The sequence below is a fragment of the Vulpes vulpes genome, chromosome 6 (genome assembly GCF_048418805.1).
Source record: "Vulpes vulpes isolate BD-2025 chromosome 6, VulVul3, whole genome shotgun sequence".
Classification (NCBI taxonomy): domain Eukaryota; kingdom Metazoa; phylum Chordata; class Mammalia; order Carnivora; family Canidae; genus Vulpes; species Vulpes vulpes.
In genome coordinates, this window is record NC_132785.1 from 32,924,527 (window position 1) to 32,996,615 (window position 72,089).

Below are 72,089 nucleotides of genomic sequence, written 5' to 3' on the forward strand. Positions count from 1 at the left end.
ATAAAAAATTAAAAAAAAAAAAGAATTTATCTAAATCACATAGCCAGCAGCACTATTCTGGCAGCCCAATTACCATACTGGACAATGGGAATGACTCACTCTCAGAGGGTTGGAGGAAAACTCAAAGGAGGCAGGGCACAGAAATGGATCCCTGTGGGTTTTGACCAAGACTTGGGACACCTAGTCCAGATGGTGCTGTGGTCCCTGTTGGTCTCAGGAACAAGAATGGTCTTGGAAGAAAATATTGAGGGTGAAACTCCAAAAAACAGAGCCCCCTCCCAACACACAACAGAGGTCCCACTTCTTTGGGTCTAATGGCCTCAAGTGATAATAGGATGGACAGATGATTAGACTGATTATGTGAATTTGTACACTATGTATTTTATTATTAGCTGGCTGGTGCTTTCTCTTTTTCTCTCCTGTCTGTCATCCATTTATCCAACAGTGACTGAGTGAGTGCCTTTGATATGACCAGAGGGCCAACTTACCTGTTAGACGTTAAAGTCAACAATATTTTTAGGAGCTCAGAAAAATGCTCTAATGGCTTTTATAATCACAAGAAAGAAATGAACTCTTAGGTCCAAGAAAATGTTTTAATATATAAATGTATTCATCTTTATACCAACAGTCATAAAATATCATATTTAATTTCTTTTTATGGAGGAAGGTGCTCATAAAGGTTATAGTGCTCAGGGCCCAAGGAAGTCAACATGTAGCACTGATGGCCAGCACTGTACTAGGAGCGAGGGATGCTGCAGTGAGCAAGAGACAGTTGTGTCTTTTGTGGTATATGAGTGTGAAGGTAGATGGCAAAGAATATGGTAAGTTACATTACAGTATAATTTATTCTTCCAACAGAGGTCTGCCCAAGGAACTGTAGAAGGCTAGGAAGCATGGTTGGGGTACGTCTGGGCAAATCAATGATGGGTGGGGGAGGACTGCCTCATTTCATTCTGGTACATAGCCAGTTCACCAGAGTTTTTACCTATTATTCTTGTAATTGATGCAGATGATGATCTGAATGTATTATAGGCAGCTATTAAAGTCAGCTACTGGTAGAGCTTTAACTTTGATACTGGTTGCTTTGAAATTTAAGCATCCCATCTGAAAGCATTTTTGAAATAATTGTGAAATGTGTAATAAATGTATGTATAATTTGCTACCTGGCTCTGTGTCCATGATTACTTCCAGGTTCTTCAAACTATCCAAATCAATGGTAATCCTAACATACCATACTGAAGCTTTGGAGAGTGGAATAGACATCTCCAAGTGATGCCTATTTAAATACCTCCCAGGGTCATGATCTCATTACCTTTCAGCCTAGTCCACAAAGGATAGCTTTGTACCTTAGTAAGTTTCCTTTGATACTTCTTACTATAAATAGCAATAATAAATAAAACTCTCTGTATCTTTGTTTTGCCATAACAGATATGATGCAATATATATACCTCATTAGTTTAAGCTGTATTTGATGATACCAGAGTTCCCTTAAAGCCATAAAAGTATAATGTATTTACACTTTGTTTAATGGAAACAGGAATCCAACTAAACATGTACTTTTTTCAATAAGCCAACATTTAGTGAGGATCTCCTCTTATGCCAGGCACTGTACCAGGCACTGAAGGGCCATAAATAAACAACACACAGTTCTTATCTTCAAAGAATTCATAACTTGGAGGAGAACATGGGCAAGAAAATCAGTGATTACAATACTGTTATGGTCACCTTTGATGACAGATGGACTCTCCTACTCAAAGTTTGGATTGGATATTGAGACTTCTCATGCCACACACACACACACACGCACACGCACACACACAGGACTATGAGAAGTTTTACTGCTTACAAAATTGTGGTCTCTGAGGTCAACAGATAGTCCTCTCCAGCAGATCTGAAATGGCTTGCGAGAACCAGGGAAGGAGACTTACTGGACTAACAAAGCACTTGGTTAGGTGAGGAGGCCAGAGTGAGAGTTCCTGCACACACAGGGTCTTGCATGGTTCAGATCTCCTGCTGGCGCCAAAGGAGGAGCACCTAGGCTTTCTTATCACCTTATCCAAATGTGGAACACAAAAGAAAGTGGAAATAGGCTTAAATGCTATCCACAGTCAAACACAAACACACACACACACACACACACACACACACAAACTGGAGCCAGACTCCTCATTCCAGATACAGTGTGATAAGAAATGCTATACAGGAGGTTTCCAAGGGGGTGCTTATGTCACATAAGCATTTAATCCAGCCTTGGAGGGTGTGAAAGATTTCCTGGAGAATGGTGCTCTTGAGTGAATGATGAAGAGTAAGAGGATGTTAATCATGAAGATCAACTCAAGGCAGAGAGTATCACACTTGAAGCACTAAGGGTGCATTTTAGAAGGTGACTATTCTAATCTGAAAGCTGCCTGAGGTTTAATAAGAAGGAGAGAAGTAAAAGCCATATTAATGAGAGGTATATGACTTGATTAGTTGACCTTCCTTTGTTAATCACAGTCTTGGTTTAAAACAGTAAGTCTCAACATAGTTTTAGGGGGTTTTCAGTAAGGGGTGTGCAGTGAAGAGAGGGGGAAGGCAGGGGAATAAGAACTTCTTGGTCAGTCTTCTTATACTGCAGAGATCACTGTGCTCTCCCAACCCATTTGATACCTCTCCCAGGGGAAGGAATTCTGTGTGGTTTAAAAACAAAAACAGGTGATTTGGATATATGCCAACTTCCACAGAGTAGAGAATTACTGGACTAACAAAGTAAAGTTCTAAGAGTGAATTTCAGGCTTGGCTCCACTGGGGGCAAGGTGTTGGGTTGGATGGGAGAGGGGGCATGAATAGTGTAATGATTTCCTAGAGCATTAAAATCACAGGGGAGGTGAGGTGTAGGTGGTGATTTCGTGGGTAGTGAGATTGAGCCCCAGTTGGGCTTCACACTTAGCATGGGGTCTGCTTAAGATTCTCTCTCCCTCTCCCTCTGCCCCTACCCCCTCACATAAATCTTTAAAAAATAATAAAATTACAGAAAAGCCGGGTACATGTGGTTATAAAAAGAAGACCAGGTTCTGACTCTTTAGTAATGTTCAATTAGTGGAGGACAACCAAGGAAGGATAAAAATAAGACTCAGAGCAGGGCAGTAGAAGGAATTGAAATTGCCAAGAGGAGCTGGACCCTGCAGGGAAGCTAAGCTCCTGCTGTGTCCCTCCCACTAGACTCCCTTCTTCCTATTTCTAACATGCAGCTAAGAAGTCCACCTTCAGAACATCTAAGAATGGAAGACAATACTAATCCGACATTGTTCAGCCATGAGCCTTTGTATTGCTGTCCACGTTTCAGGTAGCTCTCCAGGAAACTGGAATCCGCTGCCCTCAAACCTTGGGCTCTGCGCTGCTGGGGGCAAAAAAAAAAAAAAAAAAAAAAAGAGTAATAAAAGTTAGAACTGGTCTGCTGAGCAAAGGCTCCTTTTTTTTAAAGCCGGAGGCTAGGAGTTGGGGGAGGAGGGGAGTTCTATTAAAGGAAGAAAACTTTCTGTGACCAAAGCAACCAGAAGGACCCCCAAAGCCTATGGGGGCTTGAGGAGAGAGGGATGAAGAAGTCCTGTGGATTTGTTACATCAAGATGTTACTGTTTTTAATAAAGGTTCCTAGGTGACCCTTAGACAATTAACTCATGGTCCAATTGTCCCATTATATATCTTCAGCTGATTCTTTATACATTCTCTTCTCTTTTCCTAACACTACTAAATTTGAGGTGTGATTATGAGCGACTACATTCATCATTAATCATAGTGCTTAATTCATTTCTTTTTCTTGTAGTTAACTGAAAAAAAGGAGAAAGTTATTTCAATCAAGGTATTATCCTTTTAAGAGAAAAGGGGATAATTTTAAATACAGGCAGAATGCTGTTTCTAAAACCAGCGCAAGTAGCCTAATAAAATAATTCTGCCCATATGAATGAATCTACATTTCATTTTCACTGCCAAGTGCATCCAACTGAAGCTGGAAAAGCTGTGTAGATCAATGTTCATTCAGGTGATCATAGGAAAGTGGTTCTAAAGGTTACTGTTTTAGCAAATTAAAATTTCAAGAATATAATTACAAATATAGTACTTAATAGTAGGCATTTTTAAGATTGCATGACTTTAAGAAAAAGTTGAATTTATAGTTTCTAGTTAACTCAGGGGTCAATAGCAACAAACTTTGAACTGAAAATAAAAGCAGAGAGAAAGATAGGTAGAGAAATATTTATTTAATAATATGGCACTTACCCAGAAGAAAACATATTTCATAACTCAACTTACTGCTTCACATTAACTTGAAATATTCCATATTCTACTCACCTACTCCCTTCAATACTCTTTAAATTTTTACCCACCAATTTGTAAGAGACAGGTTCATTAGAAGACATATAGTTAATTGGATATTTTCTATGACTCATCAGGGCAAGCACGTTTCATTAATGATATAGGCTACTCTGATACGGCCAGCACAGAAGATACTCAAAATGCATAGGAAATAATATTTTTTGGATTGGACTGTCAAGAGGAAAGATTTTTCCCATTAGGCTGGATTTATAATGTCAGGAACTTTAGCTAAATGTTTCAGAGTTGCATTTCAACAAGGTGAGGATACTCAGGCACAGTGAAAATGCTTAGAATTAGAAGAAATCTGTGGCCATCTACAACTGCTTTCTCTTGTATGTCTAGGAAACATGATGGTCAACCTATGGGTTTCCAGGTAAACTCCTGAAAATGATTCACTTTATAGCTCTTTGTTTTCTTTAACTACACAGCATAATGGAAAGGATGAAGAAAGGGGCCTTGGTGAGAAGTGTTTTGTTTTTCATGACATTGCTCAATATGTTTTGAATACAGGATTTCCTAGGAATATTGATGGATTTGTACATGTGTGTCCATACTCCTTCAACTGCCTTCCTATTGCTAATTGGCACTTATGAGTTAGCTTTTCTAAGTCTTAGGAAGGTGTCTGGGGCCACATCTTTGAGTGAAATCCTGATATCTGATATATGGTCAATAAAATGATAAAAACAATGAAGTCAGTTCTATTTAGTGAAAATATTATTAAATCTCAGTAATAAAAATTACCTTTAATCCTACTGAAATATGTTGCATTTTGGCTTGTAGCCTGAAAAGTGTTTTAAGTTTGATATTAACATAAATAGAAACTCAATTAATATTTATTCAATGGAATAAACTGCACACATGGTATTAAAAATAATAAACTTTGGACTCATTCTTAGAATGGTTAAATCAGCATTCTTTTGTGTGTGTGTGTTTTTTTTAAGCCTTGCTATGTTTTTTTCCTATTGTAACTTCTCTCTTCTCACTCTAAATACTATTCCTTCCAATATTTGGGGGAAAAAAGTGAATATTCTAAGAATCTCTAGTTAAAGTGTCTTCAGCTAAAAACTGATATGCTAATATAGTAGTATTGCTGACCTTTTTGTTATTTCTTTTAATTTAATTTAATTTATTTATATGACAGAGAGAGAGAGTGCAAGCAGGGGGAGCAACAGGCAGAAGCAGAGGCAGAGGGAGAAGCAGACTCCCTGCTGAGCAAAGAGCTTGATGTGGGGGCTTAATCCCAGGGCCCTGGGATCATGGCCTGAGTCAAAGGCAGATGCTTAACTGATTGAGCCACCCAGGTGCCCCAAGCTTTTTGTTATTTCAATAATGAACACTTTGCTGCTTATTTCTATTAATCATTTGTTCAAGGGATGGGAGTGGGACACCTGATCTCTTGAGTATGGCCCATCAGGCTGGAGTTGACACTTTATTTCTGTGTCAGGCCACCAGCTGTGAGTGAGGATGCAGATCTGTCTTCACGTTTCCCAAAGATAGAAGCTCTCTGTATTCCACTGTTCTGATAAAGAAAAAACAAGTAGTATAAACTTGCCAACCAGAGACAGAATCTTTTTTGGTGGTTTTGGAAAATACAAGAACTATGGTTTCTAGCATGAGAAAATTGGATGTTCATTCTTCTGATGATGGATATACTTATTAACTATTTTCCACTGACTCATGAGAATGAGGTGATTTGATAGTCAATAAAATGACGTAGTTTTAGTGGCTCTGTCTTTTCAGACTCCCAACAGCAGAAAAAGAAGGGAGACATCAAACAGTATTTTATTCTCATATATTTGGTGAGTCAGGAATTTGGACAGAGGACAGCAGAGATGGTCTGTTTCTGCTTCACCATATCTGAGGCCTCAGAAAGGGAAGATTTGAATAACTGGGCATGAATCAAAATACTAGAGGCTATGATCATCTTCACATGTATGTCTGGCATATGGCAGAGACTACTCAAAGGCTTCACTTAGGTGGTTCTATTGACCAGAACTCTCACACGGGACTTTCCATGTGGTCTGAACTTACTCACAGTATGATGGCTGCTAGGCCATTGGACTTCCGGCACAGCAGCTCTGGGCTTGTGAGTGTGCACCTATAAAGAAGGTGGCAGCCATGTGGCCTTTTGTGACCTAACCTTGGAAATCACATATTGTCACCTCTACTATACGCCTTTGGTCAAGCCTCAATGAGCCCACCCAAATTCAAGGGAAGAATAAACCTCATCTCTTGATGAGGGGAGACTTTTGGAGATTCTGGCCATGCTTTACTTTTTTATTTTTATTTTTTAAAGATTTTATTTATTTATTCATGAGAGACACACAGAGGCAGAGACACAGGCAGAGGGAGAAGCAGGCTCCATGTAGGGAGCCCGATATGGGACTCGATCCCGGGACCCCGGGACCACCTGGCCATGCTTTAAAACAGACCCAGGGGAATGGTTTTCTTTTGAAATAGCCTTACTCAGTATTGTGGATAAGGCTCAGATTAGTCCTTCCCTGTTTCCTCATGGACTCTATTTCTATGAGCATGCAGTTCTTCTAACTCACCGTGTGATAAATACTTCACCTACATAAAAGAAGAAGGTGAAATAAATGTTGCTGAGTGCTGATTCTATCTGTCATACTTACCCCTACTAAACTTACGTCAGTATTAGCTCTGCCTAATCGCTTCTAAACTTTCTTAGAATCCTTTGGGAGTGTTTCTTTCCAGAGTCATTGAGATTTTAGAGAGGGTTTCACTTGGTTGAAAATTATATATCTCCAACCTGCTAAAGGTGCCATCATCCCTGAAGAAAGTCTCAGATTCTCTCACAGACTTGTTGCCCTTTCTTTAAAACAGAGAAAATTGGGTTCCAGTTGATGGAAAAAGACTCAAACTTCTGCGTCTGTAATAAATATTAACATTATAATAAAAGATTTATGAATAGCTCAAAGTGTTAAATGTTTTACAAGAAAGTGTGAAATCTTCTCAGGAAGAGGATAGAGTCTCTGCTCTTAAAGGAATATATTATCTTTTGTGAAAAGGTAGACAAGGAAATGCAACCTCTCAAAAAATGTACGGTTGCTCCAGAAACAGGTAAAACTACACATGGTATGCAAACACATAACTAGCTTAGCCATTCTTCCTTGGTAGCTGAGCCAGGATGCATGAATAATCGGAGCTGGGTGATGCTCAGTGGTGAAGGTGAACCCTCAGGGAGAAGAATCAAGTTCCGTGGTGATGTAGTAGAGAGAGCACAGTGGGAAGAAGATCCAGAGATCTCTCTGGGTTTCAAAAAACATGAGATATTTTGAGGTCCATTTTCAGAGATGTGTGTTTTTTGACCAAATGGAAACTTTAGACCTATTTCTAATTCTTGGAAATATTTTCTATCTGGTTCGGTTCCTTGACACCAATTCTCACCTTCTAGCTACCAAGCCATGGATTTCATCAAAGCAAGACTGATGCTTCACTAGAGCCCTGGTGTCTTATGCAGAATCTAGAACAATACATGAATCCAGGATATGCTGGTAACATTTCAATGGAATTAGATTACCTCAGACAGACTTAGCCCTTAACATCCCATGACCAGCCTACACCTGCTTAGGCTTCTGTTTCTGGAGTTCCCAGAATTGCTCTAGGGATATTCTATATTCTTGGCTCTGCTTTATAATCTGAAGCCTTTGGATAAAACAATCCTGTTCCTTTGGAAGTCCACAAGGCTGTTTTTAATTGAGCAGTCATATCATGCTGGTTATGCTCAATGATTTTTTTTTTTTTTTCAATGATTTTTTTTTAGCATACTAGCCCTTTTTGAATGAGCACAGGGCCTAAGCCAAGCTTTTTGGAAAAAGTAGAAAAAACAAGAAATCTCACATGTTAGTTTTTCCTCCTAGAAAAAAAAGAATCTGAAAGTCAGATATACATATGTGCTTTCAAAATACTTATAAGAGATTGTAAGAAAGTTTTATAATTGTTTTATAAGTTTTATAATTATTTCTCCCTCTTCCCACTTAATAATTTTTATTTTTAGCATTTTCTATACTCATTTTCTGTGGAAACAATTCTAGGTTTCAAGGCTTGCTGCTTCTCCTTGTACATTTTATACTTTTCTAATCGATGATTTCTGTCATTTTCAAGAAGGCAAAGCTAATGAAAACTCACATGTCAGGGCACCTGGGTGGCTCAGCGGTTGAACATCTGCCTTTGGCTCAGGTCGCGATCCTGGCATCCTGGGATTGAGTCTCACATCGGGCTCCCCTTGGGGAGCCTGCTTCTCCCTCCACATGTGTCTCTGCCTCTCTCAGGAATAAATAAATAAAATCTTAAAACAAAAAAACTCACATGTCATAGTATTTCAAGGGCAAAAGTAGCCCACAGAAGCCCCACTGATGGCCAATACTGGTTCAGAACTCGTTTTGCCATGACATTGCTGCTGCTACAATCTCCCGCTGACTCCTTGAAATAAAGTTTAGGACAATCTGGGCCCTGATAGGGTTGTCAGCAGAGCCCCAAAACTGACGACTAACTCTGACACTCACAATGCTCAAAACAGAATCAAAACAAAGTGATTCTGTTCCATAATCTTAGCTATGCCCAGGTCACCATCTTGCCTGGCTGGTTTTGTTGGTGGCAGCATAACCTGACAGATTCCAAAGGTGGAACCCCTTCCAGGAACCAGGGAGTGGTGGATTATATAACCAACCTGGGGTAGTATCAGGTTTACCAGAGGCTGATAACTACAACATACAATTACTTGCCTTCGCCAGACACCCAAGGAGATCTTGTTTTTCTTCATAAGACAGTAAAATGGTTCAAAATTTTACACAAATGAACACATCATTTTTTAAGATTTTCCATGTGAAATCTATAGTTCATTAAAAAATACATTCCTTAATCTCTTTTCCAGCTATGCATCTACTCTTTGTCAAGGGTGGTGGTAGGTAATATAACAGGCAAAAGAAGACAGAGTGCCAAATATATAAAGAGGATAAGGTGAAAAGTACATTTTTGTACGTAATCTCATTTATTTGAGATGCAGAGAGACATAAACTCAGCAATCAACACTTCAGAGTCAGTGTGTTTAGTTCTATGACTCTCTGGAAAGGATCTTGGTTTCATGTTACATCAAAAAGAGAGCAGACATTAAAAATGATTCCTATTCTTTACCCTGCCTCAGTCTACTTGTCTGTGTTTTATGGCTTACAAATATTACAAGGTTAAAGCAGGAGAGGGAGAAAAGAATGGGCCCATCAAGGAGAATTTGTCCAGATCTACTCCCAAAGGGCCTGGAAGGCCCTGAGTTTTCCCAGTTTTTGCATTAATTCAAAGGACTCTGGAGATCTAATCTAGATCTAGGCATAAATGAAAATCCAAAGTGACCTTGGGATTGAAGTCTAAGTCTGTGTCCTTAGCTTTACTCCTGTACACTCTCCTCCTAGCAGTGGGCCAGAGCCAACCCTATCTTTTTGAGAACATGCAGGTAGGGAATGATTGAGTTTTAAATTACAGGAATTATTTTGATCTTAAGTAAAACTTTGTATTATTATTAATATTATTAATAACAATGAAAAATGGAGCCTCATCATTTTTAAAGATACTGTCACTTCTAGTATCATTTGATCAAAGAACTTAGATAAAGAAAAGAGTATCTCCATTTCATAGAGCAATTCACTGAGGCTCTATGGGGATAAATACTTTGTACAAGATTATTCAGAAAAGTGAGTAGCCCAATGCATTTTCCATTAAAGGGTTTTTGTGACTCTCCCCCGAATGCGTTCCTTGAACACTAGTTGTGTTAGGCAGCATAAGGGCCTTTCAAAGATAGCCACATACTAATTTCCAGATCTCGTGAATATGTTACTTTACACTGCAAAGGGTATTTATGGTTATGTATGGAATTAAGGTTGCTAATCAGCAGACTTGAAAATAGGGAGATTATCTTGGATTATCCAAGTGGGCTCAATACAATCACAAGGGTCCTTAAGAGTGGAAGACAGAGTCAGAGAGGATGTCAAAGTGACGCAGTATGAGAAGCACATCTGTTGTTGGTGGATTTCACCATGGAAGGGCCACAAGCCAAGGAATGTAGATAGCTCTAGAAGCTGGAAAAGACAGGAAAATGTACTCTTTCCTAAAGCCTCTGGAAAGGAGTGCTGACATTTGGATTTTAACTCAGTGAAACTGTCAGACTTCTACCTTACTGTGAGATAATATATTTGTGTTGTTTTAAGCCACTAACTTTGTGGTAATTTGTTATAACAGCAATAGAATACTAATACCCCAATGCTATGGAATGTTTTATTAACAAGTGGTTTCTGAGACAATGATATGCTGGTAAGTGTTTCAGAATCAGCTCTCCAGGGAAAGAAAAAAAGCCCTATTAGTGTTTGTCACTTTTTATGGTGTAAATAAAAACCACCATTGCTGATTTCAGACTACCAGTGACATGGCTTATCTCAGAGTTGGGAAGAGATGCCCACAATGTGTCATGAACTGGTGCCAGCCAGCTGCAGTAGGCTCACTGGAATACGTTTGGGGAATTTTATATCTAGCCCTTTCAGCATTGCAATGTGCCCATTAGGTTTATTAGTGGTAGCCCTTTAGAGAAAAAATCTGCTTAATGCTACACGATCCGGCACTCCCAACTTATTTGACAACATTCTTTTCCCAAAATGGTGGACGTTAAGTGGAAAGTTGGTGACAAAATACTATCAGCTGAGTCATCTATTGTCCTATCTCAACCTAGATTTTTTTACACTCTACTAAAACATCCACCCAATTCATGAATACCATTTACTTTTTTCTTATTATTCATCTCATAATAATCAGGGAATGTGAGGCTAGGGGTAATAATATAAGACGTACTAAACAGGGGGGTAGCTACTTGCGGCTAGCCATCATTACTGACCACCTAGTTTGCTAGGCAAGGCAAGTAGCAGCAAGCAGCTGAGGAATAAGTGACCTATATTGACATCAAAGATCTAGCAACTGAGGCTCCCTTCTTTTCTATCATGATCAGTCCAAGTTGTCAACTGAGAGAGGGTCACCTTGCTTCAAAGAGACCGGCTTTTGAGTGCTGGGTATTAGTGTAATAGGATAAATGACATTTGCCCTATGACTACTACTTCATATAATTCCTCATAGGCTTTTCAGAAGCTTGGGGGAATCTTTTGATAATGATTTAATTTTTCACTGAGCTTGTTAATTCTGCTGATTGGAGCATAGGGGTGGGGGTGAGGTGCTTTAATCTCGCTAATTAACTGCATTTCTGTCTCTTCCTGTTTAGATAATTTCTTTTGGATGACTCAGTTTCTTTAGGGTAAATGCTCAAGTCTTTCAGATTTCTCAACCGTTTCCCTGCTCTTCCCCAAGATGGTGTCATATGTCTCAGGGTTGGGGGCTGAGGGAGATCATATAATCCTGTGGCAGTGGGCAAGTCGGGCTTCTATGAATGCAGGTCCTTGTTCTGTGTGCTGTTCTTGGGCTCTGCGGTGAGGAAGTTTGTCTGTTCTGGCCTGCTGGGGTCTGCTGACATTTGGCTGGCTCCATGTGGCCTCGAGAGAGATCATGCTGATATCCACACCTGATGTTTGTGGGTGGAGACGTTTGCTTGCAGTCTCATGCTCTGCTGCCCTTGCTTCCAACCCAGACTTCCTCCAACCCTCCCAATACTCTGGGGGCTCTCTTTGGAGGTCACAGGATTCAAGTGTGTCCCTCATTGAAAATTGCTACTACAGATTCTCAAAGGACATCTCTCTCGTTGCTGCATTGTCCAGCTGGTGGCATGTTGGCTGAGACACAGAGACAGATATAGACCCTCCTTGTCCCTCAAATTGTACCAGAGAAAGGAGGTTGATAACTCCAGTGTTCATGGGTCTCCCAAGATGTCAGAGAGTGGTGGGGATTAGACACTTCAGAATCTGGTTCTGCCATTTTTGACTACCACTTCTTTGCTGCTGCTGCTTCTTCTCCTTCTTCTTCTTCTTCTTTTTTTTTTCTTCTAAGATTCTATTTATTTATTCATCAGAGACATAGGCAGAGGGAGAACCAGACTCCCTGCAGGGAGGCTAATGTGGAACTCCATCTCAGGACCCCAGGATCATGACCTGAGCCAAAAGCAGACACTCAACTACTGAGTCACCTGGGTGTCCCTTCTTTGCTTCTTTTTATACTCTGCCACGCTCAGAGAAGCAGCTTCCTATCAACTGCCTGTGATTGAAACATTTCTTAGGCCACATCTACTTCAATAAGCCTGTGGCTTAGCTTTCATTGGTGGCAGAAATAACCTTTCTGTATCAGGGGAAAAAATTCTAAAGTATGAGGTGGTCAGGTGTGATTTCTCATATAAGGAATCATGGAAAAACTAAAAAGTAAGAATTACCTAGCATGAAAATACACTAAATATCCTGGCTATTCCCATTATACTTGCCAATAGAATTATGCAAATGAGGATGTAAATCTCCCCATCCCTACTCCCATTCCCAGTATAAAATCACTGGAGAATTTAAGCCCCCATAGTTTTATCCTAAAGTGTGTGTGTATATATATTAATTTGATTCCTTCATGGGAGCTAAGGTGGTATAATCCTAGTCAAAATTAATATTCATAATGTGCTTTTAATAGATTCAAAGAAAAGTCTTTATTTTCCAGAAAGGCCTTTCCCCTACCCTTTTTATTCTTCTAGTGATTTGTATTTTGTTCACTTAGCATATATTACACCATATTGTAATTAGTTGTTTTCATATCTTCCTTCCTGTCTCCCAGTATCTCCCTACATGTATACCAAGCATGCATGACCATAAGAGACAGAATTTTATGATATGTCTATATCTTCCATCCATGTATCCTGAGTAGTATGCCTAGCACACAGTAGCTGCTCACTCCATGAATGGATGAAGTGACTTATTAGGTAACCTTTCAGCAAATAAGCAATTGAGAAAAAAAAAATCTCATTCCATCATCAATATCAGGTCTCTGGTAGAGGCATGATGACTCAGCTGTGAGACCAACTCAGAAGTAAATCACAGATGAGTGAAAACTTTGTTTTAAAAAGTGGGACATTTTCATCAAATTTGATAATGTGGATTGACTGTGTGAATATGAAATATCCAACCAATGGTAAATATCGAATAGAGGTTTAGAGCACTATTTTATATGACAAAATAAGCAAAATTGGAGCAAACGGTATTCTTTCTAATATTTAGACATACCGTAAACACTGAGGTTTGCTCTCATTATGATGGTTTTGCTATTGTTGATACTACTACAGAGTACACTGCTGCTAGCTCCAGTCAATAGTTGTTTTTTTATTTAAATCTTTAAATTTAAGTGATTTATTTTATCTAGTTATTTAAATTATTTAAATTTTAAAATGAATGCTTATAGAAAATACTTATAGAAAAAGTGATAAAGAACAGATAGGTTTTAAAAAGAAAATATACCTTGTGAAGATAACCATCATTACAAGCTTGCTTTCTATATTTAGGCCTCTTAGAAAAAATTACATCATGCTGTATTTACTATTGTACAGAGTGCATTTTTTTTTTTTACTTAATAACAATAATATTGACATCTTTATAATATTTTCCTTTTTTCAATTCTAAATGCTGTCGTACTAACCTATTAATATATTTTTCAATATTAGGAAGTATTAGAATTTTTTTCTCATAGTGTAAAAATCCATTTGGCTTCATTAGTAGGATTTTCTGTCTGTTATACCCAAACAATCTTTTTTGCCTTTAGGAAGTCCCTATTATTTAAACAGGAGAAGTAGTTTTTATTGGCCTGTGCAATTGATTAATGAATTACGTCCCAGGCCTGCTTTTGAATCTTAGGCTCAGCTGTGATAGTGAGACCCACGTTTTGCCTTCAGATCGTTTCAGTACTGTTGGAACACACCAACCAACTTGAATGTGTGTTGCCTTGAATATAACGTATGCTAATTGGTTTAAAATACAGGCAGATCTCACCCTGGGTGTTTGCAAGTGAAGAAAGGTTTTAGACTGTGAACATGCTGTTTGAAGTGCGAGTGTCCCAGGAGTTTAGAGCAAGTTCTGCTCAATACATGAAGCTGAAATGGCCTTCCGCCCATCTGTCCAACAGGTTACATTGATGTAGGCATTTCTCAAGTATGGAATATCTGTATATCTCAGACCAAATTGAATTTCTTAGAAGTTACACTCAAAATTAAAACAAAAACAAAAATGTCTCTGCTACACTGTAACGTCCTGAAAAAACAGTTGCCACTTATTCCTAATCTGAGAGAACTGTAATAAACTGAGCAAAGAGGACCTTTATATTCTCTGTGTGAGGGGGCTTCCAAGCACCTTAGTTAGGAAAACCAAAGTAGGTGGATGAGTGTAGGAAACTTTTAGAGGTTGGACAACTTCCTAAGCTCTTCATCAGGATACTACCTATTAATTTATATACATTAAACTCAATTTTATACACATTATTCTCTTTACCATAAAGGGCTGTATAACCTCTACCTGATTATATATTCAGGTAACATCTTTTGGCTTAGTTTGGGTACTATATGAGTTTAGAAATAACAACATTGCATTTATTTGAGCATGCCATAGAGTTCGTTCATCTGGCTATCAGAAATGTCTTACTTTTTATAGTCTAATATTTACACTTAGAGCAAGAGGAATTGCCACTTGACAGTGAATATGTTTTAGTATCATCATTATCTTGGAGGCCTGTTTGTATTCCCTTTGATATTAAAATTGGGAATTTGCAGAACAATGTAATCATTGTGTAGCATTATAAGTCCCATAATGTGATGTAATTGGAAGTCAAAGATTATTCGGGAATGGAAAGCAAAGTACAAAATGACTAGCTACCTATGAATGTTTTCTAATTTTTCTACAAAGAGTATTTATAGGATAATACAAACTTCATAAAAAATATCTGCTGTGACTTATGTTGTACTATAAAATATTTAATTATATTTGACACGTGTGTGTGTGTGTGCATGCATGCACACTAAGTCATGTGATGCAATACTAAATGTCTTCTGAAAAATGGAAGCTAATAAGGAGTTGGGCCAAGCTCTGGGGTGAATTATTCATGGAAACTGACATCTGCAAAGCTCAATGTCTAATAAAAACACAAGGCAAATAAGTAAATGTTTCCTTTTCTTACAGAAATTGATTTTTTTGTATGAGACAGATGTTATTATGTTACCTTATTCTAAATGACTACTACAGAGTGAAGAATGAAAACAGCATTTTAGTTTTTATGTTTATAAAGTGAAGTGATCTAATTTAATTTGCTCATTTTAAATAAAAGACATTTTAATAGGCCTGTAAGTCAGGGTTCTATTAATTAATGGGGAGTGCTGCAGAAATAGAATACATTTCTGGATATCATTGCTGTAGGAAAAGATTTACTAATAGCTTTATGAAAATAACCCTAAATTACAATGATTATATTTGTTAAATGTAGAGTGGGTGCACTGGGCTCATTGATGTCTAAGGTCCATTTTGCTTTAAATTCTATTCAGATTTGAGGTGCCTGGGTGGCTTAGTCAGTTAAGCATCTGCTTTTGGCTCAGGTCATGATCTCAAGGTCCTGGGATTGAGCCCCACATCCAGCTCCCTGCTCAGTAGAGAGTCTGCTTCTCCTTCTTCCCCTCCTCCCTCTCAACCTCCATGCTCTCTTTCAAATAAATAAAATCTTAAAAAAATTCTATTCAGAGTTATTTCTCAATGAAGTGCAGCGTTTTCCAAGTTGTTTGAGAGAAAGAATTTTCTAGTTTTTCTTCAACATTGCTGAAACAGAGTGTTTACATTATTTTAAATTCCTTAAATTGCAAACGAACTGTTGTCCCATCTGTGCAAGTGAATGAGCAAAAATAAACGAGGTTATTTGCTGCAAATTAAAGTATTTTATATTTTTTACCAGGAGTTAACCATGTTTCAGCTATGAGAAACTGAAATTTAGATTTTCACTGAACTTTAAATTGTATGGCAAAAATGACCCACAAGTGGTAGGATAATTTCTCGAAGGTCTCAAAATAGCCTCAGACGCCCAAGCTTTGGCACACTGGCCCTTGAGAATGGAGATGAGCCTGTGAAAAGAAGTAGTTGCCTCTCAAATGCTCTAACCCTGGCATGCTTGGTACTCACCTTTGAGTTCTTAGATGGCTGGAAGCAGATTATGTATGTGTGATCACTTAAATTCCATTCAGAGGCTGTTGCCACCAAGGTGTCATGGAAAGGGTTTGGGCAATTATGAGGTAACTATAACTGTGGAAGAGATCATTAGAAACTAGAAATGAGCTTGAAAGAAGTTTTGGGGTTAAGCTGAGACATAAGGGAATCTCATCAATTCCTTCAGCAAATATTGAATAGAGGCAAAGTAGAAGATGCCACACTTCTATAGAGGATCTAGCTGCACTGTCCAATATATAGCTACTAGTCATCTATGCCTATTTCAACTTAAGTGTTCATGAACTGAAGTAACTGAAGTTCAATTCCTCAGTCACATTGTCCACATTCATGTGCTCAATAGCCATGTGTGGCTGGTAGCTATCACATTGGATAGTGTGTATAAAAAACATTAACATCATTGCAGAAAGTTCTACTAGAGAGTGCTGGTGGAATGATCAGAGACGTGGTCCCGGCACTTTTTATGCCAGTAATCCATTTAAGGAGGTTACATAAACAAATAGCTTCAACACCAAGCAGTGTACAGCATGAGTAATTTGAGAGGGTAAAGACAAGATAGCAGAACGAGCTCAGAGGAAGGAACATCCAGTTGTAGTGAATAGAAGACAGTCACAGGAAAGATAGAATTTGAGGTCAGAACAAAAGAAAGAGAGTGTAGCAAAGGTAAATTGAAACATTTGCTACACAAAGGAAGATAGGCATAGGAGGGCAGAGAGGATGGGGAGTAGGCTGTGGTGATGAGATCGTGAGAGATCTGGGCACCTGAAGCCATTGGCATTCTGGCCGCGAGAGACCTTGAGGCGAAGGGTGTGGGCTTTTTCTGGAGGACTGAGAAACCACTAGAATTTTTGAGCAGGGAATGTGATCCAAGTGTTATTTCAGGAAGATATTTCTGGCAGCAGTGTGCAGACTGGATTGGGTGGAGAGAGAAGTTGATAGACCATGTTAACACGTGTTGGAAATGGGCCACATGTGCACTTGTAAGAACCTGGATACATACTATGGTGAACCTTGATTCAAATAAGCTTGTTTTGTAATGGCACTATTGGAAATCCAGGGATCCATAGCTCCCCCAATGGCTGACTTTTGTACACCTCTCTTTCATTACTTTTATTGTCAGAAGGATACAGATTGCTCATAATTTATAGCAGAGCACCTAGAGGGACTCAAGGACGAGAAGGTAAGATCAGTGGGAGAAGTTAAGTGAATGGAAATAATTCAGGCTAAAGAGAGAAACAGAATCAGACAATTTAGAGTGGAAGGATCTGATTGGTTTAGAGAACCGAAATCTTTATCTAGGTAACATCCACAGTCGTCCCTCCCCCCCCAAGCCCCCCCCCCCCCCCCCCCCCCGCCAATACTTGTCCCACTTACACAGTGGTGGCTTGGCACCGACTGGTACTGACTGCGTGCATCTCTTCTCAATTTTGCTTTCAGTGAGGCTCATGATAGAGTATTTGCACCATGGAAATTGGCAAGTGCCAGAAATCAAGATTCTCTCAATCCCAGCTGTGCCACCGAGTTGTGTCACTGAGTTGTGTCACTGCTATGCCTACAAGAACTGTGACAGTGAGCTTGATCTTGTTTTTAAAAGACAAGACCAAAAATTAAAGATACTGTGAAAGATCCTGAGCAGTGATACCAAGGGAAGGGAGATGAGTTCTTCTAACCTAGGGTATGTAATTCTAGGTATATATATGGATCTATGGTGTTTTGTAATGTTACATACATTTTAAGCTACATATACAGATGCTTCAAAGGTACTCTTTTTAGATCTATTTATCCCTTCTTGCTTTGCTGTGGAGCTGTTCAGGAGTTACCCAGAAGAGTGGAGACTCCGTCTTCCTGGCTTCCTTGTACAAATTTTATGTAGCTTTACCTATGATTTATGGGCAGGAAAGCTGTCTGCATAGTTCCACTCTTACTAATTGATGTGTATAGCTTGTCTCCCTTTAAGTGTGGGAATAAGTATTTTTTTTTCTCTCTTTTAATGGGCTTAGACCTCTCCATAACTGTCGACTTTCCTGCAGCAGCAGCAGTGAGCAATGCCTGCCGTGGCTGCTGTTTTACTGTAGCTACCAGTTGCCATCAGTTGTGTGCTTATCATGTACCTGGTACTATCATATATACTCTCCAGGCACAATCTCACTTAATTCTCAACATCATCCTTTTAGTTAGGAACTATTATGCCCCTCTGCCAAATGAAGAAATTGGACGGGAGAGGTGAACAAACTTGCCCAAAGTCACAGAAGTGATTGAGCTGGGATGTCAGTTCAAATCTCTTGGACATTATAATGCTGACCTCTCACCCCTGAGCTATATTGTGTGGAGAAAAACTCTTTCCTGGCAGTGATAGGCCTACCAGGAGCCATGATGAGTGAGGAATGAGGGCTTTGGCAATTGGGAATAAGGCTTTTTTAGTGTGTGCCCAGAGTGTGTTGCTGTTACCTTTATTGGCTTGTGGGGAGAATAAAGCCCAAGGTGCACTTGGACACACAAGGGGGACCTTGTTCTAGAGATCTGACTTCCTTTGAAACCTCACAGGTAATGAGCAGATTCAGTGGTTCTAATAAAACGCTCGTGAGAATTCCCAGATTGAGTCAGGGTCCCAGATTGAGAAAATCTATGACCCCATTTTTCCAAGTTTTGCCTCATTCCAAAGCTCTAATATTTTAAAAACAATAATGACAACAAACTGTGCAGACATTTCTGAGATTTAGAAGTAAAAAAAATAGTTTCTGAGATGCAACCTACACAATAGAGCTGTGGAAAAAGCACACCGTGTGGATACCCTAGAATGCTACCAAATGGGTAAATGACTCTCTAGCATCCATAATGCACAAAACATGCTTGCAAAAGGACCCAATTACAATAGCAAATAAGGCTTGTGGAACGGATGCCATTTCGTGAATTGCGTGCGTAATGTGGTAAAGCTATCTTCTTTTGTAATGTCATGTTTGTGTATATTCACACTTATGCGTGGACATGCATGTGTAATAGCAACTCGGCGAAATACCCAGAGGGTGTGGAAAATCCTGCCTAGACTTGGGTTTTTAGACATGCTTCCTTTATTCTCAACACCCGTGCACATGAGAAACTGTAGCTTGAGCCCAGACTTGGCAGGCAGACCCTGTTCACTGTTTTTCTGAAACACTCTTCCTTTCTCTTCAGTGGTACCTATTTGGGGGATACTAAGCAGTCTCACACTGGCCTCTCAGGCTTCCGAAGGGTATTGAAGACTTGTTTGGAGCACATAATTTATGCCGTGCTGAAAAACAGTCGGGACTGTAATGGTGCCCAGAGAATCCAAGTTCTCTGAAGCCCTGGATCACATTAATATGCGGTATTTCATTTACAACCCCTTGCTAAGTAGGTTTGAGAGGATAATGCCTTGTTTGAATAATAATATAGCACATTTTGCTATTCAAAGTGCTTTCACATAAATCATCCTTTTCATTTTATTTTTGAAACAATGAGGGAGATAAGGCCAGGATTATTACCTACAGGGAATCAGAAGCTCAGAAGGGTCAAGTGATTTACTCAAAGTCACATTGCAAGTTCTCAGCAAAGCCGAGATTAGAAGCTGTGATTCTTCATTCTCGGTTCAGCTGGGTCTTTTTAAAAAGAATGTCAGTGCCCACAGCTTCATGGATAGAATACTGAAATTCTCAGGCACAGCCTCTTGTTTCTAAGTGTGCATTTCTATAGTTTGCTTTTAACATTGAGATGTTGTGGCCTTGTGAGATGGCAGGAAAGTTTTGAATAAAAGTTTATACTTTAACCTTTTCTCTTAGTAGATGACTTTAAAATCAGACCTGGAAGTGTATGGATTTCTTAAACTAAATATACAAAATTGGGTTCAAGCTATGTATAATGATAGTGATTCTTATATTTGTTTTTAATCCTGATATCTAATCATGGGCAGGGTGGTGAGTTTTACATGAGAAAGCATTTGGTAATCCCTGAAGTACTATAATAGGAAGAGCTGACATAGGTACTCTCAATGTTAGAAATTATTTAATTGAGTTAATTTGTAGTTTAATAGTTTCAACTTGTTTGAAATGGTATTTTGACTTGTTCACAAGGTTTCTGTGTTTGGTCCCTTTTCATTACTTTCATTCAAACATTCCTTTAAACACATCTATATTATTTTACATAATACTACGCATGATGATATATATGTGTTTAGCTGTATAAATGCTAGAGGGTTTAGTGCAAATACTACTCTCTTATACTTCTTTATTTGGATCCATTCTTGCTCTTCTCACACTCCTCTTGCCCCCCAGTGACCCATAATGACCAAAATATTTATCTTTTAGGTATCCTACTAAATTTGTGTAATTGCAAGTAAAAATAGATAGACACAGATAAACATACACGAATGTGTAAATATCTATATGTATGTATACATATATATACACACACTTGTGCACAGGTATAGTAGGGATTATTTATCTTTTTTTTTTTAAGATTTTATTTATTTATTCATAGGAGATACAGAGAAAAAGAGAGGCAGAGACACAGGCAGAGGGAGAAGCAGGCTCCATGCAGGAAGCCCGACTTGGTACTTGATCCCAGGACTCCAGCATCACGCCCTGAGACGAAGGCAGCGCTAAACCGCGGAGCCACCCAGACTGCCCTATCTTTTTTTTATAAATACAAGATTGGGCAGTCTGGGTGGCTCCGCAGCTTAGCATCACTTTCAGTCCAGGGTGTGATCCTGGAGACCCGGGATCGAGTCCCATGTCCGGCTTCCTGCATGGAGCCTGCTTCTCCCTCTGCCTGTGTCTCTGCCTCTCTCTCTCTCTCTCTCTCTCTCTGTCTGTCTCTCATGAATAAATAAAATCTTTAAAAAAAATACAAGATTATATAATAAGACTTTTACATAACTTATTTGCTCACTTACTAGTAGCATATGAAAACATTTCTACTATATCAAATGGTTTAGTTCTCTTATCTCTAGTGTCTGCATTATGTATAGAGCATGGTAAGACTACACCACATGAATTCAATCATTCAGTTATTAGTAGGCTTTCATTTCTTTCTACTCAATTCTCTTTTTCCAACTAGAAACAATCATACATGAAATATAATCAGGCAATGCTTCATGAAATATATATTTGCTTATTTCTATATGATGACTGGAGTAGGAATTATAGATTGAAGAGTAGTTTTGACATAATAGTTATCTGTCACCTTGTTTTCTAAAAAAAACTTTCCAGGACTGTATGGATATTCTTTCTCATTTTCTTTTATCCCAATCATACTGTTTCTTTTTATCCAAATCTATAACAAGTGTTCCTATCTTTCTAATCTCTACTAGTTTGTGGGCAAATTGATAAAGGAACAAAGGAACACATATATTTTTTTAATCACTCTGCATAATAATGGGAACATCTTTTTTTTTTTTTTTTTTGAAGATTTTGTTTAAGAGAGAGAGAGAGAATCAGTAGGGGGAGGGGTAGAGGTGGAGGGAGACACAACTCCCAGCGGAGCAGGGAGCCCAACGCGGGGCTCCACCCTAGAACCCTGGGATCAGGACCTGATGGGAAGGCAGACACTTAAGCAACTGAGCCACCCAGGTGCCCCAATAAGGGGACATATTATTGTGCTTTAAATTTTTCATCCTCCACTACCAGTGAAATTGAGCATCTTTTCATGCCATTATTGTAATTTGCTTTTGCTTTTCCATAAACTATCCCAAACCTGTAACTCAACAGTTTTTTGTTTTGTTTTATTTATATATAATGCCTGTTTATTGTGATAAGCATTATATATTAATCCTTTATTATTCAATTTACAGGGGTTTTTTTTCCTATTCTAAGTTGGTCCTTTGACTGTGTATGACATCTTCTGCCAATTTAGTTTTTTAAAATATAATATGTTTCTTTGTTCTTTTATAACCACTTAGTTTCCTGTATCGGTTAAAATTACACAGAGGTCTTCTACATCTTCACATTTCTTCAGATCAATGGACTATTTACTCATGTAATGTATCTCAATGAAATGCTGAAAGATTGAGGCCCACGTTAATTTTTTTTCTTTGTGTCATTGCTAGTGATTAAATAATCTATTCTTTTTCCAATGGATTAAACTACTACTTTTGTCTTTATTAAACTCTCATACATGCTGGAATTCTCTCAATTAATTCTCTGATGGTTTTTTTTTTTTAATTTCCTAAAACTGATGGAAAATATATCAGTTTATAGTCTGGTACCACTATTTGTCTGAAGGTAATTCCTGGAATTTCTGGTATCAATTGTAATGAATAGTACAATATCTCAAGAAGACACTCTCAGGATCCAAGAGCCATAATCTAAAGGCATTTTGTGGCAATTACCTGGCATTTCAGAGGAAAAGGAAGATATTACAATATAAGAATAAAAAGTATAGTGTTAACATCACAAACAGCTTAAGGCAAAGAAGTTTGAGTTTCTGTCCATTTTTCATGAATTTTAGCATGATATTGGCAATGACAGAAACATGAAGGTATGCATTTGTGACACAATTTGGCCAGCATTGTTCTGTTTGTCCATGAGTCTTGACCATGACAAAGTTGGTTGTTTCAGTGCTATTATGCAATATGTAGGTGTCACCTGAGATTGATGTCATAGTAATAATTGGTTTACAATAGAATCAAAATCTGACCTTGTTAGCTAAGTATTTGACAAAAATCCTGGTATATCTCTGTGTATGTTAAAGAAAGGAAGGCTGGATGGGAACATAACTGCAGATTTAAAACCCACATTCCAACACCATTGATTAACTGAAATTATTTTTGTCCCCACTGCATTTTTCCTTTGGCCGTGGACTTAAAAATTTTGTCTCACTTTGGGTGATCTCGCATTCCCAGGTGACACAGAGCACCAAGGAATAATTCTAGGACACAAGAATCAAGATTCAAAATTACTCTGATAGCTCATGACAAAAGAGTGACATTTACCCAGGATATAAGTAAAATTCCTCATATTGATTAAGAAAAATAACTCATATAGGAAAACATTATATTTGAGCAAGTTTGCTATGACCCAGCATAAATATTATGAGGCATTTATGCTTTCGTGTCATATCTTTAGGCCACAAATGAGTTGTATATTCTGGCCAGGGATACCTGTGTAAATATGGAATTTCTCTACTTCACTTTGAAAATATATTTTTTAATAAATATTCTTGTTCCAAATCAGTTGATGTCAGGTCAATTCCATAAATGTGTGACAGGTAACTACTATGACGCAGGCATTAGGGAATATTCCAGGAACAGGTATTCTCATAGGACTTTGCCTCTGTACTTAAGGAACTTGGAGTTTAATGGGGAAGGCAGACCTAAGAAACACATGATATCAAAGTACTCATAGGAAGGGCACCATGGTTGCCTAGCTATCAGCTGTAAAACTTGTTAATGGATTTTCACTGATACACTTTTACCTGAAAGATGTCCTGGCTCCTTTTTAACTGTGCCATGTAGTAGTGAGATAGTGAGTTGTTTTCACACTGCTGAGGAGTCCTGAGTCCTCCTTTCCTTGACTTATGGCTAGAAAGCAGCAAGAGTTTCCTGACTAATTGATATTTCAAAGAAAAATGAGGGTCATTTAAACATAATGCATTTATTCATAAAACTATTATAAGCTACAGGTTTGATTTATTTGACCCCTAGTAATTGGCACAGATTTATAGTAGAGCTAGGCTGCTCCAAATATTTTTATTATGATGATTCCTACAGGAAAGAATCAAAGCAAACAAACCAAACAAAGCAAAAGTAATAGCAACACATTCTTCCTGCTGGAAGCAAAAGCCGAAAGGAATATTCTACCTGCCTATTGGCCTTAATCTTTCTAAAGGCCAATGCTCATTCTCTGTCGCACCTGGATTTGGAAATAACTTCCCTATTGTTCGAGAGGCCCTGCTGACATTTCACCTTTCTCAAAAAGCAAAAGTACAACAAAACCTCCTAGATTAGTATTTCCCCAATTGTTTTCTTCAGAACAACAGACATGATGGAGTTCAATGGTAAAGGGGTACAAATAAATTAGGACAGTATTTTATACTTTTCCCCCTTTTAGAATTTTACAGTGTACATTATCAGAATCACATTGGCTTAAGTAAATATGACAGGACTAAAATGATATGACTGAAGAGCTTTTTTAAAAAAATTAAAGAACTAAATAAAATAAAAAAAAAAACCTTCTATCAACATCCCTGGGAAGTTAGAACATGCTACTTCAAATAATATAGAATGTGGATATCTTGACAGTTTGATAATGAATGTTCTAAGAAGTTTGCTTGAGGAATTAACTATTGATCTTTATTGCTTTTGGAAGTTCGGCATTGCTACTATTGATTATACCCACTTTACCATGGAAGAAATTATATATACAGAAAAAGTCCCCAGAATTTATTTGGGAAGAGGAAAGTGTATGCATGTGTACGTGTCTGTCTATCTTGGAGGGCTGGGAGATGGGATTGAGTGAGAGAATGTGAGAAAACATTGTAATTGATTTTTTTTAAATTAATCTTTAAGGACTTTACTGTTTGTAGAAATTAAAATAACACATGATATAATTAAAACCAACTTAAACTAAAGTATTCCTTTGGCAGAAAGTGTCATGTGGTTACAAACTTTCCAGATTCATGAAATGTGCAATATGCAGTCCCACTTTCAATAGATCAGTGCTCATTTTAGAAGGATGTAGCAAACTGAGAGTTTCTAGAGGAGACTGTGTGGAAGAGGTAATTGGGTGATGGGCAGTAAGGGGGCACTTGATGTCATAAGCACTGGGTGTTGTATGCAACTGATGAATCACTAAACTCTACCTCAAGAAAAAAGAAAAAAAAAAAAAAAAAGGATGTTCAACCTCAGATTCCTATGCAGTGAGTAAAAGCCAATATCCCAATTTTATAGGTAAACAGGCACAGAGAGGTTAAGGGACATGCCCAAGGCCACAGAGGAAATCAAAGCCTGAATCTGGCACATTCTATTCTCTGTTCCCAGAAGAAACCACTAAACCATACTTCCTCTTCACATGGGAGCTTAGAACATTTAACATGGTCATCTTGCCTTTTTTTCTTCCCAGTGACCATGGAAAGTCTTTTCTTGATTACATGGTCAAATCAGATCTTTTCTTTTTCAGCCTTCCCCACGCTTGCCTCTCTGGTTCTACAGCAGCAGCCTATCTTCTGTCTGCTTGGTTTAGGAAGCTCCTTCTTCAGGGTTTCTGAATTGCTGGCCTTTTGGTGACGTTTGGCGCAACAACCCTCTCTACCTATAACCCACATCGCTGACCTCAGAGCTCAATGAACGTTTCATTTACATGCACAGTCAAATTAAATTTGCCCAGCCTTTGAAAACTTACATCTGTTGAGTGTCTAATTTGTATTGCCATTTGTTTCACAGATGTGTAACAAGACAAATACCTGTCCAGGCTTACATGGGATTCAGAAATGCTTACGTTAATCATGCTGGTGGAAAGAGGTTAAGGGCTATACAATAAATCAGTCTCCAAATGGTTTTCACTTGGAAAGGCCTGGGAGAACAGGGTTATTTTTATCCTAGGATGCTTTTAATTTGAATCAAAAATGCTTTACCACATGTTCTGCCACAAGTTCAAAAGGATTGGTAACAAACATTTAATCTTTTTCTTCTCGGATTGGCGCTAAGCCCTCATCAAAAAGCGTATGCAGTCAAGCAGCTTATCTCCACTGAGCTGCTTCCCTTAATGTGTTCCTAATTATAATCGTATATATTGCTCACTGTGGCCGATTGAACAATATGGCAGTAATTTCTTTACAGGCCTCCCTGCTCTTTGAACTGTGAGTACAGAGGGCTAGAACAGAACCAGATCAATGGGATTTGAGTGCTGGCAAATCAAGCCAGATGCGATCTTTAGAGAATGAATCTCCAGCTGTTTCCCAGAAAGGAATTTCAACAGACAGCTGGGGACCTTATCATTATCATCATGATCATGATCTTCATCATCTTTCCCACAAAATACACCCACAACGCTATAGGAAATGTGCAACTATTCTCATCTCTTCCTAAATCACTACCCATCGTGGAGTCTCCTAAATGCTTTGAAATGGAGACCGTGTAACACAGATAAGTCTGTGACTGATGATGTGGGATGGAGACATAACAATATTATATTGACACTATGTATTTGTCAGTGCTGCATGATATGTGGCTGAAAGCAATATCTAAAAGTCCTCTTTAAAGTACAACATTTCCATGTTGTGTTAGAAGGAGCTAACATAATTCTCATTCTCTTGGTCAAAATGGTGTGTTATTGCTTTGTGCATACATTCTATGCCCTCTACATCACTATCACCAGGCCTTGTCTGAGGTAGTACCCAAAAAACATTTCTGGGAGAAGTGTTGCTTTGCATTGTGCCTTATACTGTAAGGGAAGAGGGCAAGCTTAATAAGTTAGAAGGAAGTTGTTGTGGCCCTCAAAGAGTCTCCCAATCTAAGAGTCCCAGTGCACAAAGTTAAGAATGATTATTATTATTTTTTTGAACAATTTAAGAATTGTTTTACTGAAAGGAAATATGCAAGAGTAGAAAAACCCACAGGATTTCCCACATGCAGAACCATCCAGAGTTGGCTGGTCTACATGAAATGATTTATGTCTCCTTCAAATGCCTACCTCATAAAAATCCTTCACTTCTGACATGCTCTGCTCTGGTGCTCCCAATTCCTGATCCTGGTGTCTGTTTTAGAAATCCAGGACTTGCTAAGGCCATCTCATATCCATTGGGTTATAGCACTCTATCTCCAGGAAAGAATTTGAGAAGAACCAGGATCATTGCAAACTGTTGTTACCAAATGAGGTTGGTCAGGTAAAATATGGAAGAGGTGGAGGTGGGAATTCAAGGTCAGGGGAACAATACTTAGGGACCCCCAAAATATGAGTGGATGAGAAACAAGAGCAGGGATCCCTTTTTTAGAGTAGTGACCACAGAAAAGGAAATCTGAGAGAAGGAGCAGAGGAGGTTGATTCTCAAAAAATAGAACAAAAATAAAAATAACCAAAAGCCTTCGGGACTTGAAGTGCATTGTACAATTTCTTCTTCCATGTGGTTCTTAGCACTGAGTGTTAAGACCTAGAACATGTAGGTGATGAATCCTGAATGTTTAGTTACATTTGCTTACCTGAGCTAGAAGTTTGAGGAACTATACCACCATACATGGGTACAGAGTAAAATAATTATTTATATTAATCTGTCACCCAAATATGACCTGAATGTGACTAAAATTATGCAGTATGTCTTGAAGTTATCTTTTCTGAGGTTACACAGATAGTAAATGTGAATTGTTTGGATCTATGGTCTTCAAACCTTTTTTGATGGAAAATTCTTATGAGTCAGAAAAAAATTGTGAACATGTAACACCAATATATGTATATTTATTCATAAGTTGTACATATACTTCTATTGATATTGGTAGTAATATTTAATATATTTCTTCCTTGCTTTAGGGAAAAAATATATTGAAATATCAATTCACATGGCTTTTGTCCACAATTCTTTTTTTTTTTTTTTTTTTTGTCCACAATTCAATGGCTCATCTTGCTCCTGTCCTAGGTATGAACACCCCACCTAGGAACAGACCATACCTCTAGAGAAGTAGCTGGACAGCTGTGGATCTCATCATTATGAAATTTGCTCTCCTTTTTAGGGTACCAGTACAGAATTGGAGAAGGGCAGAAAAATGCACTTGGTCATGCATGGAGAATTCCGAAGATCTTCCTGTGCAAGGGAGGGGAAAAAATTGCTTATCAAATAAGAAACGCATGAGGTTTAAAGCCTCTACAATGTCTGTTTCTTTTAGCCAAAATTTTAGCAAGTATATATGCACAATAGGGCTAAGAGAACTGGTGTCTTCTAAAGAGTACATGAAATTATCATTGTGTTTTGCAAAAAATTAAAAGTGAAAGTAATTTCCACTATAAACCTATTACAGTGCTTCCCTGTTTCCCGGCCACAGGTCAGTGAGCAAATTTGAATTAAGATTTGGATAAATGGTTCCTTCTGATGGAGAAGGGCAGGTAATGTGATCAGGGCTGGGTAAACAGAGGGCATCAACTCTGTATATTGGGTTTCTGTGGATGGGTACAGAGATGATTGCTGTATATTCTTTACTCTCAAATATTTTTTTTAAGTGAGTAAAGAGAATAGCAGACATTATCCTACAAATATATATTTTTAAAGATTTTATTTATTCATGAGAGACACAGAGACAGAGGCAGAGGCAGAGGGAGAGGGAGAAGAAGGCTCCATGAAGGGAGTCTGATATAGGACTTGATCCCAGGACCCCAGGATCATGCCCTGAGCCAAAGGCAAATGCTCAACCACTAAGTCACCCAGGTGCCCCTATCCTAGAAATATTTTGAGAAATTAATGAAAGTCCTAGAACTGGGTTTACATGAATAATTTAAGCAGGTATATGGGGCTCAGAGACACTTAAATAATCTGGAAAGAATTGTAATAAGGCCCAACTTGATGGAAGAAGTTGTTGGAGAACGTGGTGGTCTTCCTTTGAAGTCCAGCTTTGGAAGAATGAACACTGTGGTGTAAAAGAAAAAAGAGTTTAACTTTCTTTTAGGAGTGCATACCAGTTCTTAGAGCCTGTATAAATACTCTATTTTATGCCAGTTGAGTCGTCACAGGTTCTGTGAAATCCTCCATTACAACTTTTATACAAAACAAATCAATTCTAATTCAATTCAACAATTACACATTGATCTCCTAAAATGTGCCAAACATAATACAGAACATGCATTTTACAGGAAAATTGGACTGTGCTAAGATATGCAGCAAATCATCTGCAATTTTATGAAAGGGAAGCCAGGCATGCTAATGGAGTTTGTTTTCATAAACATGAAGTGTTTGGGCATGTTTGATTTTTCAGTTGGGCTGCTCAGCCAAGCTGAGTTAACACCTTGTAAAAAGTGAGTTGCTTCTCATTTTCTTAATAGGAAGCAGCGAGAGTCATCGTTAAGATCCCTCATATCAGCTGGAGGCCTTCTGTAGCATTCCTGAAGCCTCTGAGGTTGAACCTAGGATGCAGATCCATCTGGATACTTGAGACCAGACAGTGTGTTTCTCCAGAGAATTCAAACTATCTCCCCATCAATCTTAGACAAGAAAACTATCTAAAAGCAGATCTTTGTTTCAAATGGCTGAGTGGGAATAAAAGTTCTATTGATAAGCTTTTACATCATACTAATTTCTTGAAATATGTAGCTGGATCCTCATTTTTACAATCCACTTGGCCTTTAGTACATACCATATTTCTGCATCTGTGTGGATATCACTTTTCTCAGTAATATAATGTTAACTTAAGAATGTGATAAAACAGGAAGCATGCTGGAACTTTTCCTTGTCCTGTGGCCTTAACAAGCCACAGCTGTATCAGCAGCTGGTCATTGAAGGAACATGGTGCTAGCCTCTCCCAGCATCCTTTTTTAACTAGATCAAAAGGAAATAGACGAGGCAGAAGGTTTTATCATCAAAGCCAATAGAAATCTGTGGGAGCCAATATTTCCATTTAGATTGCTTTAGCCTCATCAGGCTGAAAAGATTTTTTCTCTAGTGGGAAGAGGTTGTTAAATCAGCCAATTTGAAAAGCTTTTTCATCCTCAGAACTTTATCCTTACTTAGTTTGTCAAAGAAAGGGAATATGGTGTCAAAAAGTTTGCTCACCTCCCAACATGCTTTGCTGAGTTGTCAGCTTATTTTCTTACCAATTATTTTAAAAGGTGTATTAACTACCACTAGTGATTGCTTAAGTGGCATTTTCACTGCAAATCGCTTGCCATAGACTTTATAAAGGAACCCCAAACTTCTATTTCATTTGCAGGTAAAGCTAAAGAATAACCACAATGAAGGAATTAATAGTATCAGTTTCTAGGAAGAAGTCAAATAAATAGTGTTTCATTTGAAAAATAAGTGTCTTAATTCTTTCAGATGACACTGTCTCAATGCAATTATTTGCCAGTCCCTATAGGCCAAGTGCAACTTGTCAATCAATGGACTCATGGAAGCCCTCGGAAAATGTTGAGAAATATTCTGCTTATCTTTAAATTTTATTTTAAAAGACTTTATTATCTTTAGAGCAGTTTTAAGTTAACAACAAAATTGAGAGGAAGGTACAGGGATATTTCATATATCACTACCCACCCACATAAGCATAGCTTTCCCCTTTATCAACATCCCCCGTGAAATGGTGCCTCTGTTACAAATGATGAACCTACATTGACATGTCATTATCACCCAAAGTCTGTAGTTTACCTTAGGGTTCACTTTTGGTGTACATTCTGTAGGTTTGGAGTTTTTGGTAAGGATGTGGGGAAATGGGAACCATTGGGCACTATTGATAGGAATGTAAAATGGTGCTTTTCACTTGCTGTGAAAAGTAGTATGGAGTGCCCTCAAAAAAATTAAACAGAATCACCATATTATCTACTATGGTGATCCACTTCTAGGTATATGGTGCAAAGGATTGAAAGCAGGGACTCAAAGAGGTGTTCGTACACCTGTGTTTACAGCAGCATTATTCACAATAGCCAAGGGCTGGAAGCAACCCAGCTGTCCATGAACAGATGAATGGATACACAAAATGTAGGATATACGTATAATGGAATATTATTCAGCCTTTAAAAGGAAGACAATCATGACATATGTTACAACATAGATGAACCTTGAGGACATTACGTCAAGTGAAAGAAGCCAGTCACAAAAGGACAAATAGTGTATGATTCCATTTATGTGAAGTACCTAGAGTAGTCAAATTCATAGGTACAGAAATTAGTGTGGTGATTGCCAGGGACTGGGTTAGGGGATAATGAGGAGTTATTGTCTGAGGGGCAAAAAGTTTCATTTTTGCTAGATGAAAAGAGTTCTATGGATGGATGCTGGTGATGGTGGCACAACAGTGTGAGCATACAATGGTTAAGATAGTAAATATCATGTTATGTGTGTATTATCACGGTTTTTTTTCTAAAAAAGTAAAACAAACACCTCAAAAGCAAAAAGGAATACAATATGCAGTGCCCAGATCGTTATTTCTAAATACCATTTTCTGATGAAAAGTACCAACACTCTTCTGAGAAATGGCTGTTTCTAGGGCTGGGGAAGAGAGAGTACAAGGTAGGCCTAGAGAATCTTTCCAGAAAGAAATGAAGTTCTCAAAGAAACAAAAAGAGCAAAACGCAACAGGACAACAAACAACAGGGCATGTCAAAGGGACATGAGCGCCGACTGGAAGAGCCAACTGGCCATAACTGGCACAATTTGGGGAATAAAATAATATAGTATTGGATTATAGCCCAAAGTATAAAGTATACATCTGTGGATCCATTCTAATATAAATCAGTGTTTCAGTAAATCAGTAAATTGAGGAGATGGGACCAGTCTGCCTTATAGAAGAATTCTAAATAATATATGTAGGTACGTGCTCTGCAGGAAGTGAAGCTTAGCCTCTCTTCACCTCAATGGAGGCCAGGCTTCCTGGATGGCTGAGTGAATAGAGTATGGGAAGGAAAAAAGAAGAGCAATTTTGCAGTGGGGAAATCTAGCAAGCACTAGCTTAATCAAGGTTAACATCACCAGATAGTGAGTTTGATATCCTGCACCCACTTATACAGTGTGATAAGAAGGATACTTCTTTGGGGTATTTTTCCCTCAAACCTATAATACCAATCTAACCATGAGGAAAGCATTAGACAACCTAAAATTGAGGGGCATTTTACAAGATACCCAACCAGGACTCTTTAAAGTTGTCCAGGTCATCAAAAATAAGGGAAGACTGAGAAACTGTCACAGCTATAGGAAATTAAGGAGACATGAGAACTCTCTATCATACGGTGCCCTGGATGGAGCTAAAAAAAAATTTAGTGGGAAAACTGGAGACATTTGAAGTAAATCAAGTTTATTTAATAGTGTGTACCCGATGTGAATTTCTAAGTTTTGACAAATGTTCCAGGATGATATATCGTCAAATTAGGGGAAACTTGGTGAAGCATGTATAGGAATTCTCAGGACTATCCTCAGAACCTTTCTACGAGCCTAAACATTATTTTAAAATTTTATTTTTAAAAAGGAATATGTTACTTGCCTTAGCATGATAAACTATATTTTGAACAAACAACCTATAGATACTTAAGGACACTAAAGATGTTTCTTTCAAAATCAGTAAAAAGCCTAGCAAGTAATGGAATAATAAATAATATGTAATGTTTATTAAGCAATTATGGCAAGGCCCACTGTATAATACATAGCAAGTGAAAAGTGTTATCACTTAACATTGGAAGTACTTAAAGTTGAAACAAGTAAAAATTATATTTTTAAGAAGGAAAGAAATAGATATCATTTCTACTACACATTATTTGTACATATTTGGCTCATTGCAAAAACAGCAAAGAATCAATTGAATAACTATTATTAGTAGAAACTATAATTATTGGAAAAATTTAGTGAAGTGACTTGGCACACAATAAACGTATTTAATAACTTTCTTATGCACCAGCAATAGCCATCTGTATAAATACACCAGAAAAAGAAATTATGCATAGAATCAAACAGTATAATATATATAGGAATAATGTAAGTGCCCAATAACACAGAAAAGAAAAAAGTAATTTAGGTTTATGAACATGATGGAATATTATGTGGGTATTTATTTATAACTGTGTTTTCAGGAGAATTTGTGACAATAAGTCAGGTATCTACAATAAAGTTAAATAAAAATTTAAGATGCCAAATTACATAGTAAGCCAATTCAGAACGTGGAGGAAACTATGCAAATAAAAAACCATAAAATTAATCCATTGATACTTGGGTCAAAACAGCTGAAGAATAAAACCTCTCCGTTGTGGTAGGTCAAGGAACAAACCCCCACCATAAAAGATGGGAAATTTGGTTCTTTGTATACTCAATAAGGGGTTTTGATGTGAGCTAATATACACCAATCTGGCCATTCTTAATCGTCAGAGGCTTTTCCGGGGATTTCAGGCAGTTTGACAAGAGCGAGGTGGGAAAGTTAAGTTTGAGATGCACGTTAAACAGACAAAAGGAGATTTCCAATATGATGTCCCACAAAGAATACACAAACATGAACAAAAGTCACTCTCCAAAGGAAAATGTTTGTGTCAGAGGGTGAAATTGAAAGTTTGTCTAGCACATGCCCAATTTTGGCTCCTTGGCAATTTCCGGTAGGAGAGGTTGAGCAGAAGTGGAAATCTGCTGTGGGGTGCCTTCCATAATAAAATTGTCCCTCACATGGACATGGCCCTTGAGGCTGTCCTGGAGAACCCTGCTAACAGGGCAGCACTATTCGACAGCGCCCCCAAAGGCTGTGCCTTGAGTCCTCACATCAGCCCAAGTAAAAGGTTCTCAGGGTCCCCCCCCAGCCTTCCTCCAGTTAAACTTCCATCGAAATGTTGCTCTGTAAAGTTAAGAGCCACCGAATGCAAACGCTGCCAGAAGGAACGAAGAGTTCGAAAGCTCAGAATTACTAAACCATTAAGTTCAATTAACAAGTGAAAAATGAACTAAGTTGCTCCAGAGTGATTTTTAATTCTGTCAAATAAAGAGGAACCAGACTGCAGGGTAAACTCTTATTTATTAGTTTTGGTTAATGAGTTTTTCCATAAGCAGAATTTCTTAAATTTTATTGAATCAATAAAGTCACCATTTGGAAATCTGGTTTTTCCCACCAGAGTAGGATTTTAATTAAGCATACAGCAAACACCCAAGTGCTGTAATGCGACTCCACGGAGGTGTACTGGTCTACGGGTTATATGAGTGGCCTGGTCGACAGGGTTGCCAGGGTTGCTGAGGTCCTTCATTTGCATGTAATCTCTACCACGTACCTCTGGCACATTAATTTTTATCTTCAGGATGGTGGTATTTGCCTTGTATTCATTAGCAAAGAACCACTGTAAAAATAGTAATGTTAGAGCTTCTCCTTGAAGGAAGAGAACTACATCCTTTCCTCCAGTCTCTGAGCAGACAAGGCATTGATTATTACAGTTTGGAGTATCTTGAACTTCTAGGAAGGCCTGAGTTCTGGTATGTGGCCCCTCCTTTAAAATACAGATAGCTTTGCTGTGTTTCATGCTCACAGGATACATCCTGCTCTGGTCACCTGCTCTGTGAACACCTGCCTTTATTTATGAGAGAGAACACGGACAAAAGGGAGTTGGAGGGGCATAAATCTGTCCCCAAAACTTGAAAGCATCACGAAGCATGTGTGCTTTGCAGATATCTGTCGGTCAGTGCTTCTTTATGTGGTCCCAAGTTCTCACATTTCTGTTTGCATTATGTGTTTTTAAAGATAAAAGAAGTAATGGGTACTTGGAGATTGCCGACATTCCTCCGAGAATGCCTCCATCACATAAAAGGCTTCTTCACTGGTTCTTCGTTAAAGTTGTGTGATATAATAGTCACGTACTGTGGATCTGAAGAAGTGGACTTCAGTCCCATTCTCCAGACTGTGTTTAGCTACAACATGGACAGCTTTGCCTGAACCAGAGGGTCAAGCCAGATACATCAAGGGAGCAAGTGTCTACTTCTTTCCCCTCTTCCAAAAATCTCTGTGGTTTCACGTCATAAGTGGCAATCCCAAGGACAGATTCAGGGTTTGTTCGGGTCTTTGGATCTTATAAAATTGGGGGACTCTCTCAAGAGATTTATTTCTAATTGCTGTCTGCTATACCATGTTAACTACAGTATAGACACGGTAGTGATGGTAGAGATATTAGATTCATTCCACTGCTCTAGAGAACTGTGCTTTTCTAGTGTTTTCTCTGGCCTGGTAACCCTGAGGGGCATATCCCTCAGAAGATACACCTGTGGGGCACCCGAGTGGCTCAGTGGTTGAGTGTCTGCCTTTGGCTCAGGTCATGATCCCAGGGTCCTAGGATAGAGTCCCGTATCAGGTTCCTCTCAGGGAGCCTGCTCTCCCTCTGTCTGTGTCTCTGCCTCTCTCTATGTGTCTCTGATGAATAAATAAATAAAATCTAAAAGAAGAAGAAGAAAGAAGAAGAAGAAGAAGAAGAAGAAGAAGAAGAAGAAGAAGAAGAAGAAGATATAACCATGTGTGAGTGGAAAGTCAGGCATGGCTGTGGCTACATAGCATTGCCTAGAGGCAACAATAGCCTCATCGTTACCCTGCTTTTGTCGTGAACACTTCTGCATCCTGTGTTAGACTTATGTCTTGGTCACAGAGATTTGGCTGGCTGTTTCTAGCCTGCAAGCCCATTTTCCGTCCTGTGGTAAGCCCTGGCAAGAAGCCAGGTGGCTTAGGTACCCTCATGGGCACATGAGAGGCTTCTCTGCTACTCACCCTCCTCTATTAATACCTCAGGGTCTAATCCAGAAAGTCACATTGAGAGCTCTGTGGTGGCCTCCACACCACACTCAGACACCCACCTGGAGGTGCATTCCAGGTGAAGTAATAGTCTCTGGGAACCTAATCCTGTTACATGTATTTTTTTCTGAAAAGAATTATCTCCAATTTTACATTATAACAAGTAGTCATTTAAGTGTTATTGGAATAACCTCTGCCTGCAGATTCTCCCACAGATATTTCCCACAACTGTTTAATATTTTTTTTTTATTCTAGAGAGAGAAGGAACTGGGGAAAAAAATCCAAATTATTAGAAAGAAAATAGCAAATTACCCAAACCAGATATTAATTTCTTATGGGTCTGTCCTTCTTTCCATGAGTAACAGTTTTATGTTTTTTTTAGGGCACAAGCTTACACATTTTTCTGTAGTTCTTGCTTCCCCCCTCCCCTCCAACTCTTAATATTGATGCTTATACCATGGTTGTTTTTCCGATTTGCTTTACAAACTGATTACTTAGTCCTGGGGTTCCTTTCTAAGACTCCAAAAACAAGAATAATAAAAGTTTGGGAGGGGGGAAGATCAGGGGAAACAGTAATATGTTTAAATTATAAATAGTACAGCTATTTGTTTTGAAATGGCCTTAAATTGGACGATAAGATGACATACACATATGCATGTCACTATCACTCATTGAACCAACTTATTAAAGTAATAACAATGAAAACACTTGGACTTTTGGAGATCTGCACCAAGCCTTTCTAGACGAGCAGTTTGAAGGGATCCCCGCTGTCTCTGGAGCTGCGGTGCGCCCATCAGCAAACTGAGCAGCTCTTCATACTTCACAGCGTGAGCACCCCAGTGACTGCGGACAACCACTGTCTGCAGCTTTGCCTGTGGGATATTCTGTTAAAGGTCAAGTCCATAAAGTGGAAACCCGGCTGGTAGGAAAATAAATTTCTGAAAATAATTTCTGTCACTCTAAAAAAGAAACCATTAATTCTGAGCTTTCCACTCTTTCTGATTCTGTTGGCCACTAGGACCTCAGGTCTCTTCCCCGGTGTGGCACTTTCTGTCCTCACATCCCATTGGTTTTGTTCCCTTATGAAAACACTTCCTCTGACCCATCTTATGATTACCTCACATTAAAACAATCTGACTTGTGTATACTTTGGGATTTCATGATTTCTTTCATCTAGATTTTTCACACCTAGAACACAAAATGGACAAATCCATTATGGTTATCGGGGCTTTGTTTTGGTTTTCTGCTTTTGTTTTTGTTTTGGTTATCTAGTTGTTTGGATTATTTTCTAATAGTCTGAAAAAGCTGCTTATCACTACATTTTCCTATGTTATAAAGACACATAAAACTGAGGAAGAATATCGAGTTTTTCTTTGTTGTTATCAGGCACTACAGGCTTCTGCAGAGTTTTCCGTGCTGAGCTACTCTTTGATTTGTGAGCAAAAGTTTAAAAGGCTAAAAAGGGGGAAATTGGTTCAATATTTCAGGCACAATGAAACATTTCTTTTGTCACTTTATTTCCCTGCTCTATTAATTTGTGGTTACTCACCTTCTCCTCAGAGATCCCCAGGGAACCCCAAATCTGACTCTCTATGATCTGGCACATGAACCCAAACATTTCTCCCAGTAAATTACATCTCACGTGTAATAAAACAAAATTGGCTTTTTTGGAACATAGAAGAATGTTTCAGGCCCCGATTGGCTACATTTAGGTTTGTTGCTCACATGCGTCCTGACGATGAGGCTCCCCGTGGCCTGTGCTGGTCTGGGAAGAAGAACGTAGGGTTCACTCACTGGCCTGAACAATGCTGGAATGTTTTTTCCCTGTCCATTCACTCAAACAATGTGCCATTCTGCACCTCATAAGCACTTGATTTATCCCAACTCTTGGGCCTGACCTGTAATCCCCCTCTCCTTACCCATCTGACCCATCTGTGTTTCATTTCCCACTCATCAGCATCCAGAGAGCTAGGCCCAGACCCTGTTTGGAACCATTAGACAGAGATTGGCACTCTTCCCTCTGCCTGCACCACATCCTCCGCTGGAAAAAAAAATGACCATCAGATCAGAGAACAGAGCCTGCTTTGTCCCCTGCAACGGGGATCTGGAAGCATTTTCAATCATTTGCACTCTATACCCACTCAAACGCATTAATGTGATCAACATTGGGCCTGTTGTGGGCATTTTTTCCAGCAAATAGCTTGCTAACATTCCAGGCATGTACTCCCCCGAAAACAAGACTGAGACAGGGCCCTGAATATTCAATTGGAAAATCACCAACAGCAAAAGCTTAGCTTGGCACGGCTGGTGTTGATTCTTAATAAGTGACTTCCTAAAGCCGAGGCATGGGGCTTACAGCGTCAATGACTTGTTTGAAAAATATTTTGTAGGTGCCTCATACCACTCTATTTCCTGTGGTATGCGTCATATTGTGAGCTATTCCAAGCCAGCTTGGTTAAGCACGCTAACTTTTTTCCCCCCCAAGATTGTGGTGTTTAACTAAAAATGTCTTTATACAAGATGAGCTCATAGCTATTAGTGCTGATGTAGTTTTAACTGCTTGGATACCCACTGCAGTTGGTTGAAAATGTGCTGAAAAAAAAAAGGCAAACCTGAGCAAAAACATATCTCACCCTGCCTAAACGGGCGGACGGCAGTCCCAGTGACAGCATTTCTTCTGGGGGAGAAAGTTCCAGATTTAAGTACAATGCGTACCTTTCACTTTCATTAAAAAGACTTACTGTTCTTAGTGTATTACTGAGGTGCTGAAGACATCTGGAACATGGGAATAAAATTAACCCTTTCTATTTCTTCAGGTACTTTGTAAAACTCACCAAAGAACAGAGGTAATGATTGGAGAAAACAAGTGTATCTTGTCGACAGTTTCCTAAAAGGAAATGACAAGAAATCCAGAGACCAAAAATTCTGCCTCTGAGATTAAAATATTTATGAGTACGATTTGTGTAGGGATCAAATGAAGTAATATATGGAAGATACCTTAGAATTCTAGATCTGAGGAGGAAACTAATACTGACCCATGCCTACTCTGTGCCACATACAGCTTTTGGTATTTCTGCATCCTAGAGAAAGTGTTCTTTGCAGCACTTATGATGTAGATATTCTTTTCATTTTGCAAGCAAGGAAAGAGAATTCCAAAGAGATTTGGTGAACTTCCCAAGGTCACACAGTGATTAACTGATTAATTATAGAGGCAGGATTCAAAACTAGGTTTTCCATGAATACCAAGCTTGTGTTCTATCCTTTACCTTGCTTGCTGCTCACAGGTTGCACCACTATTATTATTGTGGTTTTCTACTTGCTCAAAGGGTGTGTGTTTGCCATGGAGTGAGGGGCTAGAACAGGAGATGGATGTAAATTTATGTCATATACTCCCTTGCCTTCCTCCAGTAAATAGGTTACAGACAGCGTCTAGTTTGCGGCCCTTACCCAGTGGGTGACCAGTAGCTATTAAGTGATTAGACATTGTACATGCCATCTCTGAGTGATTTGTGTTTCTACAATAGGGCCTTTTATAACATAGAAGAGAGGGATTGAGACTCTGGACACTGCCTGGGCTGTGTTTGCCTCTCGGGGCAAATAATTTTCCTTGGTGCCAGGAGCAGCTCTGACGTGGCTGCTCTGCCCTTGTGTGGCCTGGGGCTTTGAGCTCCCAAGTGAGGGCCTGATTGCGTCTGCCATCAAGTAGGAGTACAACAAGGTGAAGCCAGGGAGGCCAAATTGTGTGTCAGTAGATAAGGCAAGCACAGATATTTCTAGGCCATGGAGGGGGTCAGAGAATCTCTATAGGAAATGACCAAGACCTCTGGGGGCAAGAGCTATTGGACAAATGCACTGTACAGTATTATTAAGGCAAGGAAGACCCTCTAACCCCCTCCACATTTACGAAGGCACATACTGCAGCTCTTCCCATGAAGTGGAAAAAGGGGCTTTTGTGTTGGGTATTATCTGTAAGTGTTTTGGCTTTGCCAAGCTTTCAGGCTACAGAATTACGCACTGGGACTGTGAATGGTTAGTTGATCCTTTATGACCTGATACTTAGTGTGTTATCTAAAGGAAATAACTTGTTTCTTGGTGAAGATTTGCAAGCTGGGAAAGTTTCTTTTTCACAACATGGCTTTTAAAAAAATATAAAATTTTAAAAAAATTCTGTAACTTCCCCCCAACTCCTTACAATTTAATAAGTTTGCAAAACTATCAGTTCAGAATGTCGAGCTGAATGACAACTAAGATTGGTTCTGTTCTCCAGTTGTAAGTAGTTCACATTTGCTACCTGAGGCAGTAGAAGAAAATTTCTTTCGAGTGAGTAAAAAGCATTATTATTTTGAAACAATTCTGATTTCAGAAGTTTATCACCACTGGGCAGTGACTTTTGTGGAAAAGCCATATAAATATGTTGCTAAACTGATGAAGTTTTCACAAGTTTTAGAAATATGTACATTCCTTTATTCTTTCAATTTAAAGTCTACATTGGAACTACTTAATGGAAAGGCAGCATTAGGAAAGGCATGCAGATTTTTCTAATAAAGTAGGTGATGCGGGTACCAGTCAGAAATCAGTTCAGTTTAGACCCTTTTGTAATTTCATCGGAAGTCAAATCTTTTACACCAAATACTCTTGTGTTGTTATATTTCTTGCAAGTTGATTTGTTCTCTCTTGTTAGACTTTCATCCTTAGCAGAGTAATGGGAAGAAAACATGTAAGAAAATGTCAAAAAAAACCCAAACCCCTAAATTTGCATGATTCATCACGGTGTTAAAGAGAACATTTGGAAATGTTGGTTAGGAACAACTGAAGTCTTCAACTCATGACGTTTGAGCTGATTTGAGTTTTCCTTAAGCCAGTTCCATCGCAGGCTTTCATGTTTACCACGGACATAAATTCCCCATGGCTCTTAAGTAAGGGCTACGTCTGAGAGACGTGAATAGAATGCTGGGATTTTTCTCTTAAGATTACATGTACCCCTTCAAGTAAAGTTCCATGCAACTTTCCTTCCCAGAGCTATGCACACAAAATTTCAGGAAACAGCAGGTCTTAATTAGGCCTCCAGTTTATAGTTTCACCTGAAAAAATACATTTAAAAAAATCATATATGTTTGGCTGTCGAGATTTTTCAAGTCAATAAATTCTTGCTAATTAATCACATTAACGGTGCTCCTTAAAAGTTGAAACAGAATCAGAAAACAAACCAAATTCCCCATAAATATCCAACATAAAGGCCTATTCACTGATGCATTTTCAGTTTCTAAGAATTTTACAAGTGCTTTTTTTCTCCCTGACAGGACACCACACACACACACACACACACACACACACACACACACTCACTATCTGTAGTCGGGTTACATTATCTGCACAGGAAAACAATTCTGGTGACACATTCTAATACTTCAGAATGATGTCACTGTGTGTGAGTACTTTGCTGCTTAGTACCCATGTGTGTGACTGTTTAAAAAAAATAGAGCCCCCAAACCATCAACATGTCACCTCATCTTTGAGTCCCCACAAAGGGAAAAATGAATGATGGGAGGTGGGGTTGAAGAGATAAAGGTGAACCAGGGATGCAGGAGCTAAAGGAGCAAGTGGACTGCTGTCTGTCCACCATCGCATTCCTCAGGAGGACCCTAATCCTTGGTATAAATGCCCAACTAATATCCTAGTTGATACTTCGGTGTGCCATGGTGAATAGTGTACAAAAGCAGATTGCTTAAATCCCCTTCAGAAACATAAACAAATAGATCTGAAATCCCACCTCTCTATGTGGTATGCTTCCTGAGAATAGTGCTACTGTTGTTCATGAAGAAAATAACCTTTCAAACTCATAAACTTTAAGCTCCCCAAATTTCTTTGGTGTGTATTTATCAGAATGCTGTATTTGGACACCAGTGCGCGGCAATTTAAAATCTTGTTACTTCTCGGTGTGTCGTACTGTTTTCAACAAGTAACCAATTTTAAATCAGCAAAATGAGAGAATTCCACATTCAGGGGAATGGATTTTCATATCTTTTAAATCTTTCGTATAGTAGGGAGACAGTCCTAATTTTATACATATATAAAATGGGAAAATGACTAATGAGAATTTCTGTCACTGCCCCTCCCACAACCGCAAAATGGTTGGTCCTGGCAGCAACACAACATTTTATAAGATCCCTATTCAGAGATTTTAGGATTACAGAGTTGAGCTGATTTTATGCTATATAGACAAAGAGAAAAGTAGCAATATAAAATGACAACAATAACAATTATCTAAGGGAGAATACGTTCCAAGACCTCCACTGGATGTCTGAAACTGCAGATAGCACCGAACCCTATACATACTATTTTTTCCTAGACATACATATCTAAGATAAAACTTAATTTATAAACTAGGCACAGTAAAAGATTAATAGCAATAGCTAATAATAAAATAGAACAATTACAGCAATGTACCATAATTAAAGTTACATGAATGTGGTCTCTCTCTCAAACGATCATATTGTACTGTACTTGCTCTTCTTCCTGTGATGATGTGGGATGATAAAATGCCTAGGTACTGAGATGAAGAGTGGTAAAACATGTGGGCATATGTCAAAAAGAGGATTATCTGCTTCTGGACCACAGTTGACTGAGTGTAACTAAAAACACAAAAAGTGAAACTAGATGAGGAGGTGCTACTGTATTTTAATTTCAGATACTTGCGTTTGCATTTCTTTTTTGAATTCTTCTTTCATGGGGGAACTTCTGACCTATTATTCCTTCCTGTCTCCCTTCGTTACATTTAGGTCTTATATTCTGGGCTCTGTGTTGCCAGCCATGAAGGAAGACTAGGTAAAAAGCCAGATGTTATGTCGATGAGTAGTTGACCTGACCCCAGCCAAGCTTTTAACTCGTTGTTTAAATTGGGCAAAATATTTTGCCTCAGTTCCTTTACCAGTAAATTAAGGAAATGGAATTACTGATTCACTCAACCATCTTTTGATGAGTGTCCACTCTAGGCAAAAAAACTATATACAGTGGATGGGAAGATGCATAACAGAGGCTGGCTCTTGAGGGTCTTATTGTATGGGCAGATATGTAAAAGATTGGAATGGGGATAACATCGACACATACATTCCCCTTTTCGATCAGCATGCTATTTTTCACTACGTGGAAAAAAGTAGGACGGAAGGAAAATATCTTGCAAAGAAGCTTATGAAGCAGTAAGGGTTCTTTGTCCTCTCAGCTTTTCATTGAAACTCAAGGTGAGGAATGGCGGGAGAAAAAAAAAAAAAAAAAAGAACAAGTTAGTCGTGAAATCAAAAGCAGAATGGATCTGTGTCCCACTTCCTTCCAGTTTGGGGCTCTGGATGCAGAGAGCCTGGCAAATTGTCTAAATTCACAGCAGGGAACAGCTCCAGCAAGTGTAGAAATGATGGCATGGCAAGAGAGGGAGAAAGAGTGCTCAAGTGCGCCTTTTGTTCCCTTGCACCTGTTAGTAGCACTGGAGAGATCTAAAATTTCCCACATGTCCCCATTGACACCGAAGGCTGAGAGCCAGCAGGACTACGGTGGGGCTGCAGCAGTGAGGGAAGAGGGGATCTCCTAGCAGAGGCCAAGGAGCTGACCGTCTGTCTCACTCAGGCTCAGAAGGAGTCCAAGGCTGAGACTCAGAAGATCTGAAGGCCTGAGACAAAGGAGGTCAGCTGAGGAGCAGGATGCCACTGCAGCTGGGCTGACAGAAGAAAATAGCATTCTCCCAGCTACCCAACTTCATGACCAGATTTAGTGAGGGCAGAAACCTATGTGGGGATAGGGAAAATTAATTTACCTCAGCCAAAGGCCAATGAAAGGCAGAAGAGAAGCATGGGACTGGGTTAATACCAGGGGCTTTGCCAGAACCATAAGGATGATAAGCTTCCCCCTGGACTCACACGTTATCTGGGAGTGGAGCAAAGGGGTCTGTCTCAGGTGAGCTAAACTTGGTGAGGAGTTTCAACTTTACTTTGACTAACTCTTTGCCAAAAATGGATTGAATTAACTTAAAAGGGGAATGTCCTAAACTGGAAGAGATTGAGTCACTCTGAATTGGTGGGTTTAGGTATCTGCCCCCCCTCAAACCCCAAGTCCATTACCGCGGGGCCTCAGAACAAAATGCAGACCCAACATGGATAATACATACATTTTTTTAAACATCTGTATTGAAATGTATACAATACAGATGTATCCTCTTTTATGGTAATATAACAATAGCTTTTAGATGTTTTCTAGTTTTTCAGGCACTCTCCTATCCATTATTTTATTTGCTCTTCTAGTTAAGTGTGAGAGGTTGGCAGGGTGAGTTATTGCCTCTGTTTTATAGGTGAGAAACCTGAAGCTCAGTGAGGTTGGCTTGCCCCTCTTTATCCATAAAGTGGAGACAATAATACTTGACCAAAGTCTTGGGATTTTGATGGGATCAAATAGGAATGGGGAGCTCATAGGCAGATACGACTTACTGTAACCCCAAGAACATGTAAAAGCAGATGAAGCAGGATGAGAGAGTAATCAAAATGACTAAGATTTGGATAATGCTGTCAGACTGCAGAGATTTTTTTACCTCATGAGATGATTCCTATAAAGGTTTCAATAAATCTGGGCAGCCCTGGTGGCTCAGCAGTTTAGCGCTGCCTTCAGCTCAGGGTGTGATCCTGCAGACCTGGGATCGAGTCCCACGTTGGGCTCCCTGCATGGAGCCTGCATCTCCCTCTGCCTGTGTCTCTACCTCTCTCTGTGTGTCTCTCATGAATAAATAAAATCTTAAAAAAAAAAAAAAAGGTTTCAATAAATCCATTTATGCATGAAATGCTCTGGTGAACCTCATGTTAAATAAATGAACACTGGAGAACTGTAGTTGGGTTCAAGGAATAGATATCTTTTTGTGATTTCATAAAAGAGCATGGAGCAGCCCGGGTGGCTCAGGGGCTTAGCACCACCTTCAGCCCAGGGCCTGGTCCTGGAGACCAGGGATCGAGTCCCACGTCAGGCTTCCTGCATGGAGCCTGCTTCTCCCTGTGCCTGTGCCTCTGCCTCCCTCTTTCTCTCTCTCTCTGTGTCTCTCATGAATAAATAAATAAAATCTTTAAAAAAATAAAATAAAAAAATAAAAGAGCATGATTTAGCACACTCAAGTTTACACTTTAGCACTTAAAGGAGTTTAAGTGTGGTAGGGATTATCAAATATATGTTTTCTGCAAGTTCATATTTTTCAGCTATCTTAAAGCTGTGAAAGATGTGATAATTGTGTACTTAAACAATGCAATTTAATTTACACTCAATTCCTGTAGAATACACAAGTGTGGTGCTCAGTTAACCTAAGGTTTTTAAAAAGATTTTACTTATTTATTTCAGAGAGAGAGAGAGAGAGAATATGAAGGAGGGGCAGAGGAAGAGGAAAAAGCAGACTCCTTACTGAGCAGGGAGCTCGATGTGGGGCTCGATTCCAGGACTCTGGGATCATGACCAAGCTGAAGGCAGATGCTTAACGGACCAAGACACCGAGGCGCCCCTTAACCTAAGATTTTGATCATAGGCAAAAGGCCACTCTGGGCACTTCTCTCCAGGAATGAAGTGGCCTCCTCTCTTGGCCCTTGTGGTCTTCTGGGGTCTTGTTGCTCCTGATGTCTCCAACGTGATCTCACATCTTACCCTTTTTCACTTACTGCCTGTTGGTCACATGGCCTTTCGTATAGCTTCTCATCATCCTGGTGAGGTTTGTGGATATGATCTTCCCTCAGCAAGGAAGCTTTTCCCTTCTCTGGATTTTTGGCTCCTTCTCATACATTAGAGCCCTTCATCAATACCTCCTCCCCAGTGAAGCTTTCATGAATTATCCCATTTAAATATAGCCCCATGCTAACCTCTATTTTAGCACACACTATTTTTATTGCACTTCATATTTTATAGCTATATGTTCTATTGGCTACTTAGTATTCATCATCTCACCAAATTGTAAGAGGTTGGACACTTTGTTTCATTCATCACTGCACAACTAGACACTATCTGAAACATAATAAATAACTGTTAAATTAACAGGTAAATAGAGAATAAACTAGGTATATAAAGCCCTTAGCCAAGTGTATAGCATATGACAAAAGTTTAATAAAATCTGGCTGTTTTTATTATCATAGTATTAATGACCTCAAAATCATTGTTCTGGGGTGCTTGGATGGCTCAGTCCCTCTCCTCCCCACTTGTGCTATCTCAGTCACTATCTCTGTCTCAAATAAATAAATAAATAAATAAATAAATAAAATCTTTAAAAAAATCACTGTTCCTTAAGTTGTATATAAATATCAGGGTAAAATATTAAGAATATATTATGAAGAATGTAAGAGATTTTGACCTTTTCTACGTGATTGTTTTGTATATATTCTCAGACTGATTCAAATTATTCCTAATTTAAATTGCAAATCCCAAAATAGAATTATATGTGGTAGAACCACGTATAAGGCCTTTTTAGGATTTCCACAATTACAGATAGAAGTGTCTTCTACTCAATCCCTGGCCTGGCAGGGCTGCTGATGGACTTGAGCTTTTGGGTTGGCATCCTTTTAGGATCTCTAGAGATACAGCTGAGAGTGTTTGTCTTGCTGGGTCCCTGTGCTAGCAGGACTGTTTACAGAATATAGTTGGGAGTGGCTGGAGCCAAATATAGGGCCTTTTCAGGTAAATCCATATATTAATATTATTATTCTATTTTTAAATGATTATTGATATTTCTTAATGACCTAGCCCATGGTGAATTTTCATAAATAGTCTACATGTTCTTGATAAGAATGTTCATTCTTTATTTTTTAGGCACAGAGTTCTACATGTATTGATTTATATTAAATTTTTTATATTGCTCAAATATTTAAAATATGTGTTGCTTAGAAATTCATTTGGCTCTGAGTCAATCCTTTCATTCTCCCTGACAGAAAGGTTTTCTCTCTTTTTAATTCTTTCTCATCCTGTAACTGATCATTTCAGTACCTAATGCCCTAATTAGAGAGGGTCTAATTCTGTTTTGATGGCTTTTGCCAACTCTGTCTCCCAAATTGGCTTGATTGGGCCTGTGTTTTTATAATTGTGGATTGTAAGCTCATCTTTCTCTGGACTCTATACCTGGCAATTATGTGAAGCCTAGGTGGAAATCATATGTCTTCCTCTAAAGAGTTTCTTTTATTCTTTTTTAGGCAACCTCCAATTGGGTACAATTTTGAGTTTATTTCTCAGCTTGGGGTTTCTTGGACCGTGTGAGGTGTATAAATTTGAATCCCAAGCCCATGTGAGAACAGACTTTGGTTACAAATTGTCAAGGGAGACTTTTTCCAACCCAGCTTTTAGCTGGAACCAAGATGTTGCCTTACAGTTCTCTTTGCTTTTAGGTGTATTTTTTTCTAATCCACCTTTTCACTGGCAGTGTAACTCTTCCAATGCTGAACTTATTCAGAGAGGATTTTTAGTTTAAACTGCAATATTTCTTCAACCCAACATCTTGTCCTTAGTACTTTGCTTTACCTTAAAAACCTAAACCTCCATACACCTGAACTCATATAACACTGCGTGTTAAGTATACAAGAATTCAAATAAAATATGATTGAAAAAGAACAACCTAAACCTGCACAGTTCAGGGATTTACAAGAACTTTAATGTCCACTGCACCATTGCTCTTGGTTTGCTTCCCACTTCCTAGACTCTTCCTGGCTTTGAGTCAATAAGTGTTTTATATACTATTTTGCCAGCTTTGTCATGAATTTTAAGCATCTGTACTAACATGTTTGTTCATAGCATTGGTGTGAAATTCAGTGAGAATCTATGTAGAGCATTTAGCTCATTGCCTGAAATATATGCAGATCTAGGGCCTTGGGTTTGTAAAACACTTCACCGAAAGAAGAAAAAGCTTTTGACATTTGTGTTAGTGATAAGAAATTGTCTGAGTTTTCTATTTCCTAAATAACTATCTCTCACACTATACTGCTGACTGAGTGCAGAATAAACATTCAATTTTGCTAATTATTTAGATGAGAAGAATGTGTCCTTGATTTTTCTATATATGCAGGGCAGAAGTAGCTGTGAATCGGCACACAGAAATACTAGGTCAAGGATTTCATTTCTGATAGCCCATGGACTAAGGCAACCTGGAGAAGAAGAGGCTTTCACAAATAATAGGAATTTTTTTGCCACTTTTCCTTTCTATCTAATTTTCTTTCCATTGAAAGCAGCTGTGCTCTTTCTCATTCTGACAACTCAGAAATCAGTGTAACCCATTCTTCATAAATGTTTTAGAATATGCTGGCAGAAGCTGCTTCTGACAGTAGGCTGCTGAATGTTCAATGGTGCTTGATTATGTGGAAGGTTCAAAGACTACTGTGATTATTTCCTTCTTTGTAAAACTGTCCTTGTCTTATTACAAAACTGCTAATTCTTCCAGAAACCAGAGATTATCTAAATAAGCAAAAGCAGAAGCAGTACTGTGTAACGAGGACAGTTTTTTTCTTTTTCCTTTTTTTTTTCCCCTGGGGGAGTGGGTGACTTTTTTTTTTAAACAGCTTTATCAAGATATAATTCCCTGTACTATCCAAGGCACATATTAAAATGTACAATACTATGGTTTGCAGTATATTAAATTCTGTATAATTTTAGCTTTAGAAACTATCATCACCACAGTTAATTTTTTAAAAATGTTTTCACCACCTCACAAAGAACCCCTGGGGACACCTAGGTGGCTCAGTCAGTTAAGCTTCCAGCTCTTGATTTCAGCTCAGGTCATGATCTCAGGGTCGTGAGTTTGAGCCCCATGTAGGGCTTCATGCTCAGTGCAGAGTCTGCTTAAGACACACACACACACACACACACACACACTCTCTCTCTCTCTCTCTCAAATAAATAAATACTTCTTTTTAAAAAAGAAATAAAGAAACCCCGTACATTTCAGCAATCACTTTCTACCTCCAACCCTGTTCCTCCCAGCCCCAAACAACCACTAGTCTACTTTTTACTTCGATAGCTTTCACTTATCTGGACTTACATATAAATAGAATTATATGTGGTCTTTTGCGAGTGGCTTCTTTCACTTAGCATAATGTTTTAAAGTTCATTCCTGTTTTAGTGTGTTTTAGTGTTTCATTTCTGTTTATGGTCAAATTATATCCCATTATATGGATATTTATCACATTTTGTTTATCCATTCATCATTTGACGGACATTTGGGTTATTTCCTCATTTTGATTAATATGAATGGTACTGCTATAAACATCTATGCATAGGTTTTTGTGTGGACATACTTTTTTATTTTTCTTGTGTATATATCTAGGAGCAGAATTGTAGGTCTTATTGTAACTTCTTGTTTAATCATTTGAAGAACTGCCACAGTATTCTCCAAAGTAGGTGCACCATTTCACATTCTCATCAACAGCACATGAGGATTCATATTTCTCCACATCCTTGCCAACTCTTGTTACTATCAGACTATTTGATTCCAACCATTCTACTGAAATGGTTTCTCATTGTAGATTTGATTTGAATTTCTCTGATTATTAATGATGTCAAGTATGTTTTCATGTACTTATTGATAGTTTGTGTATCTTACTTAAAGAAATGTCTATTCAGATCATTGGCTTTGTTTACTTAGGGTGAGGGTAGATTTTTAAATGATTTCTAAATATATGATATTTTTTAAATAAAACCTAACAACTTAACATGTACTATCATATCAATAATATACATAAGAAACTTACTTGATTAAGAAAAATAAAAGTACCTGAAATTGGAACTCTTAAAGAAAAAAACCCAATTTGTTATATAGATCATTGAACAAAAAGAACTTCAAATAATAATTATTAAATTTTGCTGGTCACCTATGTCCTTCATTATAGTGTTCCCCAGGGCCTCTTTCATTAGGACTTGGATCCATTGACCCAATGAAAATCATTTCCCAAAATATTATATTTGACTGCCATGTTCCTCCTTAGCAAATCACTGCTCCAATCAAGGGACATCTCAGATCTTCACCTGTCTATTCCCTTGGCAGCCCTTTAAGAATGCAGAGTTAGTGAGAAAGATGTTTTGATTTTTTTTTTTTTCTCAAATAATACCTCATCTCCTCAGGCAGGAAATTTTCTTACCTTACTATTGACAGAAGCCTATTGACCTACCATAACTTAGAAGTCATTGATGTTAAATACCGTCATCTTAACCCTGCCTGTGGAGGAAGTAGGGCAAGCTTTCTCATAACTCAGCACACCAAATGCTGTTGTTGATTTTACCCATTTCATATCTTTATGAATGGTAGCCATAAACCATGGAATTTCCAGTGGAACTCCAATCTCAAGAAACTGATCATTTTTAAAATGTGTAAGTAAATAGGACTTAATTTCCCTAGTGTTTCAAAAATCTTCATATAAATAAATTCAGAAATCTTTTTTAAAAATCCTTTTTTTTTTTCCAACCTGGCATCTTGACTTGTACATGTGAAACATCTTAGAACACTAAAGTCCCCTAGACAAGGTTGGAGCATGCAAGGGCCCTTAATAAGTTAACTGCTCACATCTCCCTTCAAATTGACATTTTATAAATATTACCTTAACATTTATTTGGAGTATAAAGAGAAATTGGTTTCCAATCAATAAAAATTATATGTAATAAGGTATTTTCCATAAGTATTAAGGAGTATATGTGAAATCATATATGATAGAGATTATTTGGAGCATTAGTTATATATAATAGCCACAGTTTATAAAGAACTAAATGTCCCTCAGTAAGGGTTTTATGATAATTATGGGCCAACCTATTATATGGTTGATATAAATAGGCTTAAATAGGTAAGCCATTTTAAGAATGTGAAATTCTATAGTTATGATATGGAAAGGTCTCCAAATGTTTTAATTGAAAAAATACAAAGTGTACAGCAATATGTATACCATGAAGCCATATATAAAATATTTTTGCAGCAATATGTATACCATGAAGCCATATATAAAATATTTTGTGTAAATTTGTGGACAAATTTACAAATGCATGAAATATTTGTAGTTAATGCAAGGAACTAGAAGCTGGTTGTTTTGGAGGAATAAGGTGGTAGATGGGGGGGCAGGGGAAAAAAGAGGCTTCTTACTGTACATCATAGAGTGTCTTTCTGTTTTATGTGTATTAATCCTATTTAATAATTCACAAATCTTATAAATAAATCAACCAAAATGAAGAATTTGTCACATATTCTTATTGCATGCCATTTCTCATAACATATAAACGTCTTAGGACACATTGTAACTCCCAAAATTTAGGTAATCAAATATTCCACCTTTGTAAAATGGACTTGGTTTACATTATTAGCTTTCTTTCTGGAATTCTGCTGAGACAGCTAACTTCATATGACTATGTGCCAGCTGACTTCAGAGATTATGGTCCTCTTTACAGAGGGCATATAGGTGAGAACTTAAAAAAATCTATTTTTATTCCAGGTAATTTTATTTCTATGGTTATTTAAAAACTTGAATGAGGAAACTTGAATCATCTGGCACCATATTTCTGATTTATTCCAGTAAGTTTTATTGACCTTTCAGACTAGAACTCTGGGGACCTGCCCGTCTAAGTTGCTTCTTAATCCTACTGTGGTTTCACACCAATATAAGAGTTTTGCTAATGTTATATTAGTTAAAACTTAGTAGAAAATAAAATAACAGAGAGTCTAAAAGCTTACTTCAATTTTAACCCAGACAGAAGTTTTAACTTTTGGAACCCCTTAATAAAGGCACCAACTCTTTTCAAATCCATTGTAAGATGTCTCCACTTAAAATGTCTTATTACAGATGACATTTAAAGAAAGAAGAAACAAACAAACTCAAGGAATGTAAAAGATGTTAAGAGAATTTGTGAAAAGAATGATTTAGAGTTATTTCTTCAGACCTTCAGAGTTTTGGTTTAATTTCATTTTAGTTAAATGATGCTTATTATAAGTATTATTTATGAAAATGGTGAAAAATCATCTTGCTATAGGAAAAATACCTTTATCTAGGTGCTATGACCAGAGATATTCCATTAAGCTTTAGACAGATTCTCCTCTTCTTTGTGTGCACTCTATTTGTGTATATGTGTTTATATGTTAAATATAGTCCTTTTGCTTTGTTACAAATAAAATCTGATTTCTTCTAGTTATCAAATAGTTCATATATAAATAAACTGATAAACTTTACTGAAATGACTTGATCTTACTTGAGAATGACTATGTATACTATTTTCCTGAGAAAATGGAGCCAAAGCAAACTCAAGTTTAATTGAGAAAAATTATGACAGTTCCGTGTAATTTAATATTTTATTTGGGGACTTTTTTCAGTAATATCAACTAATCTTATACTCTGAATCTTGCAATGTGATCTATGTTTGCACTCAAGAAAATCTAGTCGAAAAAGTTCACCTATAGATACTGAGGGAGGGAAAAGGAGCTTCATAGTGGAGAAATCTCCCAAGCCATAACTCAGCCAAGTGGTCAACATCAACATGATAAGCAATGCTAATGGAATGTATTCTTGATAAGAAAGTGACGCTTTACCTCTTGGTGTTCCTTCTCCTCAAAACACCAAGAAAAACATTAGACAAATCCCAGCTGAAGGGAATTCTACAAAATACCTGAGCAATTCTTCTTGAAAGTGTCAAGAAAATAAAAAGCAAGGAAGTCTGAGAAGCTATCATAGCCAACAAGACACTAGGGAGACATAACAACTATAATAGTGAATTCATATGCTTTTTCCCTTGCTGTTCTGTCAGTTTTTGCCTCATGCACTTGGACATTCTATTGTTAGACACATAGGAGTTAACATTCGTTATGTCTTCGGGGAGCAGTGACCCCTTTATCATTATATAATGCCCCTCACTATCTCTGATAACTTTCCTTACTCTGAAGTCTGCTCTGCCTGAATGAATAGCTACTCCCTCTCCCTTCTGATTAGTGTTAGCATGGTATGTCTCTCTACATTTCCTTATTTTTAAAGAAATATATATTTTATATTTAAAGTGATTTCTTACAGACAACATAGAGTTGGGTCTTCTTTTTTTATTCAATCTAACATTCTCTTTTTTTAATTGGCATATTTCAATCATTTATGTTTAAAGTAATTATTGATATAGTTCAATTAATATTTACCATAACATTTATTACTGGCTTCTCTTTGTTACCCTTGTTCTTTGTTCCTATTTTTGTCTTTTGCCCTTTTTCTGCCTTTTGTGGCTTTCATTGATCATTACATATAGTTGATTTTCTTTCCTTTCTTACTCTATCAATTATACTCTTTTTTTTTCTTTATTGTTCTGGTGGTTGCAGTCCTAGGGTTGCTTAAGGATAGCTTTTGTGTGCATGTCTGTTTATCCAGGATGCTGTTCTCTGAATTCCTACATCTGTGTTTTGGTATCTGACATTAATTTGAGATAATCCTCAATCATTATGGCCTCAAGTATTGCTTCTGTTCCCTTCCCCATTTCTTCTTCTGGTCTTACCATTACCTGCATGTTACACGTTTTTGCAGGTGACCTTCAATTCTTGGATACTCTTTTCTATTTTTCAATCTTTTTTCTTTGTTCATTTTTGGCAGTTTCTACTATCACATCCTCAAACTCAGAGATTCTTTCCTCAGACCATTGTCTGTCCTACCAATGAGACTATCAAAGACATTCTTCATTTCTGCTGCGGTATTTTTGAGCACTAGCCTTTCTTTTTGATTCTGAGAATTTCCATCTCTCTACTTACATTAGCCATCTGTTCTTCCATGTCATCTATTTTTTCAATTAAAGCCCTTAGCATATTAATTATAGTTTTTTAAAAAAAATACCCTCCTGGTGTAATAATTCAAACATTCTTACCATCTCTGACTCTGGTTCTGATGCTTGTTCAGTCTCTTCAAATTGTGTTCTTTCTCTTTAGTATAACTTGTAATTTTGTTGTGGTGATAGATGAAAGTTGGAAACAATATACTGAGTAAAAAAAAACTTTAATAAATTGGACTTTAGTAGTGGTATTTCTTGTATAGGGGGAGAGAAATATTCTATAGTCCTAGGATTAGGTCTCAGTATTTTGGGGAGCTTGTGCTTCACAGACCATAGGCTTTGCCAGTGCTTCTCAATCCTGCCACCTTCCCCCACCAATCCTGCCACCTTCCTCTCAGGTGGAGCAGAATGGGTAGGAGGAACTGGATTGGGATGCTCCCCTTCTCTAGGTAAGTCAGCTCTGATAAAACCCCATCAGGTTAGGCTCTGGTAAAAATGCTTTCTTCTCAGGGTAGTCCTTGTTAGGAAGAGCAGAATGCTCTAGTATATTTAAAAATAGTTCCTTTTATCCTCCCTTTGGTGGCACTATGAGGGGATTTTTCTCCAGTATTTACTCTGAAGTCTTTATAAAGCTCCTGGAGGTACAATTATCTTTGATTTTTTTTTTTTCATTTGAAAACGATAGATGCCTAGGTGGAATCTTAGGTCGGAGGCACTTGTCCTGCTTGGTGTTTGCACAAAAGTGTGGGGGTTCCCCTATGAGTGGTTCCCATGGAGTATTTAGCCCCCAGGTTGGTTCCCTCTGAGCCACCAGCATTTCATCTATTATAGTTCAGATTTTTTTTATCCTACACTGGTTCCCATGGAGGTCTCTGCTTATGGATTTCTGCTCTAATAAGTTGTGATTTTTCTGCTTTTGTCTGTCACTCCACCAATATGGTGGACAATGATTTGCTGTGACCTCAATTCTCTGACAGATCTAAGAAGAGTTGATTTTTCAGTTTGTTCAGCTCTTTACTTGTTACATGGAGTGGTGACATCTAACTTCTTACGTACTCGAATTTACCTGAAACTTCTGTGAAGTCCCATCAATTTCATTATTGGTGGCTCAATGAAAAACCGAGGCTTGGGTTTCCTGATTTTGCAAAATTTGGGTCATTAGGTACTTTTTTTTAAGTTCTGGTTTATCTGGTTCTCACTTTTTTGTTCGATGAGCTAAAAAAGCAAAGCCTTGGTTGTCAGCTTCTGAGGCAGAGAGGTTTCACCACAGAGCATGACTGTGTCACCTGTCCCTCCCAATAAACAGTTGCTCACTGTGGGACTAGGGTCCCCACCCAAAGTAAATGACTCCATTACAATTTCAAAAATTATCATCAGCAAGCACAGAATATTTGGGCAAGGAATCTGGACAATAAACAGAATTTGGGGGAAAAAAAAGAACTTTGACCAAGTTATGTGTAATTTAATAACTATGGTGTTGAATGGCATAGAATAGAAACCTAACACCAATAAAAATAGGTGTTGTAATAACCATTAGAAGCAGTGTTCAGTGTTGAACTTTTACTTTATCACTTCTTTTTATTCTCCTACAGATTTTGTCCCAGCACTGGTTAGCCTGGATGATTATTTATTCCACAGACATTCATTGATCTCTCTAGTCCCATTTTGTCCCCTTATGAACTGTGTAAGCTCTATAAGTACTTAAAATTTTTTTTTTGGATTTCAGTGTTCACTGCTTAATTTCTGAATCATAGAATATCTGAAGTTTCTAGTTCCAGAAGTATTTAACAAGCTATGGATTATTGAGCAAAGGATTCATTTAGAGTGATGTTAATCAGAGAAAACAACTTTGGAGAAGGCTAAAAACTGGAGGGCTGATCTCTCTCCTTCCCTCCAGTCTCCGTAGCAACTTTCTGTAATGCCTTCTAGACCTGGTTCCAATTTCATGTCCCCTGAGAGGACATCCCGAACTTCCTGTGGGTGACTCCTCCTCTCTTTCCTATAAGTCTCTGTTACAACTTACGGAAGGATTCTATGGCTCATCTGTGTATGTGCTGCTTCCCCCTATCCTTTACACTTTATATCCTTTATATCCTTTATATAAGAACAGGAACCACATTTCATCCTTTGAACAAAGCTCATCCCTCCTATAACACACATCATTTATTTATATCAGATGATTTTGGTAGTTGATAGAATTTTATGTTTTATGGATGTTCAATATCTGTTATATATGTCCCAAACTAGCCTACAAGTGTGCTTAGCAAAAAATGTATGTGTGCCTTCTTTTTGTGCTTTCTTCAGTTCTGGGTCCATGGCAGGAGGTCAGTAGGTGCTATAATTATCTGAACTGGGAGGAGACAGATGGTGATATTCTTGATGGGCCCTTTCTTAGGATTCCCCTTGTTTAGGGGCACCTGGATGGTTCAGTTGGTTAAACATCTGACTCAACTTTGGCTCAAGTCTTGATCTTGGAGTCATGAATTCAAACCCCACATTGGGCTCCATGGAACCTACATTAAAAAATAAAAAAGAATCTTTGTCTATCATCATTTAAAAGTACTTATTAATTTACTTGCACATTACTCATATCAAGTAGAAGTTTAAACTAAATGGTTTAATCTATTCTTTTAGGCAATTAAAACTATACACACAAGTGTTCATTCCTAGAGGGGAAGAAAGGTGCCAGCTTATCTTGCCTTAGAGTACATTGGACAGTATAAGGTATTATAGCTGTTTCGAAAAAATATTCTTTTATGACCAGGCTGAATCATGGCCAGGGAACTTATGTGAGCAAGGAATTTTTTCGTAGTTCAGAGGGTGAACTGCAGAGGTAAGGCAGGGATACTTTTAACAGCATTGCACGTTCTCTAATTCAGACTTTCTCTTCCATGACCCTTTCTTTATAATGTGACTGAACTAACAGAAGAAAGTTGTCAGCATTCTCATGTATATTTTCTTGAATAGGTCCAGTGCTAATCCATCCTCAGGCCTGAAGGGACCTGAGATGCCCTGTGAGTTGCTGACTCTTCAGACAGAAGAAATGATTTAGTATAGTGCAGATTGTCAGGTGGGTTAATTTAGTCTAATGCAGGCAAAATCTCCTTTTCCTAAGAAGCCACAAGAATTTTTAATTGAATTATTTAGGTAATTACTAAAATGTGTTTTACTTTGTGGGTAGCTTTGGAATTTTCTCTTCTCTGTTTATTGATGATATGGTCAATAAATCTGTTGGAAGACCTCAACACCTAGTCAACAGTCATCTTCTCCACTCTCTGGACTGTCATCATTCTGAGTAACTCGTGACAACCTCACTGCATGGTTCCATACTCACCTCACCTTCAAGGACCTTCCCTGACTCAGGCACCTCTTCATGGCCATACCCTAAACCTTGTCAGATTCGGACTGATCCACTTCTCAAATAAAGCGTTCACTCATTCTTAACCATGTATTCTCAACCATCTCTCTCTCTCTCTCTCTCTCTGTCTCTCTCTCTCTCCCCCTCATTCACTCTCTCTCTCTCTCTCCCCCTCTACCTCCTCTCTTTCCCTACATCCTTTCTTCCTTCTCTCATGTTACTATTCCCAACACACCAGTTCTCCAACTTCTTCAATATCTGTATTTTAGAGTCCTTTGTCCCCCTCCTAAGTCCTTCTTGTCTTACTTAGCTCCCTATGCAAGCCATCCCTTCATCCCTTTGTTTACCAGTATTCTAAAACCTCTTATTCTGTTGTTTTCCCACCACAATGGAACAGAAAGAAGGCCCACAAACCTTAATGAATATAATTACTACCTTCTCTGCTTTTAAATTCATTGACATTTTAAGAGAAAAATTACACTGTATTGAAGATTGGTCCATGACAGATTTCTGTCCTTGATCTCAGTGAAGCACTCATAGCTCCCTGACAACACTATCATTTTTTTTTTTCCTGGTCAACATGCTCTCATTCCACAGGGTATTTCAGATAGTACCTACAACTCTCAAAATACAACCCCACTCACTCCAGTTCCCTTTCACTATCAGCCTTTGATCTTGTCTTTTGGTTCACGGAGATAAGTAATTAGATAGTAATTTTTGATTTATTTACATACAATTCTACCCTTTTCTTCCCTCTATTAAAAAGAGATTTTTTTTTCCATTAGGAATCAAAATTTGGTTATTCCATCTCACTCTTTATGTTTAATATCTACCTCTCCTCTGACCCACTTAGATATGGAGATGGGGTGATCCCTTATTTCTAATTCCTGTCCCTGTCCACTGTTTTCTTCCTAGTTCTCTTTTTGCATTTAGAGCCCATCTTTTTGAAACAATTGTTTTTCCTGTTATCTCCACAGTGCCACGTCCTAGTCATGACATAACTTAGCCTTCATTATTATTGCTCTAGTCAAACAGATCTTTAAAAGACTGATAATGGTTTCCTTATAGCTAAGTTTAAGGAGCATTTTAAGTCTTTATCTTACTGGACCACTCACTAATAAAAAACAAAACTGATTGCTTCCTCCTTTTAAAAATATTTTCATTCATATTTTCTATGTCATAGTACTCCCTGGTTTTCCTCCATGTCTTTACATATTTATTTATGGTTACTTTGTCTCCTCTTCCTTGGCCTATACCTTTTAAATTCATGCCACGCAAAGAGTTGTCTTTTATGCTTTGACTCTACACCTTGTAGTAGAAGTGAAATAGTAGTCCCTTTCCAGAGATATCCACATCCTAATTCTCAGAACCGTGAATATTTTACCTTACATGGCAAAAGGGGTTGTGTGGGCATGACTAAGTTAAGGATATTGAGTGAAAAAATATCCTGGATTATCCAGGTGAGCTCAATGTAATCACATGAGTCCTTATAAAGGAAATGGGAAGGCAGGAGAGTTCTTGAAGAAAATATGGTAGTGGCAACAGAAGTTGGGGGCATCCAGGAAGCCTCCAGAAGCTGGAAAAGGTAAGGACATCAATTCTCCCCTAGAGCCTCCAGAAGGAATGACACCTTAACATTGTAAAAACTACTTCAAACTTATGACCTCCAAAACTATAATACGTGTGCATTGTTACAAGCCACTAAATTTCTGATAATTTGTTATAGCAGCAACTAGAAACTAAGACAACTCTTGCCCTGGATAGGCTTATCTGACACTTCAGGTCTTTATCCTTTTATACATTAGAAGGCTCCTGAAGTGCTTATGATAACCATGTTGCTGTCAAAAATTCACCACTTAAACATATAATTCCTGTCAGAATTCAGTTTAGATATAGCCCCCATAGTAAGATTGGGTAGGTGAAAAGTTACTCAGCTATTCAGTAACTCAGACTGACAGAGGTTCTGCCAACTTCAATATTTGCTAAAAAGAAAAAGAACATGGACCAGCACACCTGGGAGGTTTTTAAAGGTTTGGTCTATAAGTGGGATAGTTTTCTTCTCAATTCCACTGGTCAGATTTCAGTCATATTGCTGCACTAATTGCAAAGGATACAGGGAAATGTAGCTTACTTATGTGCCCATGATGAAAGAGAAAACATGGGGATTTCATTTAGCAGCTTTTGGAAATATCTCCCAAATCTATATTTCTACATCCAGTCTATTTTCAGACAATTAGAGCTGCATAGCCAACTTCTTATTGGATAGCTTTGTTCAGGGGCATCTAAGAACCTTGAACTCAACATTCAAACATGTAACCCATCATTTTCTCAATGTTGTGTCCTCTGGTATTTCTAAATCAGTGAACGGAGGCACTGCTACCCAAGTCAGAAACTCAGGGCCATCTATGACTTCTCTTGTACTGCTTAATCAATCACCAGGTCAATAAATAGTGAATAAAAGAATTGTTTCATTTCTGTTCATCTTTCCATCATTACTGCCATCGCTCTAATCTATGCCATCACCATCACTCACCTAGACCACTGAAAATGCCTCATAATTTGCATTTTTCTTAATCCTCACAAATCCAATTTTCAAACTGTAACCCAAGTGATTTTCTGTGAATGTCAGTTCCCCAATTTATACCATTCCCCAATTCAAACTCATTGTAAAATTTACCAATATTCTTAAGACAAAGTCAAAACATAATATACCTTCCAAGGTATACCTCTCCATGACAGATCTCCTGCTTGTACCTCCTGCCTCTCCTCCAGCCCCACCCACATAGCTCCATGCTACTGTCACACCACATGCTTCTTGGTTCTCTAAGGCTCTGTGCTGTCTCTTGCTTCTGAATTTTCATACATCTGTGCTTCTTGCCTGACTCCTCTCCCTTGCCTTCAAATTTGACCAGTCTAGTCTTACTCATCTTTCAGACATCAGCTCAAAAATCATTTCCTGTGGGAAACTTTCCCTGATATCTCATAAGAACATAGAATCCATATTATACTCCATTGTGTATATCTGTCTTTTCTGAGAAAATGCCAGGTACAGGAGGACAGGAAAACAGTCTGTGTTCTTCTCTTTAACCTCAGCACCTAGTATAGTGCCCATGATGTCATGGTGCCAAGTAAATATGTGTTTGTTTAAAGGATGAACAGATCTTATTTGTGTGTATGTAAAGCTTATGAAGCTAGGTAAAGACTAAGGTATTTATATTTTCATCACTGAAGTCCAATTCCAACTTTTACTCCTAATTTCTTTACAGGTTAAAATAATATTAATAACAATGATAACTATTGTCATGGCATGATCTTCAATCACACCAGTAGCTATGTTTTATGTATACATATATGATTATCACGTTAACTCATAGTGGTTCAAAGGGACATAAAAATAGCAAAAGCTACTACTAAGTATAAGCCAAGAATGCTTTACAAATAAATACAAAAAACAGAGCAAAAGTTGTTTTCTAATTCAAGAAAATGTGTATTTTATATATAGACAACATATATATTTACACAATATACACACAGATGTACATTATACACACATTTTATATACAATTTGCCTTTAATCCAAAATTTGTGCATTTTTAGCAAGAGAAAATAAATTTATATACATTTAATGATTATTAAACTAGATAAACTTAAGCCACTTTTTTCATTCAGAAAAGGCCTAACATAATTCTCAGAGTGACTTGGTCTAGCATTTTTAAGATTTTATTTATTTATTTACAAGAGACAGAAAGAGGCAGAGACATAGGCACAGGAAGAAGCAGGCTCCCCATAGGAAGCCTGATGTGAGACTTGATCCCAGGACCCAGGGATCAAGACCTGAGCCAATGGCAGACACTCAAACACTGAGCCACCCAGGTGCCCCCGTCTAACACTTTCTTGACAAAACAATTACTTGTGAAATCATTAAGGTTGATATGCTCTACATTTCCCTAAATTAAATGAGGACAATCTCTAATTATGGAAGATACAGTGCATTTATCTAACTTCAAGCTTGCAACTTTGGTGTGGAAATTTTTAAAAGAATGCTTAACCAATAATAAAATGTATTTTAGTGCCCTAAACTATGTTACTATTACATTAAGAATTAGACTTCAATTACACCAAAATCTGAAAATTCAGAATGACTATTCCCAAAGAAATTATAATCCACCCCCAAGTGAACAATTCCGATTTTGAAAGAAGTTCTTTTAACACAAGACAATACAATCTTTTATTTGGCACATCAAGCAATTCAATAAAATATTATGGGAAAGGATTGATCTATGTAAGATTTAAGGGCTTTGATTTGCATTTAAATAGCATCATTTCTTAAAAATCTATGCCTTTTTCAGTGGAGAGTTTAACAAAAGATGGAAAATATTACAGATTGTAAAAGTATGCATATAATTGGTCTTCAGTGAAAAACATAGAGAATTTTTTATTCGAAGATGAATGGCAAAACTTTTCCTAATGAGACTGAATCAGTCAATGCCCCCAAGCCAATTCTTGCTCCAAGTAATTTGGTGAGTAGTTTGATGTTTTTGTCTGTAATAACACTCTCACAATTTTCTTCCAGTTTGAGGAAGCAAATTGTCTGATAATAATAATAAGGTTTATAAAAAATGTTCTGATGCTTTGTGACTCTGCACTGTTCAGGGCAGCCACAGAAAAATCTACTCATAAAAAAGAGAGAGTTTAAGAAATGAAACTTAAAAAGTGAAAAAAACGTGGCTTCCAGGAAATTAAAAAAGGAAGAATGAAAGATAGAAAAACCACACCAACACACAAAAGGAAACAGTACACAAAAGTGAGGTAAAGGTCTAACTCACTGCTTTTCATTTCTCCATGGCAATAGTTCCAGGGAGCATCTACTTTGGATCTGGAGTCTCAAATGCAGCTTTGCAAGATTCTTGCATCTGTTGGACTCACTGTGGAGCTTGAGGAATGACTACCTGCTCCATCAATGCAGGTCTAATCCAACTGTAGCTCTTGTCTAAACCAATTAGCTCTGTCCCATCTTGAGGAGACACAACATTGATTATGCCTCATTGTAGTTGAACTTAAGCTGAAGAATTGCCCTGGAAGTTGTGGTTAAAATATTTACCAATGATTTTTGAGTTTCCAACATGTGTCAGGAGTGTACTAGATCTTTGGAATTCAAATAATAATAATTACTGCATCTACAGTATCCACATATGCTAGGAATTCTCCTGAACACTTACTGCAACTCATTTAATCCTGGGCTGCCTGGGTGGCTCAGTCAATTGAATGTCTGCCTTTGTCGGCTCAGGTTTTTTTTTTTTTTTTTTTAAAGGCAAATGAAAATTTCTTTATTTCATAAAAATACACAGATACACAAAGGGCAATGCAAACTGTCCACAACAGAATTCATGCAAATTGCACAGGATCTGGAGTGGCACAGCTAAGGTTGAGAGACTTACAATGGAATGATATTATTTTTTTAAAGCATTACCTCAACTAAAATGGGAAGTTGCCAGGGGCATGGAAAGAGCTGCAGGTGAATATTTTTGTTTGTTTGGAGAATATTTGCTACACTCCTTAGCTGAATTCTTATCATGTACAATGTAGAATCTGGTGAAAGCAAAGGAACCCTTGAGATACCTTGAATAAGGAAAAAATCTGGGAGAACATCATAGAGTCAGGGGTCACCCCTCATCCATCCCATAAAATTAAGGACCCCTTAATCTCAGGGTCCTGGGATGGAGCCCTGCATCAGGATCCCCGCACAGCAGAAGGTCTGCTTCTCTCATTCTCTCTCTCTCTCTGCTCCTCCCCCCAATTTTTGCACATGTCCCCTCTTTTTGCTCACTTTCTCAAATAAATAAATAAAATCTTAAAAAAGAATAATTCATTGAATCCTGACAACAACATAGCATAGCAGCTATTGCTATTATCCCCATTTTACAGTAAAGAAATTAGGCTAGAATCATTTCATGACTTGCCCAAAGTCATATAGTTAAATGGCAGAGCCCTTGACAAGTGAGACTAGTAGGAGAGACATGAACCCAACACTTGCATTGTAATGAGGCATATAATAATAATGTGTATAGTGTATGACATAGAGACAACAGTGGTGCCCTCAGCACAGACTGAGGGTGTCAGAAAAGACTTCTCGGGAAGATGGTGGTTGAACTAAGTCCTAAATAATGGATAGGCTTTAGACAAGAACAAAGATAATGCTTTTAAGGTAGAAGAGGAGCGTGAGGAAAATCCCAGAAACCAAAGAACACAGGTGTTTGAGTAAAAACACAAAGATCAATAGGAGTCTAGGGGAGGACATGGAAGTAGAGATGAAAGATGGAGGTGGAAAGCTAGCTAAGTTTCAAGCCCTGAAAAGCCTGGATCACCATTCAGGCCATGGGGAGTCATTAAATGAGTTTAATCTGAGAAAAACCTATTTGGCTTAATATTAGAATAAACAGTCAAGAGAGTGTTACTTATTGGACAAGGGCACAGATTTTTTATTTGTTTGTTGGCTTTTTAGTCAAATATTTATTTTGAATACTGGCTTCAACTTATTCCACCTGTGGGTAAATCACTCCGCTAGACCTCCACTGCCTTGTTTGTAAAATAGGGTAAGAGCTTTATGCTTAGAAATGGCTGAGTAAATGGAGGTATCCATCACGTGCACGCCAAATTGGAGAAGATAGGAAGAAAGGATACTAGTTAAGAGTTCATTTTAGTAACTTAGCAGTGAGATGATAGTCCTTAATGAGGTGGGAGTGAGGACTGATTTTTGTCTCTCCCCAGGAATATTTGGCAGTGTCTAGAAGCACTTTTGTTTGCCACAACTGGGGGTGGGTAAAACCAGCATCCAGTGGGTAGAGTCCAGGGATTGGCTAAACATTCTACAATATGTAGGACAGACCCCCAGCCCCACGAAAGGAACTCTCCAGCCCAATATATCAACAATGCCGATGTTGATAAACTCTGTTCTAAGCTAAGGTGTGGCAGTGAAGATGGAATGAAGAAGACAGATTGAAGCAATGTTAGTGAAGCTAAATCAAAAGGTCTTGGTGACTGACTTGATGAGGAAAGTGCCATAGTTACAGGGCTGTGGTCTGAGTTGTTTATCCTGGCACTAATCAGAGTACTTTGGACATAACATGGTATTCCAAAATATTTGTTGAGTGAAAAAAGAAATACGTGAATGAATGAATAAATGAATGAATGAAAGGAGAAACAAGATTTGAGTCTAGTTTATTGGCTTGGGCCATAGTGGTGACAGACTCTGAAGGACAGGGCAGAGGAAGGGGAGATGGTGTTGGGGGAAAGATAGAGATTTCAGTAATGGACTTGAGATACCTAAAGTGAATTTTTATAATGTAGATAGACCAAGCTGTTTAGTTGTTCAATGCTTTGATTGTTGATTACACCAAATGGGATACATTTTTTAAAAATGGGAACTCTCTTTGAGTCTAAAAATCACATTGGAGATTTATAAATTATAACCAAAGATGAATTCAAGTTGTTATGATAGCTAGAGAAATCTACATTTTTGCATTAATTTTCTGAGGAAACCATATTTTAAAACTTCCAAAGATGTGGTTTTAGGATGCTAACTATTTCCTTCCATGTCTTTCTTGCCCAACCTCACTACTTTGGCTCTGAAGTGAAGTAAAAAAAAAAAAAAATCTACTCAAGCCATTTAAGCACCAGCAGCAGTGGGATTACTTCTACCTTCAGATGTGGTTACTTGTCCTCTATACTCATCCCTTCTCCAAAGCCATTCTGTCTCCAAGGGCCCATCTGTCATTGATCTATTATCCAATGGCCTATAGAACTACAGTGGAGACATTTTCCCCAGGGTTCTTTTTGCCTACACTCAGTGCCACTCAATGGCCTTGTTGAATGGTTTCCCTACCACTGGCAAAGCACAGGAATGGCAGATGCAAGAACATTGAGGTCACTGCCACTGCTGTTTTTACCCTGTCACTCCACTCTGAGCTTATCATTTCTCTTCATACATTCCTTACCATGAAGAGAATATTGCTCTTTCTAAGCCTTTTCCTACTCGAAAAGCCACTCTGTCCTTAGCTTTTACAAATCATTCCCTAAAACCATTTTGAGCAGATTGCCTAGTGTATTTGCAAAGTGCTACACCACCATGCCCAGGACAGAATCATGAAACTTAACTCTTCTTATCTTGGGGATGAGATCCATCCATGGATCATCTCTCTCCATGGATGAGATCCATCCCAGCCAGAGCATCTGTTGGTGAACAGACCTTACTTCAACCTTCTGCTCAAGGATATTTATCTTTAGTAACCTTCATCTTCTCAGAGATCACAGCAGCTGTCAGTTCCATGAATTCTCATTATATTTTCCAGAAACTTCTTGAGTCTTTATGCAAATAGCACATGTGAGGGCCTGACCTGATTATTTTAGTCTGATCAAGGTGGACACCCAGAATATGTTCCATACTTGTCCTTTCCTATGTAAATTTTTAATGAATTATATTTTATTTTCATATTGGTACTGAAGAGAATTTTGTTCTTGGTCTCTCTGCATTTCCTGACTCTTAAATAAGAAGGAGCACTAGTTTTTCAACCTAATTAGCTATTCAAAACGTAGCCATATAGACATTATGCATTCTGTTCTCTGAAGCTCTTGTTAGGCACCTTTAGGATACGATATACTGCCTAACTAGGATCTTAGCCAGCCCCTTTGAAAGGGAGTTGTGATTGGATTCAGTCCTTTCATCATGGCCTAAAATTATTTTTGGTTAGACTTTTAAATCTTAAGTCCATCCTGTGATTTCTGTGGTCAGAGGGTTTGGCAATCATGCTTTCCAAAAATATTGAGACATCAGGAAGGCCCTGAAACTAGTGCAGATGTCAGCACCTTCATTTATAAGAACTCACACTGCCGTCATGGAAAACATGCTAATGCCAGAAAGAGGGAGGAGAGATTAAAGGAGTTCTAGAAGCAACAAGTCAGAGCTGGATTTCCTGGTGGTGGTGCATGCATGCACACATAGAAGGATGTCAGAAAAGAGTTTTAAAGCTTTTTTTTTTTTTTCAAATCTAGCAAAGGAACATTTTATCCATTTGTCAGACCTGTGAGCTCTGCTGCCTCAATTGCATTAGCTTTTTGTTCATTTTTAAGCGACTGAAATAATGAAAACAAATTCCTTGTGAAGTCTCGCCAAAAAGCATCAGGGGAAATGGTATCTGTTCATGTATTGGATCAGAGTTCACACTCTGACAGAGTATTTTCATGTCAAAACGAGTATCTCCATGGTTATGAAGTCCTCTTCTTGTCAGCTATTAAATTGCTACCAAGGCTACAGGTAGGGCTTTTTTTCCCTTCATTTTAAAATTTCCTCCATTGAAAAAAAGTAAAGAAAACAAAAGAAGACATTGAGTCATTGATTTATACAGAAATCCTAATGTGCTACTGAGAAAATGATGTTTTGTGTGGTCACATGATCAAAGTTTTCTCCCATGAAGGATTAATCTAGTTCTGGGAATAGTTCTGAGAGTTTTTATATCCATTTTTCTGAAGCTTGAAGAGGCTTCAGTGTAACACGGCACCCCAAGAGGTCTGTAAAGTTGTTAAAATATTAAGAAAGACATAATTGTTAAAAGACTAGCTCTTAAATAAAATCCCTGGTGGAATATGAAAAATCTCCTAAAGCTACAAGGCGACAGTGTTGCATTGAGGACTGATGTAACTCAGTTCATTTAGAAAATACCATAAACAGCTTTATTATGGGGATTTGGTAAAGAAATCTTTCATTAATAGGAAATATTTGGCTCTACACTGCAAATAAAGTGATGTTTACATAATTTGTTAAGATCTTTCAGAGATTCAATATCCTCTGCTCAGACTTAACATGAGTACTGTATTAAATATATGATTTTGAAAAAAAAACTTATAAAATTCAGTTGTGGGTAATGTGATTTCTTATTTTGAGTTGTATGCTTTTGTTGTTCACTGGATTCATTTGATGTAATTAGGGGAAATAGTTCAAATCCCTACTGCAGACTTACGTGATATAGATAGTCTTTGATAGTGGATCTTGTTGGAAAAAGATATGCTCAGATTGTGAATCTTCAGATTCATCAAGGGGAATCTGTACTAGATTCCCAATGGTATATGCAGAAGGAACATTTCAGTCAAATACATTGTTGACTAGTATGGGCTTTGACTATAAATCCAATGAAATCCTGAACCTGCTGATCTGGCCTAGATCGAGCCTTTGCACTTCTGTTATCCTTTGGATTATGCCTAGAATTTGAACTAGTCCAAGTAGTCTGTTTTATCTCCTTTCCCTGAGGACAACCCTGGTATTCATCAGCTAAAACTCCACCTGTGTCCTTGGCTCAGCTCAGAAGTACATTCCCTTGGAATAAAACAGAGGTGGTGGTGAGCCAGGTTTGACCCAGAAACACTAAGTAATCTCTAGAGGTTAGAGTGTAGAGCCAAGAGCCTCTAAATCTGAGGCAAGACAATTCAATTTTGAGTATCAGTGAACACTGGGGTTAGCCTTTGGTGCGCCAGGTTAGGTGGGGAACTAAATAAATGTACGTGGCTAAGACTTCCTTCTCCTCCTGTAGCCCCTTGGACTCTGCTGGCTTCCTTTTGAATCTATAGGAGAGCCAAGATTTTAACCTGTAAGCCAAGAGAGAGGCATGATGAAATAGGCATTTTGAAAAGAGAAGCTAGGAGTTATTCAAATAGCAGATCAGAAGGAAAGAAGGCTGGAGCCAGGACAGTCAAGATCATTAAAACGTTCCAGGTGAGAGACCAAGAAGATGGGCACAAGGAAAGAGAGTTAGTTAAAGAAATAGTAATGGAAAATGACTCTCAAGATGCGATGGAAGATCCCCAAATAGGTCAACATGAGCTTTTCTTTTCTGAGCTTATCAAATGGCATGGGAAAAAAAAAAAAAAAGGTATGTACAAGATAGGAATGCAATAAACCAAATATCCAGTATGTAAATGATTTCAATGATGGCAGTAAGTGATAGAATAACCCAAACTGTAAAGAGCTGGCTAATGCCTCTGTATGTTCTCCTCTGTAACTAAGACAGGTATTAATTTTACATTACATAGCACTAAGTCTTCACTTTGTACACATTTGATAAAGTTCATCCTGTAACAAACTACCCCTAAATTATGCATTACAGTGCTCTGTTTCCGTGTGCAGCAGTCACTCTTCCTTAGTGGTTTCTACCCTATGAGATGGTGGTCCCCTAGCACATAAAAGCATGTGATCATTATCGTCCATCCCCTGGCTTCATTATTATTTCACAGGATGGACTGCAGAAGATAAAGTATAAATATCCCTTTCTTACTATTCATTACCAGTCGCATTTTCTCATATTCAATTTCATTCTTCCCTTCCAAGAAACCTAAATAGGAGTAGATATTGATTTTTGAAATGTGTTTCTTAATGGTTAAGAAATGGCAAACTATACCCTGAAATGTAACTTTAAATGTGTATTTTATGTCCTTTGGATAAAACAAAGATCTGTGCTTTGTTCTATCTTTAGTGCTCTTGCCACATATCAGGAGACAGATTATTTTGTGTTTAGCAGGAAAAAATATTTTTACCATTTTTTTCAGTGTGTAAAATGAATAAAACTAAAATCTCTTGCTTTGCAAGCCCTTTTAGGGTTTAGCAGAATCAAGAGGGGAAAATTCACCTGCAATTTTGATAAACAACCGGACAGGACACAGACTACAACTCCCCCCAAAAAAAATTCTGATTGAAAGATTTATCTCCTGGAAGAAATCCATGCAGATAAAGTGGCTGGATAAAGCAGGATGGAATAGCACGCAATTGAAACTAGTTCTTACATTTTTCATGTAATGGCATTCTTTTGTTCTTTGTATTAAATATTCTACATAGTCTCTATATTAATTGATGGAATTAAAGCAAGCTAGATATTATGTGCACATGCATCATTTCTGATTGGCCCGATTTGAAAGCTTACTGGGGCATGAAAAAAAAATTCATCACACACACAATGCTTTCTTTCTGAGCAGCCTAAGGAACACAAGACTGGAAACAGAAATGGGAATGTGTTCTGAAAATCACAGCCTTGAATCAGCAAGCTATCAGTTTCAGAATAAAAGCACATAAGACTCAATGTGAGGATATTATCCTCAGTTTAACCTATGAAAAGTACATCAAATCCCAAACTTCACACCGTAGTTCTCTTTAGTCACTGACAACACTGCTGATGGTGTGGTTTTCCTTATAGGCAAATGCGAAAGAAAACCTAGATTTTTGTGTGCAGTCTTTGCTGGCTAACAGGGTCAGCTTCATGGGGCAGTCACTCAGGTCCCAGTGCCCAGAAGGGCCCTGCATTGGGTTATATCTCGGCTGTTGCTGAGCATTAAAAATTTTAATAATTTTTGAACAAGGAACCCTGCCTTTTCATTTTGCACAGGGTACCTACCACAAGTTACAGAGCCAGTCCTGCTTGTCGTACCCAACATTTTGGAGCTCAGTCTTTTTGCCTTATAATGGCAGGACATGAAGCTTTTGGAGGATTTTTTTTTTTTTTTTTTGGTGTTTGTTTGTTTTTCTTTTTTAGAATTAGTCTCACTTTTTGGAGCTGGTTTATTTATTCTTTTGGACTTGAATAACTCATGTCTCTGATGGCAGGGTATTATTCTATTCTTATTCGTGGAATTAGATCTCCCTTCCCTCCCCCATCTGCACACACAGTTTAATAACATGATCTATTAGTTACAGATCATGATATGAGATAGAGCTCTAAGTCAAACTTTTGTCATAAATGCAGAATACATTCCTCTGGCCTTTGTTCTCTGAGTGGAATCTCAGTGCCTCTTTCATACACTCCCTTGCTTTTTCCCTGATGGGTCTTTCAGTGTTTTACTTGGTACCCCTTCTTATGCAGCTGTCAAAACTGTGCTTCAGAAAAGCCTAACCAAAAAGAAAGAAGCCAGATTTTCACAGACATTTTGATTAACTTTCCCCTTTTAAAACACTTTTGAATTTTAAAATGCTTTCTGTGGAACATAATTAGTTCTTTACCTACTGCTGCATCATGTGAATCAGTACTAACTGAATAATAACCAAGTAATTATCTCTTGCATCTCTATTAAGGGAATTCATGTTGTTGATATTGTTAATGTTGTTTTGTTTTGTTTTAGATCACAAGATTTTTTTTTTTATAATTAGATTTTTTTTTTAAGATTTTATTTATTTATTCATGAGACACTCATGAGAGACTTCTCAGAGAGAGAGAGGCAGAGACACAGTCAGAGGGAGAAGCAGGCTCCATGCAGGGAGCCTGACCTGGACTTGACCCCGGGTCTCCAGGATCTTCACCCTGGGCTGAAGGCGGCTCTAAACCACTGGGCCACCAGGGCTGCCCAGATATGGTTAATATATCCTTATGTTGGTTTTTTAAAATGTTAAATGTTATGATTTTTTAAAGATGGATATCCTAGCTTCTAAAACATGAGAGGGACTAGCATCAGTGGTTCAGTTGTTCTTAAATTAACGAGGCCCAACTTATCTATCATTTTCTTATGGGTAGCATTTTTGTGTCATGTTTAAAAGATCTTTGCCTATTCTAAGCTCATGAATACTCTTAAATTATTTAAGAGAATACTCTAAATTATTATCCAGAAAATGTATTGTTTTACTTTTCACGTTGAAATCTGTTCCACGCAGAATTCATTTTTGTATATGATACAAGATAGTGAGATGGAATTTAAGGTCTATTTTTATTCTTTTTCTGATTCACACAGTATCACCTATTGGGGAAAAAAAAAGGCAAAGGAAACCATCATTGCTACTGGTTGTGATAACACCTTTCTCATCAATAAAGTATTTGTATATATGTGGGTTTGTTTCTTGAATATTTCTGGGATGTTTTCAATAAATTTACCATCTATCCTTTAATCAATAATTAATTTAATTAAAATTGCTTTAAATTAATTTTAATATATGGTGTTGTAGGTTTTCTAACTTTGCTTTACCTCATCAAGGTAGTCATTGCTATTCCTGGTCTTCAACATTTCCACCTTGAGTTAAATCAACTTCTCAAACTCCACAAAAATATCTTTTGAGATTTTGACTAGGAATGCATGGGATTTACAGATCAAACTGAGAAATGACTTTTCTTATACTATTATCTAATTTATGGACATAGTATATGCAACATTGATTTAGATCTTTTAAAATTTATTTCAATAATGTTTTCTAGTTTACCCTCTTATGCACTAGTGTTAGATATAGTCCTATATATTTAATTTTTGATATTATTGTAAATAATATATATATTGTAATTATTGTTTTTAATTTTAATTTCTAAATTGTTAGCATTTTATTAATATAATTTATTTTTGTACATTGATTTTGTATGTACTGACTTTGATAAATTCACTTATTCTAATGGTTTGTCTTTTGGATTTTCTATGTATATTCTCATCTCTACTCTTCAATACATATGTATTTTATTCCTTTTTCTTGCCTTATTGCAATGGCAGGGCTTCCAAGAAACTCTTAAATGGAAATGGTGATAAGCTATCCTTATCTTTTGAGATATCCTTATCTGAGAAATAAATTTTTCAGCATTTCATTAAGTATGATATTTGCCATGTTTTCTTTGAAGATACTCTATTAGCCTATAAGGAAATTTTCTCCTACTTCTATTTTGCTAAGAAGCATTTGTTATTTTGTTTTGTCTCATCATGAATGGTTGTAAATGTTTTCATTTAATTTTTCACATTTATTAAAAGGGCTACATGCTTATTTTCTATTTCTTTTAATATAGTGGATGACAGTGATTGATTTTTGAGTGATAAATCAGTTTTGCTTTCTTTGTGGGGATATATCATGTTTTCCCATATTGTTGAGTTTAGTTTGATATTATTTAGTATGTTTGTGCCTTTGTTCACAAATATCTGTAATTTTCCTTTTTTTTTTTTTTTTTTTTTTATGTCTTTGCCAGGTGTTCCTGTCAAGGTTACAATGGCCTCATAACATGAGTTGGGAAACATACACCCTCTATCTAGACTATAAAAAAGCTTGTGCAGGATTGAAATGATTTCTTCCTGAAATATGTAGAATGATTCTTCTTTGAAGCATCTGT